The sequence below is a fragment of the Rhineura floridana genome, chromosome 5, assembly GCF_030035675.1.
Source record: "Rhineura floridana isolate rRhiFlo1 chromosome 5, rRhiFlo1.hap2, whole genome shotgun sequence".
Taxonomy (NCBI): domain Eukaryota; kingdom Metazoa; phylum Chordata; class Lepidosauria; order Squamata; family Rhineuridae; genus Rhineura; species Rhineura floridana.
In genome coordinates, this window is record NC_084484.1 from 48336063 (window position 1) to 48408151 (window position 72089).

The window sequence follows — 72089 nt, forward strand, 5'->3', positions numbered from 1 at the left end:
CGGAGCGAGCAGCTGGGTCACGCCCGCGTCTCACAGCTCATGGAAAGTTTGTTGGCTCATTTTTCTGGTTGGGAGACTGGATGGGCGCAGTGGCTGGGAGGGTTCTCACCGCCGCTGCTGTTATTGCTGCTATTGTCGTCATCTCGAGACAGCTAGCTTGTAAAGGAAAGAGACCTCGTTGGCCTCACCGACCCTTTGTTATCACTGTGGCATATGAAAGGAGAGCATTGCCGCCCAGGGAAGACGGATCTGCTGCTGCTGCTGCTGCTGCTGCTGTTGATGGATCATCGCCTTTCCCTATGGGATTTTAGCTGCATATGACCATCTTGCAGGACTGGGCCCAGCCGGCGGAGACTGCTCTCTACCATTTGTCCCTACTGAGGGATACATAAATCGATTGGAGGGATATATAGACTTGGAAGATCTAGTGCCACAAGAAGAGGAGAATATCATCGCACAGGGAAGGAGAGTCCTACGGCTGTTACAACTGCTGTTGGATTACCATCTCCACCCCCATCTTTTTTGAGGGGGTTGTTTTTAGAACAGGGGTCTGCCTAAGTGGTAGAAGCCTACACTGGGGCATGTGTCAATCAAAGTGGAGTGATGAGAGAAGGGTGGAAGGCCAATGTATATCGAGGCTAGGCGGCAGATGCTGGAGGAGAGCTAGAGGCAGGTCATCTCAGGTGAGAGGAACTAGGGAGAGATGTATAATATCAGTCCCTTGTTCCGGACCTGCCCGGAGCCAACAGATAGCTGGTGGATGCCTGACTTCAGACTCTGGCCTTCGAGTGCTGCTGTGTAATGCCAGGTCTGTTGTTCAAAAAACATCACTCATCCATGATATGATACTGGATGAGGGCGCAGACCTGGCATGTATTAAGGAAACCTGGCTGCATGAGGCTGCTGCTCCTATTCTAGCGGCCATTTGCCCGGCTGGGTTCTTGTATGCACAGCAGCCGAGGGTCGGTAGAGGAGGAGTGGCGGTTATTTACCGAGGGTCCTTACTTCTCACCAGACCTCCTCTCTGTGAGACCAAGGTGGTAGATTGCATGTACTGGAGGTTGGGCCCAAAGGGCAGTCTAGGGATTCTGCTCATGTACTGTCCACCCCGCTGCATGGCAGACTCCCTGGCCGAGGTGCTAGAGGTGGTCTCGGATGTGCGAGTGCAGTCCCCAAACCTTCTGGTGTTGGGGGACTTCAATGTACATTCGGAGGCCAACCTCACCGGAGCACCTCGGGACTTCCTGGAAACCATGGCTTCCTGGGAGCTGCGCCTTATTTTAACGGGGCCCACCCATGTAGCCGGTCATGCACTGGACCTGGTGTTTGTCTCGGGAGAGGAGGGGAGTGATCTGAAAATTGGGGGTACATCCATCACCCCCTTGTCATGGTCAAATCACTATCTGGTGAGAATAGACATCTCGATGCCACGAACCCTCCATGGGGGTGGAGGACCTATTAAGATGGTCCGTCCCAGGCGTCTGATGGATCCAGATGGATTCCTGAATGTGCTTGGGGATTCATTGGAGCATGCACACGGCCACTCGGCTGAGGCCCTAGTGGAGGAGTGGAATACCGCAATCGCTGGGGCATTAGACCGGGTGGCTCTAAAATGTCCTCTCCCCCGGAATAGAGCTCAGACAGCACCGTGGTTCACCCCACGGTTGCGAGTTCTGAAGCAGGAGGTGAGACGGCTAGAGCGCCGGTGGCGGAAATCTCACTCTGAAGATGACCGAACACATGTTAGAGCGGCTGCAACAGCCTATCATGTGGCAATAAGGGCAACAAAGAAAGATTTTTTTGCTGCCTCTATCACATCTGCAGAGTGCTGTCCCAGGAGACTGTTCCAAGTGGTCCGAAGCCTGGTCGGTCCAGTTGCTCTGGAACCAATGGAACATGATAAGGTCTCCTGTGACGAGTTTGCTAAGCACTTTATGGAGAAAATCGATCGTATTAAGAGTGTTATGCCATACACTGTGGACACAGTGAGTGAGCCAGAGGTGACCAATGGAGCTCCGGCATTGTGGGATCGGTTCCAGCTTCTTCCATCCGATGAAGTGGACAAGATGCTTTCAACCTTAAAGCCAACCACCTGCTTACTCGATCCCTGCCCATCATGGCTCATTATGAGCTGTAAAGATAGACTGGGTGAGAGGATCAAGATGGTGGTAAATACATCACTTCAAGAGGGAGTAATGCCATCAGCACTCAAGGAGGCAATAATAAAACCAATCTTAAAAAAGCCCTCCTTGGATCCTCAAGATCTGAACAACTTTTGCCCAGTCTCAAATTTACCATTCTTAGGCAAGGCGGTTGAACAGGTGGTGGCAAAACAGTTGCAGGCACACCTGGAGGAAGCGGATTATCTAGATCCATTTCAATCGGGCTTCAGGCCTGGACACGGGACTGAAACAGCCTTGGTCGCCTTGGTGGATGATATGAGGAGGGCATGGGATAGGGGCGAATGCACCTTCCTTGTCCTCCTTGATCTCTCAGCGGCTTTTGATACCGTTGACCACGCTATCCTCTTGGACCGCCTAAAGGGGTTGGGTATAGGGGGCACTGTATGGCAGTGGTTCCATTCCTTCCTCTGCGGTAGGTACCAAAGAGTAGCATTGGAGGAGGAGGTTTCGGATCCTTGGCCTCTCACTTGTGGGGTGCCACAGGGTTCTATCCTCTCCCCGATGCTGTTTAACATCTATATAAAGCCACTGGGGGCAATCATCAGGAGATTTGGGCTGCAGTGTCATCAGTATGCGGATGACACGTAGCTCTATCTCTCATTTAAATCTTCACCAAGGTTGGCTGTAGAAACCCTGTCCAAGTGTCTGGAGCTGGTGAGTGGCTGGATGGGAAGGAATAAGCTGAAGCTGAACCCGGACAAGACCGAGGTACTGTTTGTGGGAGACAAGGGAAGGTTGGGGGATGTGGACCTGGTGCTCAATGGGGTGCGTTTACCCCTGAAAGACCAGGTCCGCAGCCTGGGGGTCATTTTGGACTCCCAGCTGTCCATGGAGGCTCAAGTCTCGGCTGTGAGCCGGAGGGCGCTGTATCAACTCCATCTGATACGGAGGCTGCGCCCCTACCTTCCCAACCATCTGCTCCCACCGGTGGTACATGCCTTGGTCACCTCTCACCTAGACTACTGTAATGCGCTCTATGTGGGGTTACCCTTGAAAACGGTCCGGAAGTTGCAACTGGTACAGAATGCGGCGGCTCGTCTGTCCAGGTGACGACTGGTTTGGAATGCCTCCACCTTGTGCTGGGTCAAGGAGACAGACTGGGAATTTTGTTGGTGTACCGTCCACCCTGCTGCCCAACGGCTTCCCTAACTGAGCTGACAGAGGTAGTCTCGGAGGTATTGTTGAAGTCTCCCAGACTATTGGTACTGGGAGACTTCAACATTCATGCCGAGGCTGCTTTATCTGGGGCGGCTCAGGACTTCATGGCCTCCATGGCAACCATGGGGCTGTCTCAATTTGTTACTGGCCCAACGCATGTGTCAGGGCATACTCTTGATTTGATCTTTGCCACTGGACATGGAGATGGTGATCTGGAGGTGGGGAGTTTTTTATTGACCCCATTGTCATGGACAGATCACCGCTTGCTGAAGTTTAGGCTTACAGCTACCCTTTCCCTCTGCAAGGGTGGAGGACCTATTAAGTTGGTCCGACCTCGGAGACTAATGGATCCTCAAGGTTTCCAAAGGGCTCTGGGGGATTTTCCGGCTGATAAGACAGGAGCTCATGTCGAAGCCCTGGTCGAACTGTGGAACTCAGAAATGACCCGGGCCGTGGACACGATCGCTCCTGTGCGCCCTATCCCATGCAGAGCTCATGCAGCCCCGTGGTATACCCCGGAGCTGAGAGCGATGAAGCAAGAGAGGAGAAGGCTTGAGTGCAGATGGAGGTGTACTCCTGACGGATGCAATTATGCCTTGGTATGTGCCTCTACTAAGTTGTATACAGAAGCGGTGAGGGCAGCAAAAAAGCGATACTTCGCTGCCACTATTAAAACATCTCTCAACCGTCCAGCGGAACTCTTTAAAATTGTCCGAGGGCTTTTACACTCTAGTCCTCAGGACATTATAGAACCGTCGGAAACCCGCTGTAACAAGTTTGCTGGGCACTTCCAAGATAAAATCTCATGCATCCGCCAGGACTTAGACTCCAGTATTATGGCAGCTGAACCTAATAAGGTATCCGGAGCACGGTCTTGTCCTCATTTATTGGATGAGTTTCAGTTGGTACAGCTCGAGGACATTGACAAGGTGCTTGGACTGGTGCGTGCAACCACTTCTGTACTGGATCCTTGCCCCTCTTGGCTAGTGAAAGCTGGCAGGGTTGGAACAGCCGGCTGGGCCAGGGAAGTGATAAATGCCTCCTTGAGAGAGGGAGTGGTCCCTAGTCGCTTAAAAGAGTCGGTAGTGAGACCACTCCTGAAGAAACCTTCCCTGGACCCAGATAATTTGAACAACTATAGACTGGTAGCGAATGTCCCATTCCTGGGCAAGGTCTTAGAACGGGTGGTTGCCAGCCAGCTCCAGGTGCTCTTGGATGAAACCGATTATCTAGATCCGTTTCAATCCGGTTTTAGGCCCGGTTTTGGCACAAAAACAGCCTTGGTCGCCCTGTATGATGACCTATGTCGGGAGAGGGACAGAGGGAGTGTTACTCTGTTGATTCTCCTTGATCTCTCAGCTGCTTTTGATACCATTGACCATGGTATCCTTCTGGGGAGACTCACGGAGTTGGGAGTTGGTGGTACTGCTTGGCAGTGGCTCCGCTCCTACTTGGTGGACCGTCTCCAGAAGGTAGGGCTTGGGGAACATTGTTCGATACCCTGGACTCTCCATGTGGAGTCCCGCAGGGATCGGTTCTGTCCCCTATGCTTTTTAACATCTACATGAAGCCGCTGGGCGCGGTCATCAGGAGCTTTGGAGTGCGTTGTCATCAGTATGCTGATGACACGCAACTCTATTTCTCCTTCTCATCTTCTTCAGGTGAGGCTGTTGATGTGCTGAACCATTGCTTGGCTGCGATAATGGACTGGATGAGAGCTAATAAACTGAGGCTCAATCCTGACAAGACTGAGACGCTGTTGGTGAGTGCCTTCTCTAACCAGATGGTGGATGTTCAACCTGTTCTAGATGGGGTTACACTCCCCCTGAAGGAACAGTTTCGTAGCTTGGGGGTTCTTTTCGATCCATTCCTGTCTCTCGAGGCTCAGGTGGCCTCGGTGGCACGGAATGCATTCTATCACCTTCGGTTGGTAGCCCAGCTACGTCCCTATCTGGAAAGCGACAACCTCGCTTCAGTTGTGCATGCTCTGGTAACCTCTAGATTGGATTACTGCAATGCGCTCTACGTGGGGCTGCCTTTGAAGACAGTTTGGAAACTACAGCTAGTGCAAAACGCAGCAGCTAGACTGTTGACGAGGACCAGGCAGTCCGCACATATAACACCTGTTCTGGCTCGTATGCACTGGCTACCTATTTGTTTCCGGGGTAAATTCAAAGTGCTAGTTTTGACTTATAAAGCCTTACACGGCGCGGGACCACAATACCTAGCGGAACGCCTCTCCCGATATGAACCTACCCGGTCACTACGTTCAACATCTAAGGCCCTCCTCCGAGTTCCGACCCACAGAGAAGCTCGGAGGGTCGTTACAAGATCTAGGGCCTTTTCAGTGGCTGCCCCCGAATTATGGAACATTCTCCCCGATGAGGTGCGCCTGGCGCCTACACTTCTATCCTTTCAGCGCCAGGTTAAAACCTTTTTATTCTCCCAGGCATTTTAGTCTATTATTTTAATCTATTTTTAGCTCTTATTGTATACCAGGTTGTTTAATTGTTTAATATGTATGTTTTTACTGTTTCTTGTGATTCTATTGTATTTTATTCCCTGTTCTGCACCACCCTGAGAGCCTTTTGGCTGTGGGCGGTATAGAAATCGAATAAAATAAAAATAAATAAATAAATAAAATTAAAGGCAGCCACCGGCAACATCACATCACTCCTGTGTTGAAAGAGTTGCACTGGTTACCGCTTGTTTACCGAACCCAATTCAAGGTGTTGGTTTTGACCTTTAAAACCCTATATGGTTTTGGCCCAGTCTATCTGAAGGAGCGCCTCCAGCATCGTCAGGGATGCCGCTCAACAAGATCAGCCTCAGAAGACCTCTCGATCCCACCGGTAAGAACAGCGAGACTGGTGAGGACTAGAGAGGGGGCTTTCTCAATAGTGCCCCCCATCCTATGGAACTTTCTCCCAAATGACCTCCATCATGCCCCTTCTGAGATGACCTTCCCCCGGACTTTGAAGACCTAGCTCTTCAGGAAAGCTTTTAAGATGGGTTAGGCTTTTATTGTTATGTTTTAAATTTTAATGTTTAATGTATTGTTTTTTATCTTGTACGTCGCCCAGAGTGGCTGGTCAACCAGCCAGATGGGCGACTAATAAATTAAATAATAAATAAATAAATAAATAAACTGCACAAGATGAAGTCAGAGTATGGGGCAAGGCCAATAATAGGTTTACAGGTATTCTGTGAACATGGCTGATTTTTAATGAATTTCAACAGATTATGAGAACTCTGGCAGAAAAAAGTCCAAAAGGGCTCTGGGGTTTTTGTCTCTCATTTTAGACTTTGAACTCTTGATTCTCTCTGACTGTTTTGTGTATCACCATGAAAATTGAGAGGGTTGTAAAGCAAGCGTTTCTGAGTTCAGGACTATAAGTTTTGTAAGGTTTTGTTTAAAATGTGTTTATGGGAAGCATCAGAATGGCATGGGGGTATTTTCAATTTAACATTGCGGAATGTGAAAAATCCACGCTGGCTATAGTATACAGCCACGAATAATGATGATGATCATCATAACTGAATAACCCTTAATTTGCTGCCATTGATAGTTAGCAATTAAAGTTGCCTGGAGCAGAGGCCTCACTGTGCCAAAAGATGTCTAAGTGTTATTCAGAGTAGATCCATTGAGAATCAATGGGTTTAAGTTAGATAAGTCCTTTTATTTCAGGGGGTCTGCTGTGAGTATGACTTAGTTGGATACAAGCAAAGATCACCCACACCCATATTTTACTGCATGCATACTTATTTTATTTATTTATTTATTAAAAGCATTTATAAACTTCTGAATATTTTAAAAGCTCTAAGTGGTGTACAGTATTAAAAGTGCAACCTAAAACCAATAAAACTGAAGTATACAAGCATATAAAAACAAATAAAACAGGGATTAGGGGATTCAGTATACTTGGCTATGAAGTTGTCATTACCTCTGTTTTGTTACCAGTTCTAAACCTTTAGGATACTGTGAATGAAAAATGTGTGCATATGACTTTGTGGATGTAAAACTTGCATGCACGCGCGCACACTCACACACACACACACAAGAGTATCAGGATCCTCCATCCCTTTAACTACACAATGATTTAATTTAATATTAATGATAGCTTTTCAACGGAACGCCCTGCTGTTTAAGGGGGCATAGGATACACTTTGTTTCTAGGAACAAAAGAACAAGTGAATTTTGCCACATCAAAATAAAATTTAGAAAATAAAAGTTCAGAATCCTGCCTGTTATGTCCAAATCTTAAGCACAATGTTACTGTTCAAAAATCAGACCACACTGTAAGCATCTCTGACTATAAGCCATGGAGTAGAGGGTGACTATAGCCACTCCACCCACTTGACCACAATTTCCATCCAAAAGCACACATTATGGTTAGAAGAAAATACTTCTAGCTTATGAAAGTACATATATTCATTCCATACTGGCTGTTTTCTTTCCTCACTGCCACCAAAACATTGGCAAGGCAAATACAATGGGAAAAAATTGACATTTGCCAACAGCACTTAGGATCCCTTATAAACCTTTCTAAAAATAACCATCTGAGGAACGTTCTCAGACTGGTGTGGGTGCTTCCTTCAGCATTGCCTGTTGAAGCCTGTAGAATGATTCTCAGGATTTTATTAAAGAAATCCATGTGCCTAAAAATGGAGCCTCCCATCCCAAGAATGAGGTACAGAAAAGGTCTACACAGGAAACCACTTCTGAGGTGGTTGCTGACTTGGCTGGCTTTAAGTGGAGCACATTTGCCTTGAGGCTCTCCCTAATTCCAGTACACCATATCCAGAGTTTTTTTTCCCCTTCTTGTGCTCTATGTTCAGCTAAGCTAGCGCAACTAAATTGATTATGCATTCTGCAGGACAGAAAAGATTCCCTATCCACTGCTCTCCACACAGGTGATCCTAACATGAAGCGGGGTGAAGGTCCTGATGCTTGGTCTTCTTTAAAGATAGCACAGTGGGAGATGTAAGACTAATAACAAGAGCCAGTAGCAGCTGGCAGAGCTGCTAGGGTGGGGGCGCATCGCTCTCCTGGCTTCCCAATGTCGGTTACCAAGAGGAAGAGGGGCAAGGCAATGGGGACCTTGGCATGGAGCAGGCATAGAGTTGGGCGCATCAGATTGGCTCCGGTGGTATGCTTGCACCATGCCACGCTCTCTGCTGCCCTGACCCTCCCTCTCTTGGTAACCAGCAGTGAAGTGCTGCATGAGGAAGCCAGGAGAGCAACGTAGCCCCACCCATGCAGCCCCGCTGGCTCCTACTGACAAGAGCCCTGCCCTGCAAGGCCTATGTAGCCCAGCATCTCCTGTTTTTCACAATGGCCATCTGTGTCCACAAGCATGATGGGACAGCAATAGCCCTTTCAGTCATTGCTTCCCAGTGAGGAAGCTGCATCTGATGCTGGAGGCAGCATGTAGCCAGTGTGACTGGTAGCCGTGCCTTAACCTGCATGAATCTGGCCTAATCTCCCTTTAAAGTTGTCTAAATTAGGGGCCGTCACATCCTGTGGTCTCAGTTTAACTATGTGTTGTGCACAGAAGTGCTTCCTTTTGTCTGTCCTGAACCGGAATATGATGTTGATAGAAGATGAATGATTACCATGCAGTCTGAAATTGGAAGAATCCCCAACTTTCCCCTACCTGGGAATTTTTAAATAAATTGTTACTAGGTGTCCATTTTTTTCCATTTAAATGGGTTGCACGTGGAAGCTTCTGTACCATGTACAAGCCCTGACATTTGGATTGAGAGGAAAGTGGTTCAAACTAAAACAAAAAAAACAGGAAGTGAATACAGCCTTGCAAAAGCATTTACACAAGTTACTACCCTAGCAACATTCTTACAATCCTGCCAACCCACCAGTAAATACATGAATTTAAAAGCACTTAAAATTAAAAACTGCTGCTTATGATCCATGCCCTGCTGCAGCAGAATTCTTACTGAAAAAGAACAAAGATACAGGGAACCAGACATCATGGTGTACAGGGAAAGGAATTTTGTTAAGAGGTTTTTCATAAAGACTGGTGGTTTGCAGGGCTGGCGCCAAAGGCAGCCAGGTTGGGTCCTGGCTGAGGGCCCCGCAACCCACAGGGGCCCCTGAAGGGGCCCTCATTAGGGTGGGGGAGCAGTGCTCCCCTTCCTCAATCCACAGCAGGCTCCATGCCATGGATCGCAGGGAGGGAGCTTTCAGGCCGCCCACCTGTTCGCTCAGTCCATTTACCTCTTTTTCCTGTCTTCTGAGGCTGTGCAAGCTGCACACGCAGGGTTGCCATCAACCACGATGGCAGAGGAGGCTTTTTTTAAAGGGCTGGTGCTCCTACCGCCATCTTAGTTGATGGTAGGCATGTGCGTGCATGCACATAGTGTACCACACATGCATGCCGTCAACCAAGATGGCAGCAGGGACATCAGCCCCTTGGAAAAGCCTCCGCTGCCATCTTGCTTGATGGCAGTCCTGTGTGCACAGCGTGCACAGCAACAGGAAACAAGTAGGTGGAACAGGCAGGAGCTGTGCACCCGGGGCAAGCTGGTGCCCAAGGGCCCAGTCATGCCTGGTGCCGGCCCTGCTGGTTTGTAATAACTCTAAGGATTGTTGTGTAATGTGCCCCTGCGTTCCACTGTTTCTATTCAATTTCACTTTTTTTTATCTGTAGTCAGTGTTTCAGCGGCTTCCAATCTGAATTTGTGTTGTACGTTAACTGATTAACTTTTATGTGGTCATTTGTGTCCACTGGGTGTTCAAAAGCTAGGACTGGGTGTCCAGCTCCTCCCCCTTCCCATCAGTTCCCTCCCCCTTCCAGATCAGTTTGACATAAGTGAGCAGGTCTGCTTTCAGTTATCGTGATAGTTTAACTTATTGTGATAGTTTAACAGATTAAAATGAAAGTGCTTCTATCCCGATTTTTAAAGTTCCTTTCACACTGCAGTACCTGTTATGTTCAGGAACAGCAGCTTTTTCAGCCAATATACCAGCATTTCGTGCAATTGTCTTTTACACGGCTGTAATGAACATCTTGTTTTTGTCCCTCACTCTTTATAGACATGCACACTGTATTTCTCCACCGTGTAGGAGGTTTAAGATCTCATCCTGTCACCATGCAACGGAATGCCAGTACAATTTTCATCAGGCAAAAAAAAAGGGCAGGAACACACTCCATGCTGGGATGCCTGTCACATGAGTGGCTGCAGCTAATGAAAAACTTCTGCAGTTTTCTGGGTTCCCAGCCTTGCAAACGGATTATTTCTGGTATTATTTATCATGAAAATTAGCACTAAACTTGCACTATATTCCACTAGAATACCACAATTAGCTTGTACATAATGTGAAAGATCAAATATAATTTGCAAAATTCCCATCTTAGAAATTGTCAGAATAATGGAATAAAGTGTCGTGTGAAAGCAGCCAAGGATGGACACATGAGGGACTTTAGGGAAAATGAGAATCCCACACAACTTGTAAAAGTTAAACCAGTCAACACTTCTTGACACCTGCTTCTTTATTACTGGCCTGGTTTTAGGAGCAAAACTTAAGTAATGAAACCAAGTTGCTATAATTTAATGAGGACTGAATGTTCCATCCAGTTAAAATTTCAGTATATATTTTCACAGAGAGTTTGCATAGTTAATAGCTAAACCAGTACAAATTTGCAGCCTTGGTCTAAGCATAGAAGTCCCATTGATTTCAGGGGAACTTATTTCTTGTAAGTATGTATTGGATTGCAGCTGAAACTGTTGAACAACATACTAGTGAGTAATCAAAATGTGCTTTTTGGTTTCAATAATTTCCAACGTGGGTTAATAGCACTGCACATTAGCAGAGTAGGAAACCATTATATGAAACACTGCTGTTTCCCTTGAATACATTGGGATTGCACTGGTACCAGCGCTTCCACTGTCAGGCCTTAACAGGTTTTTCTACTGCCATTTCAAAAGTTTTATTTTTGCTTCCCACCATTCAAAAATGCCAGATGTGGGAGGAGCTGTGTTACTAAAGAATGCCATGGGAACAATGGGGATGAAAACTCCACCACTGAATTATCCTCTGGTTTTGGTGGTCAATCTTGAGCTGCTGGCAGTTTAAACCCGCTATTCTGGCTTTTTCTGTACAACAGCTGCTGAAACTGGCATCTGACAAAACCATGCTAAGTTATGCCAATATTAAGCATTTGCCAACACAGTTACCATTTAGGGCTTGCCGACAAGGACAGGACAAAGGCTAGATTATAGGCTTGGATGTCCTAAGCAGAAACAACTATTTCAATAGTGCTCGAATGTTTCTTAACAAGATTACTTAAAAAAAAAAGCTGTAATGTCTATAAACTAGCTTCATAAGAACATAAGAACATAAGAAGAGCCTGCTAGTTCAGGCCAGTGGCCCATCTAGTCCATCCTGTTCTCACAGTGGCCAAACAGGTGCCTGTGGGAAGCCCGCAAGCAGGACCCGAGTGCAAGAACACTCTCCCCTCCTGAGGCTTCCAGCAACTGGTTTTCAGAAGCATGCTGCCTCTGACTAGGGTGGCAGAGCACAGCCATCACGGCTAGTAGCCATTGATAGCCCTGTCCTCCATGAATTTGTCTAATCTTCTTTTAAAGCCGTCCAAGCTGGTGGCCATTACTGCATCTTGTGGGAGCAAATTCCATAGTTTAACTATGCGCTGAGTAAAGAAGTCCTTCCTTTTGTCTGTCCTGAATCTTCCAACATTCAGCTTCTTTGAATGTCCACGAGTTCTAGTATTATGAGAGAGGGAGAAGAACTTTTCTCTATCCACTTTCTCAACGCCATGCATAATTTTATACACTTCTATCATGTCTCCTCTGACCCACCTTTTCTCTAAACTAAAAAGCCCCAAATGCTGCAACCTTTCCTCGTAAGGGAGTCGCTTCATGTTCGTACAATGGCACACTACTCTTGACTTAAAGCATCCGGTAGTAATGCATGACTAGCTGGCTTGCTAGAATTTGCCAGGGTCGATGAATAATTAAATGAAACATGCTACATGGAGCAATAGCACTCAAACGATGTTCTCTAGCAGTATTTCCTCAAGGAGAAGATTTAGGGAAGGGCTGCTGATCAGTGGTAAAGTAGCTTTTTTGTATGCAGAAGGTCCCTGATGGCTTAACCCAGCATCTACAGATGGGGCTAGAACAGACCCAGGTCTGAAATCCTGAGAACTGCTGCCAGTCAGTGTAGACAATAGATAGATCAATGGTCTGACTCAGTATAGCGCAGCTTCATATGTTCCGTGTAGAAACAGTGGGCAAACTCTCCCATGAGAAAGAGCATGTCTCCATCATTCTCCTACAAAACAGAGCCGCAAGTACCAACGGAGTGAAATTCGATTCAGTTGGCATTTAAAGGTGACCAAATTACACTTTTTGACACTTTGCACTTCTCTAAATTTTACAGGGCCGTTCTCCAGCCAGGCAATGTATACAAAAATGCATACAAGGGTAACGTGTACATAAAAATGCATATATTCGTGAAAACAACATACAAAAATGCAACATATTTGGGGAAATTGCTTGCCAAAATGTGACTATGAGGCACAAATTGCATGCACACGTGTATATGAGGAGAAATCTGCATTAAAATGCTGATGAATTTTCACAAGGACTTTTTTTTTTAAAAAAAATTGCACATTGATGTAATAATAATCTTTATTGACAGTCAATGACCAGCATGCATTGATGTAGAAATGTGGTAAACTGAATTTAATGAGAAATTCAGAGAAGCCAAATATATATTTATTACATTTATACCCTGCCTTTCTTTTTTCATGAAACCCAAGGCAGCTTACATATGGTTCCCAGGTGGTCTCCCATCCAGGCACTGACCAGACTTGACCCTGCTTAGCTTCAGTAGGGAGCTGGCCTTATGCGCCTTCAGACCATAGCCTGGGAAATATGACTGGTTTGCCCATCAACAGGCACAGTGAACATGCCCGTTTAGGGTTCACACACAGGGCGACAGCAAGGCCTTACACCTTATACCGGTGGTTCCCAAACTTTTTCCCTCATGGACCATTTGAGAATTGCTGAGGGTTGGCAGACCACTTAATGATTTTTTTCTGCCTGTTGTAGCAATTGTAATTCCATAGAATTCAACCTGTAATAAAATAAAGTACAATATGAGCAATAGCAAGCATTAAAAATACAATGAAAAATCAGTATGAATCTTCAATGGGATGGATATGCCATCTCCCTTCTTCAATCTACAAATCCACAGACATGCCACAGACCACCTGAATGAAGCTTGCAGACCAAAGTTTGGAAACCTCAGCCTTATCCCATGCGCAGCCTCTGACTAAGTGAACTAATCTGCATGCCTAGAACGCTACCCCAAATCCTTGCCAATGCACAGGGTTTCCATGGGAATGGGAATGGAATACCATGGAACCATTCCACACAAATGGAATCAATGTAGGAAAGGGCTCCACGAAAGGAGGGAAGTTTGAAAGCCACTACCATTGAATGTTGATTGATTGACTGGAGCGTGCAGCCTAACACATAAGCTTTACTTATCTGTAGAGGAAAGCAACAAGATGCCCAAACCCACTTGAACTGAAAGTTTGATTATGTGGGAAGCTTCAGAAAATTCCCTTGCTGAAATAATGGTGGGGGTCACCATCCAAGCCACCCAGAGACCTCCATAGTAATATAACCATGTCTGAAGACTCGGTTTATTCTAGGTCCTATAAAGATTTTCAAAATCCCCCAAATGGTGGCAGGAATGTGGGTGCAATCCATAAGCAACTGTTGTACTGCTGCAGCTTCACTTGTTTGAGAAGTCCTTTGGCCACCAGAAGCCACTCCTCTAAAGAGAAAGGTGTTAGAAATGTATCTGGATGAAGAGGGGCATTGAAGAAACAGGATTCCTGGTTACAAAGAGCGGGGTGGGTGAATCAGGCCGGGGGGGAGCAAAGGTGGCCCTCCAAGCCTCTCTATCTAGGGTTGCCAGGTATCCGGTTTTCACCGGGAGTGTCCAGTTTTTGGGGTCCTCTCCGGGTATCCGGGTGAGTCAACTTAATTTCCTGACTCTTAGCTTTCATTTTTTTAAAAAATTAAGTTTCTAGGTGGTCTGGTTCAAAATATATAAATCAAAATCCCCCCCAACTTCTGTTAGTACCGCCTGCTCTAATCCCTGCCCTTTCAGGTTTTTAGCCAATGTGAAGTCAAGGTTCTGATTGACAAGATTTGTTGACCCCCAGGTTGAACCCCATATCAAGTTCTGAGAACAGTTTCCTTTCCTTGCTTGACTCACATCAGGAATTCAGTAAATATATAGCTTTCAGCAGCATAAAGAGTACTTTGTACAGGATTGGGACCTGCTTCTGAGTAAACGCATAGGATTGCACAGAAGATCAGAGCAGGATCTTGGTGGGCATACACAGTAAACAATTTTAGTTATAATTATAAAAAAGTGTACATGCAGGGGGTTTTTAATTACTTGAAAAAAATAGCATATTATACATTTTATCTTTTGGGCAGAAGTTTTAAAAAGCGTACACACTACAGTGTTATACTTTTCTAATTAAGGAGTCAAACAACTTTAAATTTTACTGGACTGTTGAAGGGGGTAATTTATTTGTCATTCATAACCTCTTTCAAAAACCTTCCAAATATGAAGCTTTTCTGGGAGTAAAGCTCCAATGCTAATTCCACATACCTGGGAGTTAACCCTGGTGAATTCAGTTGGACTTACTTTTGAGAAGACACGGTTAGGATTGTGCTGAAAATCAGTGGGACTTTTGAGTGAACATAGAAAAGGATTGTGTTGTAAAACTTTCTATCCCCCACAGATCCTGGTTTTTTAAGCAGTTAAGCAGGGCTTACTTAGGTGTCACTGCTTTTATTTGGCAGGAAAATAATACTTATATTTTTTTTTAAACTGCTCTGCAATGGCAAACTAGTTTTGACAATCAACTATTATATGGCATGTATGCCTGGGGCTCCTGCTGGGAGGAAGGACGGGATATAAATTGAATAATAAATAAAAATGTATGTATTTTTACATCTCCAGTGTGTGTATATATGGAATATTTCCAACAACCCTGTGAGGTAGGGTTGGAAACCAAGGCAGCTCACAACAAGAAATAAAGCCATTTAAAATCCAATAACCATAAAACAAGTATAAAACAGTTGCAAAACAGCTTAAAATGACATGATTCTGAATTTTGGTTGGGTGAGTGAAGTTCTTTATTACTGAATTGCAATCCTGTGCATGCTTCTCTATCTGAGTAAGCCCCATTGAATATATTGGGACTTGCTTCTGAGTAAGCATGCATAGGATTGCACTATAAATATATTTACAGGTTGTGAAAATCCTAAACATCTTTGACATTCATGCTAATATAAATATTTCTTCATACTATGTCATGATATGTATCTGATTTCACACTATGGTTGTAAATTATTATTTACAAATTATTATTTCCTCTACATTTTAAGTGTGCCCTTATTCCTTGGGGTGGTCATGGTCCCCCTCATTTGTTTTCACCCTGAGGAGCAGATTAGGCTGAAAAATGGTGTGTAGCCCATGGTCACCCAGTAAACTTTGTAGCTTATTTCCATTTTAAAATTTAAATAAAATGGTTTATATGCAGGCAAAGTTCATGAAGTAATGTAGATCTACATAATACATTTAAAGCACATCCAACTCGCATTGAAAGTGCATGACTTCCCCCCAAAAATACTGTGAAGTGTGGTTTCCCCCTCACAGTTATAGTTCCCATCACCGTTAACAAACTACAGTTCCCAGGATTCTGTGGTGTGATTCATGTGCTTCAAATGTATGTAGAATGTGCTTTAAATGCATCTGCCCTAGTATGCTGTGCATTCATTAGTGAATTGAAAAGAACAATTTTAAAAGATACTTTTGTAAACAGGGGAAGGGCTGTAGCTCAGTGGTAGGGCACATGTTTTGCATGCAAAGGTCCAAAATCCAATCTCTGGAAGAGACAATTGCCTGGAATCCTGGAGAGCCAATGCTAGTCCATGTCAGCAGTACTGAGCTAGATGGCACCAAATGGCCTGACTCAGTATAAAAGAGGAAAGAGACCCAAGGGCCACAGTGACTCACAAATTTATATATTTTATTTACAACATTTATATACCTCTTTATTGTAAAACAAACCCCTCAAAGTGGTTTATAGAAGGAATTAAAACAATGAAATTATTTGCAAAAACAGTTAAAGACAGGTATTTAAAAACATTCAAAATAATAAAAGCAACAATGAGTTAAAACAGATTAAAAAAACACAATAGCTTCTACATGACTGGGTGGCTTGCCTAAACAAAAATGTTTTTAGCAGGTGCCAAAATGTATACAGTGAAGGCGCCTGCCTAATAAATAAGCAGGGAGTTCCAAAGCATAGGTACTGCAACACTAAAGGATCGATTTCTTACAAGAGCAAAACAAGTACTATGTGGAACCCGTAACATGGAAAGCACACCTTGAACTTGGCCTGGTACAAATTTCAGATTTCAGAGCAGGTATTATGTCCTGATAGGGTCTCACTCATGTCAGCAATCGTGCCGCAGCGTTCTGCACTAACTGTAGCCCCTGGGTCAGCTTGTGCTACATGGGGATTGTGTAACCTTGGCTGACTGGCTGCCAGGATTATTTTTAGCTTTGTTTAGGAACCCCGACTGGTTGTGAGATGCTAAGTTTTCTGTTTTACTCATAGGAATCTTGTTGTGGTTGGTATGGTATTGCATTTAGGAAATCATCACTATCTTTTCTTTTTCTATTTGCATTTCATTTACCTCTGACCGTACTTCCTTTCATCCATAGAAGCAACAACAGTGGTTCCATGTGGTCAACTCAACCCCCCTAAACCCACTGATGATGCAATTTGTTATTTGCATGATGGTTTGTTTCTTGCCCAATAGTGGTAAAAGAGAATTCACATATTGGCAACTATGGCTGCAATTGCTGTTGTTCCCAATCTACTGCCTGTGAAGGTAGATCAAACCATGTATGTTTTCTATCTGTCATTTATTCGTCATTGGAATTGGGTTGGCTGTCAGAGTTTATAGCAGCCCACAGAGTAGGCAGGAAAGAGTAGAGAATCTTCTTAATGCTTACTCATTTCTCAAACCTCTCTCTGCAGTGAAGGGTCAAGTATGTAAAAAAGGTTTGGAGCAGCCACATTAAAAGGCAGGCAGGGCATTCCAGGCAGGGATTGCCAACCCTGCTTGGATATGGATATCGTTGCAGAGGATCCCTAGTCAAGCCTTATCAGTAGCACAATCCTAACAATATCTACTCAGAAGTAAGTCCTGTTGAGTTCTATGGGGCTCAGTCCCTAGTTAGTGTGTTGAGAACTGCAGCCTTCAGGGGCATCTTTACCCTTTATCTTTACCCTGAGTGCTCCCATCTAACATCTCCACAACACTAGGCTCCTTTCTTCCTACAATGGCCTTCTGGTGACTGGCCTGGCCTGAGGGCACTTAAACCCTTCTTGCCAGAAGCAAGTAGGCTAGATTCCGGTTCTCCTCATATCCACAGGATTGCTGGTTGTCCTATCAGCCAGCTCTCGGATCTCCAAGTGCTGCTTTTGAATGCCAGGTCGGTACATAATAAAACCTCACTTGTCCATGATTTAATTCTGGAGGAGAGTGCCGACCTGGCATGTATAACCGAGACCTGGGTGGCTGATCAGGGAGGAGTTGCTCTTTCCCAGCTTTGCCCACCCGGGTATTTGGTTCAGCACTGTGGTAGATCTGAGGGCCGGGGAGGGGGGGTCGCTGTGGTCTATAGGAGTTCTTTTCCTCTCACCAAGCACCCTGTCCAGACGGCGACTGGTTTGGAATGTCTCCACCTTGTGTTGGGCCAGGGAGACAGACTAGGAATACTGTTGGTGTACCGTCCACCTTGCTGCCCAACAGCTTCCTTAGCTGAGCTGACAGAGATAGTCTCGGAGGTCCTTTTGAGGTCCCCTAGACTTTTGGTACTGGGCGATTTCAACGTCCATGCCGAGGCTGTCTTATCTGGCGCAGCTCAGGACTTCATTGCCTCCATGACAACAATGGGGCTGTCTCAATTTTCTACTGGCCCAACACATGTGTCGGGACATACTCTCGATTTGATCTTCGCCACTGGACATGGAGATGGTGATCTGATGGTGGGGTGTTTTTCATCTACCCCATTGTCATGGACAGATCACCACTTGCTGAGATTTAGACTTACAGCGGCTCTTTCCCTCTGCAAAGGTGGAGGATCTATTAAATTGATCCGCTCCCGGAGCCGGATGGATCCTGTAGGTTTTCAGAGGGCTCTGGGAGATTTTCCGGCTGATAGGACTGGTGCTCCTGTCGAGGCCCTGGTCACACTGTGGAATACAGAAATGACCAGGGCTATTGACACGATCGCTCCCGCGCGTCCCCTTCGCTGTAGAGCTCATACAGCTCCGTGGTATACCCAGGAGCTGAGAGCGATGAAACATGAGAGGAGGAGGCTGGAGTGCAGATGGAGGAAAACTCCCAGTGGATACAATCATGCCTTGGTAAGTGCCACCAATAAGTTGTATACAAAAGCGGTAAGGACAGCAAAGAAGCTCTATTTTGCTGCCTCTATTAGATCATCTTTAAGCCGCCCAGTGGAGCTTTTTAAAGTCGTGCGAGGGCTCTTACACTCTGGCCCCCACGATACTATGGAAACATCTGAGACCCGCTGTAATGAAATTGCTGGACACTTTCAAGATAAGATTGCATGTATCCGCAGGGACCTTGACTCTGATGTTGTGACAGATGAATCCATTGAAGTGTCCGGAGCACGGCCTTGTCTTTCTTTATTGGATGAGTTTCAGTTGGTGCAGCTCGAGGAAGTGGACAAGGTGCTTGGAATGGTTCGGGCGACCACATCTGTTCTGGATCCTTGCCCATCTTGGCTAGTGAAAGCTGGCAGGGCTGGAACCACCGGTTGGGCCAAGGAGGTGGTTAATGCCTCCTTGAGGGAGGGAGTGGTCCCTGGTAGCCTCAAGGAGGCAGTAGTGAGACCTCTTTTAAAGAAACCCTCCTTGGACCCAGATAATTTAAACAACTATAGACCGGTGGCGAATGTCCCTTTTCTGGGCAAAGTTTTGGAGCGGGTGGTTGCCAGCCAACTCCAGGCGCTCTTGGATGAAACCGATTATCTAGATCCGTTTCAATCCGGTTTCAGGCCCGGTTTTGGCACCGAAACAGCCTTGGTCGCCCTGTATGATGACCTGTGTCGGGAGAGGGACAGGGGGAGTGTGACTCTGTTGATTCTCCTTGATCTCTCAGCGGCGTTTGATACCATCGACCATGGTATCCTTCTGAGGAGACTCGCGGAGTTGGGTGTCGGGGGCACTGCTTGGCAGTGGTTCCGCTCCTACTTCGCGGATCGTCACCAGAAGGTAGTGCTTGGGGAACATCACTCGACACCATGGACTCTCCATTGCGGAGTCCCTCAGGGGTCGGTTTTGTCCCCCATGATTTTCAACATCTACATGCAGCCGCTGGGTGCAGTCATCAGGAGTTTTGGAGTGCGTTGCCATCAGTATGCTGATGACACGCAGCTCTATTTCTCCTTTTCATCTTCTTCAGGTGAGTCTGTTGATGTGCTGAACCGTTGCCTGACCGCGATAATGGACTGGATGAGAGCTAATAAACTGAGACTCAATCCAGACAAGACCGAGACATTGTTGGTGAATGCCTTCCCTGCTCAGATGGTGGATGTTAACCCTGTTCTGGATGGGGTTACACTCCCCCTGAAGGAACAGGTACGTAGTTTGGGGGTTCTTCTCGACTCTTCCCTGTCTCTCGAGGCCCAAGTGGCCTTGGCAGCACGGAATGCGTTTTACCATCTTCGTCTGGTAGCCCAACTACGCCCCTATCTGGACAGGGACGACCTCGCCTCCATTGTTCACGCTCTGGTAACTTCAAGATTGGATTACTGTAATGCGCTTTACGTAGGGCTGCCCCTGAAGACAATTCGGAAGCTTCAGCTGGTGCAGAACGCAGCTGCCAGACTACTGACGAGGACCAGTCGGTCTTCGCATATAACACCTGTCTTGGCGCGGCTGCACTGGCTTCCTATTTGCTTCCGGGTGAGAGTCAAGGTGCTGGTTCTTACCTATAAAGCCTTACACGGCGTGGGACCTCAATACCTTGTGGAACGCCTCTCTCGATACGAACCTACCCGTTTACTTCATTCAGAATCTAAGGCCCTCCTCCGGGTACCAACCCATCGGGAAACCCCGGAGGGTGGTTACTAGATCTAGAGCCTTTTCTGTGGTGGCCCCTGAGTTGTGGAACAGCCTCCCCGAAGAGGTACGCCTGGCGCCTACACTTTTATCTTTTTGGCGCCAGGTAAAGACCTTTTTATGCTCCCAGGCATTTTAATTTTCTTAACCATTTTAATCTTTTAATCCGTATTTTTAATTTTTGTCGTATTGTGTTTTTGTAGTGTTTTTTGTTGTTTGTTTGTATATGTTTTTATGATTTTTATTATGATATATTGTATTTTATCTTGTTTGTTCACCGCCCTGAGAGCTATTCTGCTAAGGGCGGTATATAAATTGAAATAATAAATAAATAAAATAAAATAAAATGTTCCTTACCCAGGCTCTCTAAGCAGCTGAGAAGGAATTATCCTGTTATTTCAGATGGACCTGGGAACACCCTCATTTAGCTCAGATTTCTAACTTAATTTCCGATCATATTTTTTTTTTGTTTGAGTCCTATGCACCAAGCAACTATGGTTGATGCTTAATGTATCATGCTTAATGACATCACTAAGGCCCACCTCTATGGCATTACTAGGATCCGCCCCCCCATGACATCACTTGAGCCCATTCCTGAAATCTTGGGGTTTGGGATGTTTCTGACTTGGCAACCCTGTCTCTATCTGGCTCTCAGAACTCTCCCCATGGCACAGCCATGCCCCTCACTGCTTCTGTTTTACACCCTCCTTGAATGTTTTTGTCTGGCTGTCCAACTCTGATTGTGCCTCTTGCTTGCCTGCATGGAAGATGGATGGGGTATATCAGAGTATGTAGAAATGAACCAACGGTACAAAAGTAGCATTTACATTCATGGCTCTGCCCGTTTTTGCCTCTGGTCCAGCCCACCACTGGCATGTGGTCCTTTGGCAGGATGCCCAGATGGGCACACAGCCTGCTGCCTGAAATGGATTCCCCGCTCCTGGCACAGATAGAGAGTGCTGTTGTACTGTGGGATCACTTCTGGCCCTGAAATGAATGCATGTAGGCTGAAGGTGGAGTTGTCCTGACCACACCCGACACACATTCAGCCTCTACATTTTGAATGAGAGAAAGGGGCTAACACTTGACTAGATGCAGGCACTGCATGTATTTAGAGTTAGAAGAAAGCCCCAGCTGTTTGCTGCCGCCATCAGCACTAAGAACAAACACATCACTTTGAGAATGAAATGCATATCAGTTTCAATGGCAATTGCCATTCTGAATATTTGCCCTGCCCTAAAACTGTATTCCCTGCCATGTATAGTCTCTTCTTCCCCAAAGAATATGCTGTTCTCCACATCTAAATGTATGCCAAGGGTTAACAAAATTGCCTGCAAAACAAACTGCAAAATGTCACAGCTCCTGCGATTCTGCAAAGAGCAGCAGATTCTGCAGGGACAAAGCTCTACACTAATTTGTCACCATATCCCCTTGTCTTAGCACAGAAGTTGGCTCTCGTGCGCTGCAGGATTACAAGGCCCACGTGAACATTAATATAGCACAGTAGTACCCTGAAGGATGTAGAGACATCTGTATTAGAGGCCTGAAGTCTTTGCCTGTTTTTTTTAGATCAATAAGTGAACTTTAAGCTTCATCAGAAGCTCACCTCTTCAACTCCAGGCCACAAACACACCCTTCTTTTGTGGACTTTTTCTCCTGTGGCTTTTTTCCCCTTCTGCGTAGGGACGACGTACTACAAGCACAAACCTGTGCCTTGAAATGCTTATGCAGGAATGGGGAAGGGGCTAAGTTTGCAGGAAAGCTTGCAGGAAGGAGGTGCTTAGCCCTTTCCCACCTATTTGTGTACTGTCTTCAAGTAGATTCCGATTTATGGCAACCCTATGAAGAGAGTTTTCATGGTAAGTGGTATTCAGAGGTGGTTTTACCATTGCCTTCCTCTGAGGCTGAGAGGCAGTGACTGGCCGAAGGTCACCCAGTCAGCTTCATGGCTGTGTGGGGATTCGAACCCTGGTCTCCCAGGTTGTAGTCTAACACTCTAACCTCATCAATATTGCATTGCAAGACAGATGTGCCAACATGTTAATGGTTAAACAATACTCCCCCTCCTCTCCTCCTCTCCCCCTCAAAGAAGGATGTGACAAGTTGAATTCAGTCTACGTAGCAGAGAAGGGCCATAGCTCAGTGGCAGACCACCCCAGAAGGGCCCAGATTCAGTGTCTGGCATCTCCAAGCAAGGCTGGGAAAGTTCTAGTCTGTAATCCTGGAGAGCTGCTGTCAGTCAGTGCAGACAATACTGAGCTAGGCAGACCAGTGGTCTATATTCCTACTTTGGATGAAAGGCTTGTACTCATGTTAGTCTTAGAAGGCATACTCAGTCTTTCCATTATTAAACGTGCCCGGCTTTTAAGTCATGCTATAGATTTTTCAATAAGTGAGTTAGCTGAAGACATTTCCATAGGGAATGAAGTTGGTCCTTGTACAACACGGCTTGTTTCTCATACTGATTATCTTATTTAAATGATTTGGTATGAAGAAGAAAAACAAAGCAGGGAATGAGAATGAATGCCAAAATTCTTCAGACGACTTGGCAGTTTAGTTGGGACGCCCAGGTGCTATACAGTTAAACAAAATTGTATTGATGCTTTCCCTAAAAATCCTTTAATAATCATCCACCACACACAAAGGGCCTTGTTCCATATATATGACTAAATGGACCCCACCAACAATTGTTATTTTCTGCTTCCTTGGATAGTAATAATTCTGGAGGCACAGGATACGACACACCTTGCAGGCCAACCTGGAATTCAACACAAATTGTTAACACTGTTAGCCCACCAGCAGCGATCTAACCAATTTTGGAATGATTTAAGAGAGACACCAAAATGCAAAAGGTGCAACAGACCAAAAGAAAACATTTTGGAGCCACAAAGACCCTCAGGTAGCTTCACCTCAGACACATACCTGTGAGTGTCTTCATTTTACTTTCATGTCCCAACTGCATTCCTCTTGCGACACATTCTCGGAAGGAAAAGTTAACTCCATCCCTGAACAAAGGCCTTTTGATATTCTTGAAAGCCATTTGCCAAGTGATCATTGTATGTTTACAGTACAAGAGGAACTATATCACCATTGTGTGAGCCTCGGAATGCCACAATCCGATTTGACTAGAAAGGGAAAAGAAATGCATTTCATTTTCTGAAGAGCCCCTTCATTTTAAACGGGTATAATGTGAGCACCTAACGCTTTTTTAAAAAAGTAAAATTTCTTAGTTCCCCCCTCTATTTATAATGTACCTGTTCCCACAGAAATATTAGTTTCCAAGTCTTCCTGCTCCACTTTGTATAGTGACTTCATTGTATTATTACCATCATGAATAGAGCCATGATGTGAAGAACTATGCCACTTTGCAGTTGTATGAAGACTAGGGTTCAAATCCAACCTCAGCAGGATTGCCAACATTTGATCTTAAACACTGGTACAGTAAGGAAAGGCAGCACCCTAGCAGGTCAGAGGTAAAACCTGAAGGAAGCTGGGGTCAAGCCAGCAAAAAATCTAGTTACTGTCACACCTGGTAGATTCTGGCTGGCTTTATTATTTTAGTTTATTACATTTCTATCCCCTTCAGACAGCTTACATGGTTCTTAGCTCCATTTTATCCTCGCAGCAAGCCTGTGTGGTAGGTTAGGCTGAGAGATAATGACTGGCCCAAGAACACTTAGAGAGCTTTGTGGCTGAGTGTGGATTTGAACATGGGTCTCCCCAACCATGTTCAATTCAGTAGAGTCCAGTACTCTAACCACTACACCACATTGGAGTGAAACTTCTTAGTGCAATCTGAAGTTTATTGGCTTTAAGACTGGTGTGGTTTCTTAACTGAACATAGCTTGATTGCTTGGATCAATAATGTCGTGGATGGATTCAATGATGGCCTATTCAGATATTACTTGGCCTGCAGGATTCTATCCAGATAAGGTCAGAAATGAGTTTTATTTTGCAACATCAGTAAGATCTCTCATTCATATCAATATAAGAATAAAGATGCTTACCTGATTAAACCATTACCTTCTACTTGCAGTGAGAAGAGGGAGACGGGGCAGGAAAGTGAGCATGGAATCCTGCTGATAATCAGGGAGGGGTGGATGTCAGCCCATTGTCATGGTCAGACCACTTCCTGGTGCAGTTTAGACTTACGGTTCCGATCCTCCCCTCCAGGGGTGGTGGACAGATTAAGATGGTCCGCCCACAGAGACTAATGGAATCCATTGGGGGAGTTCCCAGTAGATAGAGCAGGTGACCCTGTTGAAGCCCTTGTCACGCTGTGGAACAACGAGGCACATCGGGCTCTTAACATGGTTGCTCCTGAGTGCCCTCTCCGGCATTGTGGAGCCCGGTTTGTACCTTGGTACACCAATGAACTGGGGGCAATGAAACAGGCTGGAGCACAAGTGGCAAAAGAAGTGCTGTGAGGCTGATCGGACATGAGCAAAACATCATAACTGTCTACTGTGTGGCAGTGAAGGTGGCAAAGAAGGCCCACTTCTGTGCCACCATCACATCCTCAAGCAGCCATTCAGTGGAGCTTTTCCGTATTGTCAGAGGTCTGTTGACATCAACTCCAGGAAATGGAGTTTTAGAACCTTTGGAAGCCCACTGTGAATTGTTTGCTAGGCACTTTGAGGGTAAAGTTGCTTGCCTCCATAGCAATATTGATGCCCCATCCATATCTACTATAGTCCCCAGTGAAGTGTCCAGTGCAACCCCTGCTGCAACTTCTTGGGAATGGTTTCAGTTGATGTGGCCTAATGACGTAGACAAGGTGCTTGCGACAAAGTGGCCAGCAACGTGTCTTCTGGACCCTTGCCCTTTTTGGTTTATTAAAGCTTGCCAATGAGAGTTGACAGAGTGGATCCAGGGTGTGGTCAATGCATCGTTGTGAGAGGGAGTGGTTCCTGCCACCCTGAAAGAGACAGTGATCTGACTACTCTTGAAAAAGCCCATCCTGGACCCACTGGTTTCCAACAACTACCTCCCAGTAACAAATACTCCCTTTTTAGGGAAGGTGATTGAGAGGGTTGTGACATAGCAACTGCAAGTATTCTTGGATGAAACAGATTATCTTGATCCATTCCAGTCAGGGGTCAGGTCTGGTTATGGGACTGAATCGTCCTTGGTCACCCTGATGGATGACCTTTATCGGGAGAAGGACAGGGGGAATGCGACCCTGTTATTTTTACTTGATCTCTCAGCGGCTTTTGATACCATTGACCATGGTATCTTTCTGGGCCGACGGTGAGATGGGTATTGGAGGCACTGTTTTACAGTGTTTCCAATCCTGTCTCCAAGGTAGTTGGGTGATTGTCTTTCACTCCCCTGGCAGTTGTGCTGTGACATGCCACAGGGTACCATCTTGTCCCCCATGCTGTTTAACATCTATATGAAGGCCTTGGGAGCGGTCATCAGGAGATTTGGGGCAAGGTGTCAGCAGTTCACTGACAATACCCAGCTCTATTTCTCTGTAACATCTGAATTGGGAGAGGCCATACAAGTCCTGGACCACTGCCTGGACTCGGTGGTGGGCTGGATGAGGGCCAATAAACTGACTCTGAATCCTAGCAAGATGGAGGTGCTGTGGGTTGGTGGTTCCCGAGTTTGGATAATTGATCAGTTGCCTGCTTTGGATGGGGTTGTACTCCTCTGAAAGAGCAGGTCTGTAGCCCTGTAGTCTGGGGGTGCTTCTAGATCCATGTTTGTCACTAGAGGCCCAGGTGACCTCAGTGGCTAGGAGTGCCTTTTACCAGCTTTGGCTGGTAAGACAGCTGTGGCTGTTTCTGGACCGGGATAGCCTGACCACTGTTGTCCATGCACTGGTAACCTCCAGGCTGGATTACTGTTCTGCGCTCTATGTGGGGCTACCCTTGAAGTTGGTCCGGAAGCTACAGCTGGTGTAAAAAGTGACGGTGAGACTGCTCACTGGGGCAGGGTATCACTAACATGTCACTCTGCTGCTGACAGAATTGAACTGGCTATCTATTAGCTACTGGGCTAAGTTCAAGGTTTTGGTTTTGGTGTACAAAGCCCTATACAGCTTGGGACCAGGATATCTGAAAGATTGTCTTATCCCTTATATACCCAATCAGTCACTATGCTCTGCAGGTAAGAGCTTCCTGCATATACCATCTTATCAGGAGGTCCGTCCTGCACAACATAGGAAGCGGACCTTTAGTGTAGTGACACCTATCCTTTGGAATTCACTCCCCTTAAATATTAGACAGGCACCATCTTTTTGTCGCCTGCTGACAACCTTCCTCTTTCAACAAGCCTTTCAAGCAGAGACCTTATCCCAGTCGGTATCTGTGTTGGAATTGCCTCTTAATATGCTTTTTAAAGTTTTTTTTTAAATCTTTTTAAACCTGTCTTTTTTAAAAAATAAGGTTTTAAAGATATTTTGTTTTAATATGTTTTTAAGGATGTTTTGTTGTAATGTATTTTAAAGTCTGTTTTTATGATGTTTTAAAGTGTGTTTAGTGCTTTTGTTTGCTGCCCTGGGCTCCTACTGGGAGCAAGTGTGGGATATAAATCTAATAAATAAACCTCAGACCAAGGACCAAGTGACTTCTCAAAAGGCCCAAGTGTTCTTAGCGCTGCTTCTTATAGCAGAGTTTGCAATTTAGCTCAGAGGTAGTAGCTCAGTGGTAGAGCACATTCTTTGTATGCAGAAGATCCCAAGTTTGATCCCTGGCAACTCCAATTGGAAGGCTCAGGTAACAGGTAATCAGAGCTTGGAAAAGTTACTTTTTTGAACTACAGCTCCCATCAGCCCAATCCCGTGGCCATGCTGGCTGGGGCTGGTGGGAGTTGTAGTTCAAAAAAGTAACTTTTCCAAGCTCTGCAGGTGATGTGAAAGACATCTGCTTGAGACCCTGGAGAGCCACTGCCTAACAGATAATAGATGGACAAAGAGGCTGACCTGATGTAAAGCAATTTGCTATGTGCCTAGATACTGAAGCACAATATGTGCATGCTACATCAGGAGCAAAGCAAGGGGACATATTTTAAGCACCACTTTTGCTCTTTTAGGATTAGCAAGAAAGGATTAGTTCAGCTTTTTTTTAAAAAAAATTTGAACTATATAAAGAATTAAAAGGGGGAAATGCATCTGCACCCTTTGCAACTGACAGTATGTGTCTATTTTATAGCCAGATAGCCATAGTGGTGTACAACATACTTCATGAAACATGACCCTTGGACAAACCTATGTCTAAACATGAAGTTCTTCGTCTATGAAACAGGAATAAGCCACTGAGTTGACAGGTCCGATGCATACATAAATATTCCTGATCTCCTAACCGCAGTCAAGAGTCTGGTAATATGTCACAGATTCACAAGCTCCCTCCTCCCCTGTCCTCATTCAAATTCCTCCCTTTCCCACCATCAGAAATAGGTTTACAGAACTCTAGCCACAGTTAGCATTGCAATCAGTGCACTTGGAATGCATACCATAATTCGATCCAAAAAAAAGGGCGGGGAAGATTTGCACACAAGAAGGGAGAAACTTGCACAGGTGCGGTTAGGTGACTCCATGGTACATTCCCAATCTTCTAACTATGGTTAAGAGTAGGGCTGTGCACCGGATCCGGCCAAAGCCCAGATCCTGAACCAAATTGGGCTGATTCAGGAGAATCTGGGCTTTGGGTGGATTGGGTTAATACAGCCATAGATAACCCTGGGTCCGGGTGGCCCATTTAGACTGATCTGGGGCTATCAAGAGATGGGGCACTGGGCAACGGGGAGGAGAGGCAGGCAGCAGCCTCTGCAAAAAACAGTATTGGGCTGTTTCCAAGAGTGCTTTCAAATAGCCCCACATTTGGCAGTATGTGCCTGTTCCAGGCAGGGGAGCACGCATGCACAGCCAAGCTGAGCAGTACTGAACTGTCCATCAGCTGGCGAGTGAAGGGTTCAGTCCTGCTGGCTAAAGAGGTCTGCTTTCCCAGGACATTCTCTGTGGAGAACCTGCTGGGGAAGTCAACTCAGCAGGATTGCACTGATGAGTGAATGGTTCAATCCTGCTGGCTGCAGTGCTGTCAGGAGAGGGAGGGAGAAGATGCAGTGCCCCCTTCTCCCACTCTCCTCCTGACCATATGTTTAATTAGAGTTTAATTAGAGTTTCAAAATTCTGATTAAACATGTAATTGAGAGGCAGGGAAAAGGAGATACGGCCTCCTTTCCTCATCCCCACTGCATGTTTAATTAGGGAGCCCAGATCTGGGTCAGGTTGGCCCTGAGTCAGCCTGGGTCACAACCAATCCAAGTCCTGGATCCGGGCCCTGAATTGGATTGGGGGGAGGCATGCACACCCTAGTTAGGAGATTAGGACATTACATCTGCACTGGGCCACAGAGTTGCTGTCCAACACTGCCTAATAGTGTGTCTCTAAACACTAGTGCCGAGTCAAACCAGGATGAAGGAAGGAGCAGAAAGTTTCATAAACATTTTCATGTCCCCCCAAATGTATCCCCATTTTTGACAACTCTTACAGTGTCACATTAACAACCGTGTTATGTTGGGGGAAGAGGTTTCGGATTTTTAAACATCCAAGTCTGTTTGCACATCAAAACAGGCTTTACAAATAGTGCAACAGGCTTTACAGTAGTGTAAATTGTTTTTTAAAGCCAGGGATGCACACACAGCAACAGGGCTGAAAATGACACCAAAGTAGCAACAGCTGATTGTGGAAACTGAGCGTGAATGGACATCAACAATATGGGATAGTCAAAGGGAGGGTGAGGGTTTTTTCCCATGGACTTCACATCCTGTAAAACAGCAGTATTTGGAAAATCAAACATCATAAACACTTGGAACAGAATTCCTGAACACCTTTGAGACACATCTGCAGGGAAGTCTCAGCCAAACCTTTAAGTTCAGAAGGCTGGAACGGCAGCAGAAGATATCAGAACAAGGAAAGATAAGATAAAAATGGGTTGACTTTCTACCATGTTAGCTTTAGTCCCTTAGATTTTGAAACTTAGTTAGCATGCATTGCACTAACAGAAAATTATGATGAGGAATTAAATAAGTGATTATGATCTCATAATTTATAAATCAATTCCACTCTTTATTAGAAATCCTTCAGAAAAAGTATAGATAATTAGGCTGTTATATAGTAACTCATGCATATCAAATATCTCAGCCAAGGAGGTTAATTGAAGCTCTCTCTTCATCATTGTAAATGTCTCCAAACTGCTTTGACTGGGTCAAGTGGAAACAAAAAGAGGTACACTCTCATAAATGCTCTGAACAAATTAATGGCAGAAAGAAAACACTCACCAGAATAATATATTTCTTTGCATATTTATAGGTTAGTAAAATATTTTTTTAATGACCAATACTTTCTGGAGCGATGTGGTTTTATACAAACAAACAACTTGAATTAAGAGCGCACAACCTCTTTTTCAACAGTTGCAAAAGTAGGAGCACACAGGTGTCACTGTTTATTATACAGCCACAAGAGTGGCTGTATGCTATAGCCAGCATGGGGTTTTTTTGGCATTCCACAGTGTTAAATTGAAAATACTCTCCCATGCCATTCTGCTGCTTCCCATCAGCTCATTTCAAAACAAAACCTTATGAAACTTATAGTCCTCAACTCAGAAATGCTTGCTTAACAACCCTCTAAATTTTCATAGTGATACACAAAACAGTCAGAGAGAATCCAGAGTTCAAAGTGTAAAACGAGAGAAAAAAATCCAGTCCCTTGTTGGGCGTTTTTCTGTCAGTGGCCTCATAATTTGTTAAAATTAATTAAAAATGAGCCATGTTCACAGAGTACCTGTAATCCTATTACTGACCTTGCCCCATTCCCTGACCTTCATCTTCTGCTAAAGTTTAAAGCAATGCCTGGCTGATTTTTAATTAATTTAAGAAATTTAACATTGGAGTCAATGATAAGCATGGGCATGCTCAGTAAAACCAACTGTCAGTGTTCTAAAAGCCAGACTCACAGCTGTTTGGCTTGGCTAATCAGGGAGCCACACCCATGCCACACATTTATTTCACTTTAGACAGTCAAGGCTTCCCCCCAAAGAATCCTGGGAAGTGTAGGTTCTGAAGAGTGCTGAGAGTTGTTAGGAGACTCCTAGTCCCCTGACAGAGCTCCAGTGGCCAGAGTATTTTAACAGTCAGCCCCTATTCTGGAGGGGAATTAGGCAGCTATAGTGAATATATCAGGGGAGCAGAAGACCTGACCTCCTCTCTGAGATATTGTACTGCCCTACAAATTTGTCAAAATGCAAACACCATTTGGGTTGGTCTTTCACAGTCCAATCCACTTCCTGTGTAGCTTGGAACAATTTGGTAACATGTGCCTCTGAGCATAAAGTGAGTGCAACACGTGCCATCAGCCCAAAGAACAGAAACAAGACATGTGCTGTACTGATCTTGTTGTAGCAGGGAGGAAGCAACAAATATTAAGACAGATGATATGGTTCAGTTAGTCACTTTAAATATGTTTGATTTACTTAGCAATTTTAGTGACGTTTCCTATTGTAAATCATTTTCTTTTGCTTCTGTTTCTGTGAATATGTGAAGTACAGCAACGCTTTGCATAATTTACACTAAAAAAAACTCCAAAAACAATTGCGGAATAATCGCACTGACTATTCTGCAGAATAGTCTCCAATGGACATGAGGCGTGTCACAGTTTGCACAAGATAAAACAGTGGGAGGTGAAATATATTCTAGCAAAATTCTAGGTGTGCTCTATGTTTTTAATTGACCATGCCCAAAGTGGGGTGGTTTAAGCATAACAGGCTGAAAACATGCATCTTGGGCAGGCCAAGTTTGTTTTTTCCAACAGCCAGATTCATTGCTTTAGCAACATATTGTAATCAGTCTGATTATACATCAAACTGCAGTTTCAGATTCAACTGTTAATGCACCCAAATAGAAACAGAACATAACCTCCAGCTTGAAACACAAAAGGCTGTCTTCATCATCATATGACACTGACCAAAAAAGGCTTTGAAATTAATAAAAATAAATTTGACACAGATTTCTAGGATGAATAATGAAATGTAATTTTCTAGGTTAGATTCTCTGTAGAAACAGTAGTAACACAGGAAAGAAGCAAAATAAGAACACAAGCAAACATATAAAAATATAATTCTCCATCTTTGGAGATGGCAGGTGATGCCACCATTCACCATATGCTCAGAGGCACATGTTACTAAATTCTCTCAAGCTACACAGGAAGTGGATTGGACTGTGAAAGACCAACCCAAATTGTGTTTGCATATTGACAAATTTGTAGGGTGTACAGTATCTCAAAGAGGAGGTCAGGTCTCCTGCTCCCCTGATGCATTCACTATAGCTGCCCAATTTCTCTGCTTTTTAAAGTTTGATAGAAATATCTGTGGGCTGTAGATACATTCTTAAACCGCAAGGGTTTTTGTTGTTGTTGTTGCCTATTAGTGAATCTCTGTACTTAGAGTAGGAAATACACTTTTCATCAGAGCTTGGCAAAGTTACTTTTTTTTTAACTACAACTCCCATCAGCCCAACCCAGTGGCCATGCTGGCTGGGGCTGATGGGAGTTGTAGTTCAAAAAAAGTAACTTTGCCAAGCTCTGCTTTTAATTTGCAATGGACTGTTCTGTATTGCTTTGGTTCATCCCTCACATTGGTCCATCCAGCTCAGTATTATCTACACTCACTGACAGCAGCTCTCTAGGGTTTCTGGCAAGAATCCTTCTTAGCCCCTACCTGGAGATGCCAAGGCTTAAACCTGGGACCTTGTACATGCAAAGCATGTGCTCTGTCACTGAGCTACAGCCTTTCCCCCGATAACAGACATATTGGATCAGACCAAGATTCTTTTAATCCAGCCTTCTGTTTCAAACAGCAGCCTGCCAGATGCCTCTGGGAGCCCACAGGAAGGGCATGGAAATAATGGCTTTTGCTTCATTTGGCTCCAGTGTCTAATATTCAAAGTTATACAGTCATAAACAGTTCACTTTTCTTTGGACCAATCCATGCCTCACTACCAACCGATTTGCTGCTTGTTTATTGCAGTGAGTGCATTTGGAGGACTTGCATGTATTTAAACAAGCAAATGGCATTTAAGTAAGGTTGGACTAATCTGTCAATTTTGGTTTCACCAAATTTTGGTTTGTTTTTCATTTTTCCAGTCTTAAGTTCAGTTTGCCACATTTGCACATTTGGTTTTTCAAGTCCTTAAAAAAACATTTTAAGTAAAAAATCTTTTACTTCATATATATTATTGGAGAACTGCATAGCAAAATTCAGAGAAGTGCAAGTTTCAAGGGACAGCTGCATTTCACCTTGCATATTGTTTTGGTAAGCGCAAATAAGGCAGGTTCTCATTAAAATGTGAACCGAATTGAATTTCTCCCCCACCCCAGCACATTTATTTCCTCTTCCACTCATTTTGAAAGCAATCTTCCATATATCATGGAGATGTGCCAGATCATTCCCCACAAACTTACATGAAGTTGCTACATGTTTTTCAAAGTTGCCCCAACCCAAGCAGCAGTATACAGACAGATTGGCTAACGTTACACTCGATGAACTGGAAGTTTCTACTTAACAAGCAATTGGTTTTGTCTACCCCGCTGCTATCTTCTGGTTTCAATTCCTCACGTTAATGTACTTATTAATGGGGGAATTTGCATGACAACAGACCCTTAGTTTCTCAAGTATTTGTCTCCTTCTTCACTCTCAGGACACCATCCTGCTTCTGTTGAGATGAATGGAGGTTTTGTTGCAAAATTCAAAAGGATGGTAATACAGGTCCTCCCAATGCTGAGAACTGCTAACTGCCTGAGTCCTGACAAAGGCAGCGGGGCTCAGCATCCTTCAGGTGCAGGCAATTTAAAGCACAATGCATCCCCCCCCACAAACAGTAATTAGCTGCTACAGCAGCAATCTTATGTCATCACCAGGGGATTATGATTTTAGGGGAGGAGCAAACAGCAGGATCACATGTATTTCGAAAGCGACTATTTTCATGCAAATATTCCTCATCATACAAAAGGAGGAAGGTAAAATGGGGGGGGCAGAAAGAGTAGGAACCATAGAACTGAAAAGCATTATGTTTAAAAACAATGTTCTCTGTGCCATGGTTTATTCATGATGGAATGGTGAGGGGGTTGTCTCTCGTTCCTCTTTATTCAGCTTCAACTCTTTTAGTATAAAACAGGATGACAAAAGCAGGTTAAAAACTGAAGGTAAATCTACAGTTGCTTGTTAATGATTGAGGAAAGAAATACACTCACGAAGAACTTTCCTCTGGGACTTCATTAAACCATCCGCAAAAAATGCTTTGTCATAAGGCTTGCTCATGAATTAATATAGCAAGAAGAACAATACTTTGCATTTGTTTTCAAGCTGTCACCAGTATATACAGTGCTTTTCCTGAGCAATGTTAGCAAAAAGGACAATCTCCTGCTCCAATAAGTTTGCAGTCTGAAGTTCAGCACTGCAGGGAGACAAGACAAGGGACAGAGAAGGAAGGACTAGGATTGCTGATGAGCTTGGAGATGAATTGCCTTTGGTACCATTATGTTCATGGGGGAATGGGCTTTCAAACTGATACCCAAAATCGACCCACTTCTGTTGATTGAGGCTACTGTATCATAATGAGGGAGAGGTGAGTCAGTCAATTTCGATTTTTCTACGTTTCTCGTTTTAACAGTCTTCAGTTCTCCACATTTCCACATCAGTTTGGGTATTTATTTTATGTTTTTAAAAAAGTCCTCGTGAATATTCATCAGCATTTTAGTGTGAATCTCTCCAAATATGCACATTTTTGTATGTACTTTTGCCTTATATACATGTTTTTGCCAACAGTTTTTCTCTAATGTAATACATTTTTGTATGTTATTTTCACTAATATGTGCATTTTTATGCCCAATTTATACCCTAGTATAGCCATTCTTGTACACATTACTTGACTGGAATGGAGAAAAATAATATCTTTCCCTGGCTTTCTATCTTAAACCTGCCCAATGGAAAAATATTTTACTACACTTGCTCTGCGACAAAATAGGGCATAAATGAGATCCAGCATAGTCAGACAGACTAAGGCTTTGTTTTAGATGAGGATGCAGACAAAGTGGTTAACCCAAAATCTGTTCCATCTTTTCTGTGGTAAACCTATCTGTCGGAGCCGGGAAGTGAAGCTTTGATGGGAAGGGCCTGTCAAAATCTGAGTGAAGGCTGCACTTTTGAGAAGCATAACCCATAATCCCCATTTTCATTGGATAGAGTTCCTTGTTGCAAATGCTTGGCCCTCTTTCCCCTGCTCTGACAAGAAATAGTACTTTTTACTAAGGAAGGATGCCCCAGCATCTACTGCCAAAGGCATTTACGTTGAGACACAGTTGATATATGGGCTGCTGTTCACAAATTATCTAGCAGAATCTTTCTTCCAAAACACCTGTATATTTTAATGCAGCCAGAATTTACTACTTGTCAAAGAGGCGCAGGCTCAGCCACGTTTTGTCAATCATAGCCTGAAACCTTTTACTTAGAGGTATTTTTCATACTGCTTGGGGGCACCTGACATCTCATAAAACTTAAAAATAAATTTGCTCTGTGGGGGGAAGGAAGGGGAAGGAAAGGTGACCGAAATTGTTTCTAATTAATCAAAAAAGACAATATAGTGTATGTCGTGTTAAGACATGAAGATTTGGCAGCTTCAGAACACTTGCCAGTGCAAAGTAATGTATTAGTTGCAGGTTTGTATTTCTTAATTTTCTTTTGGTCTCAGTAGCTATGTCAAAGATGGCTGTTAGTATGTTATTTCTGCAGAGGTCTTAAAATGATGACCACCTGAAGTCTAAACAGCTTTGCAGACTAATGCCGACTTTTGTTCTGTAAATATATATTCCACTGGGTTTTTTTTTTTACATCCAAACACTGTAGTAAAAACATTTAGGGTGGGATCCTATGGCCCCATCGAATGTCAAACCCCATCCCAGGTCCCAGCTGCTGCAGACACCTTTGACACCTTGGCCCAGTGGTGCAACACTGATAGGGCCAAAAAGGATCCAAAGTTATTCTGGTCCCCCAACACAACCCCAATCTCCTAGAGCTGTTCTAAATCTCTCCTGGTCTAAATTGGGAGAAAAATTACTTAAGGGGGAAAGAACAGAAAAGGATAGGGAAGTGCAAGAGAGCTCCTCTGACCTCATTTCTGCCCTGCCAGTGAGCCTACCCTCTGTCCCCAACAGAACTACTCTACTATGGTGGGAAATGGCCGTGTCTCAGCGGCTCCCACACCATTTAAGCAACATGTAAATGGAAGCCAGAAGAGAAGAGAATGGAGCACACAGATGACATCTTAAACTATAATTCAGTATATTTGCTAAATTGGACTTACCAGTTTTACAAATATATGCATCTACTACATTTCTTCTTCGCACTGTCTTCCTAAGGAGTAGCCATATTAGGCTATGTACACATTATTGGCTTAAAATGCAGTGCAGTCATTTCCCCTCCACTGTGTTTCAAGTTGCATTTGCACCTTGCTGTACACATCAGTACACGTTGATGTGTTTCCATGTCACCTGCTATCTGTCCACACCAGTAGGTACAGAGGGAACAGGGATGTCTTCCCCAATGGGAATTGCATGGGTTGGTTTCCTGCTGCAATTTTCAAGTCAGATCGAAGCTGGCTTAAGAGAAAAAGCATCAAACCGCAGTATTTCACAGGAAAATGTAGCTCTGCATCCTGGGTAACATCATCTGTAGATGGATTCAAAAAAGAGTGTGGGGAGCACATGGGAGGCAGTGTAAACATAATTTGTGTACACAGCCTTAGTTTGCTGCAAAAAAAACAACAACCCCCACAGTGTCTTGTGGCACCTACAGACTAGCAGGTTTATTGTGGCATAAGGTTCCATAGATTAGCACTACATTCGCATTAATGAGGTTCATTTAACTATAACAGTGACTTCAAACTTCCTAATGTCAGGAAATCTTTTCTTCTGTGGGCTCTTGTAAGATAAGTTAGGGGATCCCTATGCTTTTTTATTTATTTATATTGTATTTATATTTATATACCACTTAAGATAGTCTCTAAATGGTGTACAAAATAGTAAATACAATATATATAACAATGAAACTGAAAAACTGCAGTATAATACAATGCAATGCAACATTTTAAAAAATTAAAAATGTTTTTAAAGATGTTTTGTTTTAATGTATTTTAATGTCTGTTTTTATGATGTTTTAAAGTGTTTTTAGTGCTTTTGTTTGCCGCCCTGGGCTGCTGTTGGGAGGAAGGGCAGGATACAAATTAAATAAATAAATAAATGTAAATGTACTGCCTTCAAGTTGATTCTGACTTATGGCGACCTTATGAATAGGGTTTTCACTAGGCTGAGAGGCAGTGACTGACCCAAGGTCACCCAGTGAGCTTCATGGCTATGTGGGGATTCAAACCCTGGTCTCCCAGGTTGTAGAACAATAAAATTCTTAAACAACAAAAAACAGCACATTTTGAAACACCTTCAGAGTCAGGAGGTGGTATGTAACTAAGTCCTACTCAGAGGAGACCCATTGAAATTAATGAATCTATGTTAGTCATGCCTATTAACATCAATGGGTCTGCTCTGAGTACGACTATCATTGAATACCACCCATGGATCCCTTCTTTCTTCTGCCTTCCTCTTGCCAAAGCACAACGTGACGCACAAAATATTATACATCACACCCAAATTCTGCCTTACGTCTACACAGATATACTATATCTGCTACTCACACAATATCACTCATCCCATTCTATTCCCACATCTCACACCCACCCACCAATATACACAAACACACCGTCCACCCAATCACTCCAGTATCTCTATTAGATTGGGCATTATAGAGAATTGAACATATGAAGGAAACATATGGTTAATAGTATTCACCCCTGAAGGATGAGTAAAATGGCAAGTCCCACGGGTAAAATTGGTTCCCAGGTTGAGGGCCACCTCTACCATTAGGCAGAGTGCCTTGGCTACCTCAGGTAGCAGATGCTTCGGTTCTTCAAACTAGGATTGGTTTGGAGAGGTGTTGAAGAACAGAGCTATGTGCCACACCTCCTGTCTTGCTGCCCTCAGGTGTGACTGATGGAGGGGTGCTGTCCTGTCACAAGTATTGAAATAAGATTCACCTGCAAGTCTGGTCAGTTTCTGTATATGGAGCAAGGTGTCTTTGGCTGGCTGTGCCCAGTTTTTCTAGGTAGAGACTCAGGAAAGTGAGAAAAACTCTTTTCAGTTTATGAACATGTCCTTTTGGTGGCTTAAATGTTACACGTTTATAACCTAAAAGCAAATAAAGTGGGGAAGGGTTTCATTCAAAAGCATTGTTTTATACATAAAATAACTGAGCAGATTTAAGCAATCTATTAAAGCTCATAGGCTTAATCAACATATATTTCTTTAGTTGGCTGACAACCCTAACAATATTTAAGACTAAAGTATAAAGTGGCCTTTCATGAGAAAACTGAAAATTAGTAGCAGCCATTTAAGAAAGGAAGAGCGGGTAGAAACAGCACATTTAATTAGAGGTTCATGAAACAGACACAAAAATTATTACCAGCATTAATCATTAATGATTCCAACTATAGTCTAGATTGTCTGTGTTTACACAGCTTTTTACTGTTTCACTTTATTTTATTTGTTAAAATGGCTCAGAGGAAGGCGAAAGTCAGTTTTAATTTCTAACCCCAATGAGAAATGTATTTTAGGAAGTAAGCAGAACATCCTGCTTACTAAAACAGCAGTATGTCACTGCGGTCATATTAAACTTGCACTACTGACACACACACCATTTTTCAAGATTAATGAGACAAATGTCTGGTAGAAGTTTATGATCTACAAAGTGAAGAGCAATGCAAAAGAAGGGTAAGGCAAAGGAAAAACATAGATCTATGATTGCCTGGAGAGATGGCTCAGGACATTTTGGTGGGTGGAATAGGCAATCCAATTGGCATCCCATCTACCCCCCCCCGATAGTAAAGAAATACAACAATAGAATTGCAACTTGCTATTCTTTAATGGTGTCCCCAAACTGCTGCCTGAGGCGGGTAACTTCTCCTTCTGTAATGATGGGGATAGCCCTGTCCAAATACATTCACTGGCGATCACTCGTAGCCGAGTGAGATTGTCTTCCAGGGTAAGGTCTTTAACAGTGGGTCCGTAAGTGACCGTGGAGGCCAATTTTGGATCCACACAGCCTCCCGCAGTGAGGATATAGGTTTCCAGGTGGAAGATGGTCACGATAAGGATTTGCTTGACGCGCCTTCCGCTTAGCTCGTTTGTCCCTTTCGCCCTGTACTCGTGCTTCTTCAAATTCCATAGCACCTTTGATAATGGCTGACCTCCAACTGTCCAAATACAACACTATTCAAAATGCAATTCAAAGTACAGACCAAAGAATGGGAGGATCTGGGCAAATCAATACCATAGCTAACTGGAATATGTTTAATAAGATTCTTCATTGTAATGAGATGGTAAACTGCTTTACTCCCTAAGAAATCCCACTTGCCTTAAGAGGCTGTATCTGACATTCAGAAGCATTTCAGAAGCATTTCTAATGCTTTGGGATGTACAAGGTAGGTGCTCTGGTTGACATGATTCACTTAAGGAGAGAAATGTCTGCAGAACCACAAGTGACAGGGAAGTATGTGGGCAATCTAGTTAGATAGAAATGAAAATATACATCATCATCCAGCAGTGAAAGAGAGACATGACCCGCATTGATTTCTACAGCATCAAAAACCTTTCCTTAGAATTGAGAAGGAAGGATTCTATGCTTGAACAAATAGTTTGATCTTCCTGCCACAGCTTTGATTCCCCCCCCTCCTCCTCTCACAAGAGACACCTTCATTATCTCTCCAACTTCCAACCACTGGACAAGGAACAATTCCTACTTAAAGAAAAAGCACCAAAGATTTCAATTCTTCTTTCTATTTGACACATGAAGCTATTGGGAGGATCACAGTGCCTGAGAAGGACTGCATTAGGGACATCAGAGGGAGAACTCATCCTAAAACTTCAGTTCTTCACACAGCACATCATTAATTTCTGGAATTTGTCACAAGATGCAGTGATGGCCCCTCGTTTAGAAAGGCTTTAAAAGGGAATTAAACAAATTTGGGAAGGAACAATCAATCTATCAATGGCTAGTAGTTATGATCGCAGTATTATACTTCCTCCAGGATGAGAGGCAGCATGCCTCTGAATACCATTTCCTAATTGTTCTTATGTCCTCAGAGCCCTTCCTTTCGGCTTCCTATAGGCATCTGATTAACCATTACGAGAAAGAGGACGCTGTAATAGATGGATCTTTGGTCTGATCCAGCAGAGTTCTTCTTGGGTGCAATGTTACTGAGTGGTTTCACAAGGGCAGGTGGAGCAATCCCCACACAAAAATTGTCTGCTGTTTCTCACCAAACACAAAGGGGCACACCACATGTATTTGTGGCAATGTTCTTTGTAACAGGCACATTTTAATAAAGACATCCAAAGCTGCGTAAAGTTCTCACAGACAGAAAGAATCAGTGCACCAAGCACCCTGATGTGAAATGCCACCTGTTGAGACTCATGCTTGAGCAAGGGCTTATTGAGATGGAGTACTGCCCAACAGGGGGCATGATTGCAGATATCCTCCACTTCCCAGAAACCACTTCCAACATATGTGAGAGAAGATGGATCTTGTGGACTTGAGGACATGTTGCTTAGAAGGGGTGTTGGGAGTAAAGCACCAACACGTTACAAGTGACCTGAACCAGTAGGGTGGGGGGTGATAGACAGAACGACAATCTATTCTTCTCTCTGCTGATTCCTCCTCTAAAGTGGTGGTTGGTTTTGCAGGCTTTGCTCCTCCCCTTTCTCCCTTCTCATCCTGTCTTTGTTCTTAGATAGTAATAGCTTCCTGAGTGGAAGCTGTATGGCTGCTTCAGCATGTGTTACTTTACCTCTCTGTAGTAATAAACCTTAAGTTTATTTATTCTTTCAACTACTAGTCTTCAGATCAGTTATTTCTGCACTCTGCTGCACTATTTTTATGGAATTGGGGTTGAGATAGATGATTTCTTTGGGTTCCCTTCAAGCCTGTGATCTTGTATCTGAAGTTGAGATATGCAAGCAAGAAACCTGCTCTACTGGTCAAACTAGTTTCCTTTGTTAATCTAATAGAGTGGCCAAGTAGTCTGTTAAGTGCCCTCATTAAAAAGTGTAAGAATCTGCCAGATAGGCAATGTGGGCCATTCAGAATTCTTTCAGGAGACAGGCCTCCACCTCACCCAACAAGGAAGTGGTTTGTGTGTCTGTGTGAGAGTTAGCCTGAGAAAAGGCTCAGAGCTGAAAAGAGACAAAGAGGCTTGCTTGATCACTGTGTATGAAGGAACCCCAAAGCTATGGGTGATGGGGAGCAAAATTGATGGACTGTTAATCCTGAGAACCCCTCCATCTTAAACTCAGGTTGTGTATATGTGTAACTAAACCAAATCTCAAAAAGACACCAGTCTCTGCTGACCTTCTTTCCAAGGAAATCAAACCCTGTGTAAGCAATGGAACCCCTAGAAGACTCACATCGCTCAGAGATTGGAGTGGTACACACAACTTTCTCTCTCTCCCTCTCCCTCTCTCTCTCACTGTGTGTGTGTGTGTGTGCAACTAAACCAAATCTCAAAAAGACACCAGTCTCATCTGACCTTCTTTCCAAGGAAATCAAACCCGGTGTAAATAATGGAACCCCTAGAAGTCTCACATCACTCAGAGATTACTCTCTCTCTCTCTCTCGTGTGTGTGTGTGTGTGTGTGTACCAAAAAATTCTAACAGTTTGAAGGTAAACTATGGTTAGCCTTTACTTGCTCAATTTGGGCACCATGGCAAACTACATCGGTTTCAAACAATGGGAAGGAGTGGGGAGGGGCACACATGCCCAAGATGTAAGGGCAAGGAGTAACAGCAGCAACAGCTCCTCATTCAGGTACTCCAGTTTGCCAACCTATGGTTTGGAGCTTGGCTCTATGAAGTCTGAATGTAGCCACAGAGATGACTAGACTACAGCTCCTCATTCTGAAATCCAGTTTCCTGTATTTGGGGAGCTTAAAAAAAACATGAAGGGGCATTCAAATAAGGTGATTCCCCACCTGCAGTATGAAATCGAATCCTTCAATAACAGTTTTTATCACATCTGATCTGCTGTTTATACGCACACACGCACAGACACACACAGACAAAGACTTTAGCCTCAACCCCTCACCTAGATGTAATCCCACATAATAGAAGACTCCTGATAAAAGCTTGACCCGTTGACATCCCGCTCCCTGTCTTAAATAGAAGATAACCTAGAACTTATCTGGGGGCGGAGGCAGAATTACTAATGATTGCATTATACACTGTTAAGCTTTGCAAATCAGGCATAAAAAGTGATTCATCTATTCAGAGTTCTGGATGAAACTTTGGATTCAAAACCAAAGGACAGGTGTTGATGTTTGCTACACTACCTGCTATTTTTCTGTGTCAACCTGTCTTCTTTTCAAGGTTGGCAACAGCTGAGGAATGCTTCAGAAAGTCTAGAGCTGTGTCATGTCTCAGCGATTAGAAGAACTTAGTCGACTTGTAAAGATCCTTTTGCTGTTTCAACCACAAAGCACACATGGTTAACAATGAAGTTATTTATGCATTTTAATAAACAAATAGGGCTGTATGAAGTCACACATCTTGCTATTTGGATTTAAAATAAAAAACCACAGGCTTTGAACACATGCTACAGTCCCCCTATGAGTTCAGAGTACATTGGCACAACTTCTCTTTTAAATGTTGTGTCAACATGTCAATGTAAAGAAAGATTAACTTTTGCCAGTACACAGAGGGCAAGGTGTCCCCCATCTATTGTTTTTCATCAGGCAAATATCAAAAGAATTCTTTTAGATTCTTGCCAAGCATAGGGTAGCTTTAAAAAAAACCAAACACCCTACTTATGCATGTGATATATTCAGGTAATAAAACAGTTAGGTCACAAGTTAAGTATTTGGATATTTCAATGTACACACCTGGGGTACAATCCAGTCCCTTCCCTGTAGTAGTTTTGTACTACTAGTTTCCTTCCCTGTGTCACTGTTTCTATCAGCAAAATGTGTTTGAAGGAGAGTTGTGAACATCTATAGTCACACGTAAGGGATCAACTACATCAAGGGTGGCTAACCTGTGGCCCTCTAGATGTTACTTCACTGCACCTTCCATCACCCACAATTACAGACCATCCTAGCTGGGGCTGATGGGAGTTGGAATCCAACAATTTACGGAGGGCCCTATGTTAGCCACTCCTGAATTAGATCAAGCTGCAAGTATTAAAACACCAAGTTAGCAGTAGGCATTTGGGGATAAAGATCAGCTTTGCAATGAATTTCATGAGTCACCAGACCACACAAATTGCGACAAGCCTTCCTGTCTGCATACCTACATTAGCCATCTGTGGCTAACCTAAAAGAAGAGGAGAACCAATGATCTTCCAGTTTGTTCTTGCAAATATCTTGCCTCTAGTCACTAGAAGACAAATCCTAGTCACTGCAGGCAACTAGGCAAGCAGAAATTTGAAAGCCTGATTTACAGACCCATCCTTACTCTCTGGAACCAGAACATAGTATGCAAATCATTTTCTCATTGGTATAGCTTTTCTAAATCAAAACATGAATCAAAATTATATTTTCTGGAAGAGTGTTGAAAGCACAAAAAAACCCAGAAAAAAACACAATGTATAAAAAGGGAAAAATAGAATTCAGTCTGAGAATGCCAAAATCCAGCTCTGAAGAGCTATAATTGATTTTACTTTATTTTATTTAGACTATTTATATACTGCTGTTTAGCATTTTTGGCAAAATCCCTAATTTATAGAAATTATAAAATCAAAAGACAGTCAATATGATAAAATAATACAAATAAAATATCAAAATACAATACATTGTAAATATTCCATCATTTAAAATGGCAAGCCAGCAACTCAACAGAATAACACAGGGGTAGCCAACATGTTGCCCTCCAGATATTATTAGACTACAACTCCCATCAAGCCTGACCATTGATCATCTTGGCTGAGGCTGATGGGAATCACAGTCCAAAAACATCCGGAGGGCACCATGCTGGCTACCCTTGGTTTAACAGGATAACACTATGATATTGGATGCAAAAGCTTAGTTAGCATGGAACTACTGTGGCTGTGCTTAAACCAGGAAATGAGGGAACAATCCAGAGGTCATGAAGGGAAGCCCAAGAGCGTGCAACATGGTCCCAGTGACCAAGTCATGGTTCAGCAGTTGCATATAAATGTAGCTAATGGATAAAAAAGCTTTACTTGCAAAGCTAGCTGATCCTTTCCAGATGAGCCGTTAATTTCCAGGGAGGGAAAAAATTGATGCTCCTGAAAAACTTAAAATCCAAAATGACATTTGTTTATTATTATTATTGTTGTTGTTGTTGTTATATAGTGATTGTTTGAATGGTAGAGCACCTAGAATAGGGACAGGGAAACCACGGCCTTCCAGATATTGTTGGACACCAACTCCCATGATCCTTAACCATTGGCCATGCTGGCTGGGGCTGATGGTTATTAGAGACCAATAACTCCACAGATTCCTATCCTTGATCTAGAAATTAGGGAAACTTTTATACATACCACAAAGTCTTATATTATATTGTGTTTCTGGCAGTGAATCCTCATCATTAACAGTACACATCTCAGTCTCGGAAGATGGAGCCAGAGGCAAGCAACCTAAGTGTTGTTCAACTGGACTCCTGCTGAGAGGAAGGTGGGATAGAAAGAAAGAAAGAAAGAAAGAAAGAAAGAAAGAAAGAAAGAAAGAAACAGAGGGTGCCATTTATAGCTAGTCCTACTCAGAGTAGACCCATTGTCGTTAATAAACGTGACTACCTTAGCTTCATTAATTTCAATGGTTCTACTCAGAGTAGGACTTAATCAAATATAACCCAGACAGGCTGTGTTCAATTATAACAGTAAACTATGGTGTGCTGTAGGGAAGGGGAACCTGAGTTCATCTGCATGTTGTTGGGACTCCAGCTCCCATCAATCCCAGCCAGGATGGCCAATGATGATGGGAGTTTTATTTATTTATTATTTATTTGATTTATATCCCACCCTTCCTCCTGGCAGGAGCCCAATTGAACAACAATTAGAGAGCCACACATTCCCCACCCCTGATTTAATGAACGAGCTTTGATTTCATGCATACCCCCATTCCTCTTCCTTCTCTTAGTGCTGTCACACAAGGAGGAGATCACTTGGCATTTTCTTCAATTTCCAACTAACTGTGGTTTGTTATTACATCCAAACAACCATTAGACCCAGCTAGCAATGCCAGTGGCCCAGAATAATGGGAATAGTAATCTAGCAATGTCTGGAGGGCCACGGAATCCCCTCATATGTTTCACAGAGGAACAAGAGGACAGGGCCCATCCAGAGGAGCTTACATGACAAACCAGTGCAGCACATATGGTTGCCAGTGTACATTAATTATGGAAGTTTAATAATACTTATTCAAATGAAGATCTGAAATATCCCAAAAGGACCCTGAAGTGTTAGACACTTAATAGGTTACTATATTAGAATGAGTCAAGACATTTCCTGAACCCACCACTGCATTATTTTGTACATTTAAAAAACCCAACCAGCCATGACAAGACAAGTTCTTGATCCAGGTCAATATCCTTAGCAATGAAATATAAACTGAAGTGGTCTCAGTAGTGGATTTGAGGAGTCTTTGCTGTTGTAAACCCACATGGGAATAAACAGGATTTTTTCCCTCTTCCTTCTAAAGATCCCTTTTTTCTTTAAGTGATCTATATTTTTGTATTATTTCCTATTCTTCTAAGAGATGTAACAAGCTACCCATATTTATTACCATAACCAATGTGTATTTTGGCATAGAATCTTGGCAAAAGTCACTGGCAAGAAGCTGGACTTGTGGTTCACTGAAGCAAAAAAAGCAACCCTCTAAAAAGGTCTATCATATTTCATGCGGATCATTCTTTATGATCATAACACAATTTGGCTTAAACAGAAGAAGACAAACTATGACATCATCATGTATTAAATTGCATACAAAATACACTGGAAGTCATATCATACGCTGTAAACTTTTTTTAAAAGAGCATTTCTTGTAGCTTCAAAGTCTTGCTGTTTTACTATGGCATATTTGGTATCATGGGACCAAAGAGTGGCATTATTTATCAGAACAAAAACTACAGGGAGGCCTTAGGAACATTTAACCATTTGGCACATTTAACTTCATAATTCATTGTCTATCACAACTTCCTTCAAATTAAGAAATGCTAACAGAAACCAATACAGCCAAATTACTATACGAGAAAGGATCCTCACTGTGTCCTACACACTAAGGGCATATAATTGAAATATGGTGCTTGTTTGTCCAGCATTATACTTAACCAAAGAGTATGAAACCTACAAGAACTGGTCAACATCACATTCCTCTCCACAATCTTATGCAGAGTCTTGAACAGACTAGGCCCTGCCCTGGATACTTCAAGGAAGACTTTCTCCTTTACGTTCACCTGTCTCCATCTTAAGATCATCAGAAGAGGTACTCTTGCTGGTCTTCCTTGTCTGCAGTTCAGTGGGCAAGACCAGATGGAAGGCCTTCGCTACAGGAGCATCTTGCCTGGATACTTTCTTTCTTAATAAAGTGTTTGATCTGGCCAGCTCACTCATTTCAAGCCTAAGAGCAAGATACTCCTTATCAGAAGAGCTTTTATTTGCTAATCCAGCAAAGATAAGGATTTGGGACAGGGCTGCTGCCAGGAGGTGGCCAGATCGGGCCCTAGCCAAGGGTCCCTGCAGTCCAAAGGGGCCCCTGCTTAGAGTGGGAGGGTAGCACTCCCATTCTTCAATCCACGGCAGCATCAGCTCCCGAACCTGCAGTGGATCACGCAGAGGGAGCTCCCAGGCACTTCCCCCATACACTCAGTGTAGGCTTCAATAAGCACACATGCATGCCCCACCTACCTCTCCCATCCCTGTGAATGATGCACGCACTGGGTGCACATGCCTGCCATCAACCATGATGGTGGTGGAGGCTTCCCTAAGGGGCTGATGCCCCAACCTCTATCTTGGTTGATGGCAGGCATGCATGCATAGCGTGCACATCATTTACAGGGACTATAGAGGTAGGTGGGACACGCAGGTGGGTTTATTAGCTCCATGCAACCTGTATGGAGGGGGTTGGGCAACGGCGCCGTGGGTCCAGGGCAGGCTGGTGCCCAAGGACCCAGGCATGTCTGGCTCCGGCCCTAATCAGGGGGCAAGGGATGTGGACAAGTGTTCTCTAATTTCTGGCTGTTGTGACTTCTGTTTTGATCAAAATGTTATTGTTTATTGGATTTTAAGTTTTGTAAGACACTGTGGGAGCAATACTACTACTACTACTACTACTACTACTAATAATAATAATAATAATAATAATAATAATAATAATACATTTGTATTGCGCTTTCAAGTGTTGAAAGTCAGATATACCAAGAGGAACTACAGGGGCTACTGCTGTACCCAGGACCAGCACCAGGTACAACTGAGCCCCTGGGCACCAGCCTGCCCTGGGCCTGCAGCACCATAAGGCCAAACACCTGCATGCACATGCCTGCCATTGCCAAGGATGGTGGAAGAGGCATCAACCCCTTAGGGACGCCCCCACCTCCATCTAGGGTGATGGGCATTCATGCTGATGTGCTGATGCAATAGGTGGGTGGGACAGGTGACCTTATTTAAGCTCTGTGCCATCTGTGTCAGGGGATGAGGTCCATGGGAGCTCCTGCTTTGCAATCCATGGCAATGTCAGGTCATTGAGTCCTGCAACCTGATGCTGCCATGCCTGACACTGCTGTGGATCACCAAGTGGGAGCTTCGCTGTCCCATCCTAAGGAGGAGCCCCTACACCAGGGCCCATCCTGGCCGCCCACTGGTACTGACCTTGGCTGTACCAGACCCACAGCCATAAGGTGCTCTGACTCAGAACTTTCTTTAAATAATGCTAATAATTATTAAATACTACTAATCAAAATAGTATCACATTCATAATAATGATAATTATAATAATGTAAGCAGGATGAGAATTATGAAGCAAAATGTGCAGGCACTAAAGCTGTGCACGTACCCCCCCCCTCTGATTTCTGGGTCTGATTTGTAAATACAGATCAGGCCCAGTTCTGTCAGAACAGATTTGGACCTGATCTGACTTGATTTGGATCCAAATCCGGTTCACAGTTCGGATATTACAAATTTCTGAAAATCCCATTGACTTAAATTGCAAGACTCAAACAGCCATAACTTTGGTTTTTGACATAAATACATGTAAGTTGGAGACACAGTAGCTGCCATATAAGGGATTAAACTTGCCAGTTTGCAGATGGGTAGCTCCAGGAGTTTTCATGCTAGCCATCTTTAAAGTTGGATGTAATGACTTTGTTTTTTCACACAGGGACATTGAATTTGGTGAGATAGTAGCCCCTATAGAGAAAATTAACCCTGCCAAAGTTCAGGTGGGTAGCTCCAAGCGTTTTCCTGCTAGGCACCTCTAAAGTTTGCTTTTTCAAAAAAAGTTTAAGGAAAGACTGTGAACAATCAGACATGCCAATTCTCATGCTCCTGTCTTTCCCCTGTTCCTTTCTTCATAATTTTTTTTTTGGGGGGGATAATATTTTTTTTAAAAAATAGGTTTGCAATACTAGACATGAGTGGGTAGTATTAGGCAGGCACGGGTTGACAGCACCATGGAGGTAATATGCACATAGGGACATGAAATTTGGGGACATAGTAGCTCCTCCCATAGAGATTATTAAACGTGCCAAATTTCAATTGAGTTGCACTAGGTAATCTCATGCTAACCATTAAAGGTTGCTTAAAAAAAGATTTTTTAAAAAATAAAAGACTGTGAGTGCTCAGTCATGCTGTCTTCCTGTGTTGCCCATTCCTTCCTTCAACATTTTGAAAAAAAATGAGGGATTTTAAAAATTAGGCTGGTGATGCTAGATACGAATAGGTAGCATCAAGCAGACAGAGATTGGCAGCATGATGCAGATAATATGCACATAGGGACATGCCATTTTGGGACATGATAGCCCCTATAGAGGATATTAACTATGGCAAATTTCAAGCTATCTTGCTTTTCCAAGAAAGATTATAAAAAAAAGACCCTGTCATATAGAGGGCAGACTGCTAACAGCAGGAATGAGTAGAAAAATAAAAATACTATTTAATATTAATAATATTTACTGTGGTTAGCAATTGGAATAATAATAATAATAATAATAATAATAATAATAATAATAATAATAATAATAATAATAATAATAATAATAATAATAATAAAGTAATTCTTAACACAGAATGCCGGCTAATGTGCTCACAAGGTTTGGCTGGCTAAGATGATGATGATGGTGGTGGTGATGATGATGATGATGATGCATGTGTTACCACACAAGCTGGCTGCTTCCTATTGGTTGTAGGTAGGAACTGGGAAAGAAAGAAAGAAAGAAAGAAAGAAAGAAAGAAAGAAAGAAAGAAAGAAAGAAAGAAAGAAAGAAAGAATTTAGCTGTGGCTAAATATGCCTACAAGGTTTAATAATAATTCTTAGCAAACAGAATGAAATAAAATTAGTAAAACAACACAGGCAACAAACTTTTTAAAATGTAAATAAGGATGGGCCTAGAATTGATTTGAAAAGAACAGAAAACAAACACAAGCTGAACAAATGACACCGAACCTCCACAAAACATTTATATGAGATAGAACTTAACAAAAGATTTCTGCATTTTAAGACTTCATCCCCTCCAAGCACTGTGATTGGAGAGTGCTGGGTAGGGTGATAGCATTCTAGCCTTGCACCCTCTCTCCCTACCCTGGAGTTCTCCTTTATGATGTTGTAATTGCTCCATTTCTGAGACACCCTGTCTGGATTCATTAGAGATAGTTTTGAGCTACAGATCTATACAAATCTCTACAAATCAATTTGGGAATAGCCGATCTGCTCTGTAGAGATCTGTAGCTGCTTCAACCCAATTTGGGCAGGATACATACAAATAGGCCTGAATCAATCCTATTTGGTTTGTGATTTGTACAAATGCAGTGCATAGCCCTCACAAACACCATTCTAACCAATTATTTGTAAGAAATGGGTCTGCTCCAAACTTTCAGTGCTTTTAGCCAATGAATGTGACTGCTGTAACTGATGAGTGCTATAGAGAAATTACAGTGCAGAAGGGATTTCCTGGTTCATTCTGAAGCTATTTTGGGGTCTTCCTTGATGCATACATGACTCTAGAATATTTTCTGAATCATTTTCTGAAGCTTTCTCACTTCTCCTAGACAAAACAATTACACAGCACATGATTAAAGTATGAACTTTATTCCCACAAAATGTAGTGTTGGCTACAAACCTGTGTGGCTTTAAAAGAGGATTAGACAAATTCATTGATAAAGACAAATTCACAGAAAAGGCTATCAATGGCTACTAGCCACAATGACTATGTTCTGCCTCCACCATCAGAAGCAGTATACCTCTGAATACCAGCTGCTGGGAATCACAGGTGAGGAGAGCACTGTTGCACTTAGGTTCTGCTTGCGGGCTTCCCATGGGCATCTGGTTGATGACTTGAGAACGGTGTGCTGGACTGGATGGCTCTTCTTATATTCTTAATTAGTATATGTTAGTATAGCTTGGATCTGGCAGCAAAGACAGGAGTTCATGCTTTTCCTGACTCAGGTTTAATTTCATGCCAAAAAAAATGGTATTTTTTTGTTTGAAGGTTTGTTGGTTTTTTAAAATCCATCATCAGTATAAGTCCATATTGTCCGGGAAGAGAAGGGGATTTTGTAGTTGAGAGAGTGTGTGTTAAGTCAGCCATCGTAGCCCACTGTTATACTCATATTGCTGGGGTGGGGGGGTGCCCTGTGTAGCCCTGTGTTCTTATCCAGTTGTGTTGGTGGGGTGGGATTAGGGAAATGCAGTTGGGAGGCTGCTAAATTGACTGTATCAACAAAAGGGGGAGAAGGGTGATCACTATAGGGGATTCTTGGGGGTGGGCTACTGCTGGAAGCATATACACTTAAACGGCTATATTCATGTCAAAGGTTCGTATCCTTGTTGCTCAAAAGAGAGAGAGAAGCATGGCTGTTTGACCCGTGCTATATTCATGTTCAGTCCCTGGGATCAGGTTCAATCTCTGGCATCTCCAGGTAGGGCAGAGTGAGGCTCCCTGCCTGAAACCATGGAGAGCTGCTGCCAGACATTGTAGACAATACTGAGTGAGGTAAAGATGGACCAAGAGTTTGACTTGGAATCAGGCAGCAGTTTCCTATATTCCTATGCCCATGTTTGGATAAACTGAAAAGCAAGCTGGGTATTCCAGGAACATTTGTTGTAGTCATTTATATCTCATAATAACTGTAGCGCTGTTCTTAGCACGGTTTTGTTTTAATATATTTTAATGTCTGTTTTTATGATGTTTCATAGTGTTCTTAGTATTTATGTTTGCCTCCCTGGGCTCTGACTGGGAGGAAGGGCAGGATATAAATTTAATTAATTAACAAAACTTGTGGTATAACTTAAATCTCTTTTGACCGCCTGGTCTTCCACTGAATGTTGTATTGCTCTTTCGAGGGTGGGACACAGCACGCAATCCGCACACAGCATGCTGGCCCAGAAAACCTATTGACACCTCTGTTCAAACCACTTCATATGCATTACCCCTGATTTGTGTAACCTGTTCTATAAGCGTGGGGTACAAAATGCTGTAGGTAAATGAACATTGTTGCTGTAATCCTTAACAAAAGGGAACATGTGGATAAACTACACAGGGTGCTCCACCATGTCTAGTTTGGTCTTTTTTGTCCAGTACCCTCTCTCAGATATATTTTTGTCATATTCTGATTTTCCCTTATGACAAAACCCAAGATTTGCTTGCGCCCACTCACAGGGCCCAATGACTAGGGATCATATACAGTTTTCCCTCCCTTCATATCTGAAATGTAGCAACCTTATTACAGTTTTGTTCTTTTTGTTTGTGGGCTGCCATATAGTGGTAAATCAAACATCAGTACACCTGTTCCACAGACGGCGTTTGAATGTTAAGGTCTCTAAGGAGTGATTCCAGTCATTGGGCCATCCACATGAAAAATGTTTGATCGAATCTAGATGGCTTTGGTTGCTGACATTTTGAAACTCAATGTTATAAAATACTTATTTGGAATTTGAGATGATATATGGGAATTCATCCATCCTTATGATATATGGAAAGAGTCTGTAAGTTTCATTTCACATGCTGAAATGACATTGCTTCTTTTGAAGCAGGGATGTGGTGGGGGGGAGGGAGACTTTAAACTTTGCACTGAAGAAAAAGCTCCTCTTATTTAATATTTAATAATAATATGGTTTTTGTGTGTCTTATTTACTAGAGTAGTTGGATTTTCTGTTTCACCACTGAGCATGAACCTTATTTACATAAAGAACCTCTTTCAACCTTTTAATCAAGTGAACAAGCTGTGGGAACAGCAAGAACCATCAGCAATGATTCTGAGCTTGCTAAACTTTTAGTCATTACAAAATTGCAACACCAATTCTTGCTTGCTGGGATAGAGAGATGTGTGGTACCTATAGAAACCTCTGACTTTTGCATGGTTATAATGTAGTCTATTGATCATAGGTAAGAGTCACATACATTGCTCCACCCACTACTGCCTATGCCTCCATCACTGGCATGTTCCTCTCCCCCGCCCATATCAGAATAAGGCTGAAAAGGTTTCCTATCTGAAGGGACTGTTGGCAATCACTGCCTCATGTGGGAGCAAATTTCTTAGTTTAACTATGCTCTGCTTGAAGGAGTACTTTCTTTTGTCTGTCCTGAATCTTCCAACAGTCAGCTTCATTTAATGTCTACAGGTTCTAGTGTGATGAGAAAAAATGTTTCTCTAACCACTTTCTCCATGCCATGCATAGTTTTATGCACTTGTACCATTTTGCCTGACTCACCTTTTGTCTAAATTAAAAAGCCCCAAATGCTGCAAACTTTCCTCATAGGGAAGTTGTTCCATCCCCTTGATAATTTTGATTGCCCTTTTCTGAATCTTTTCCAGCTCTAGAATGGCCTTTTGGAGGTGAGGCGACCAGAACTGTATACAGTATTCCAAAAGCGGCCGCACCATAGATGTATATAATGGCATTATGATATCGGCAGTTGTATTTTCAATATCTTTCAAATGATCCCTAGAATGGAATTTTCCTTGTTCACAGCTGCCACACACTGGGTTGATATCTTCATCACATTATCCACTATGACCCCAAGGTCTCGTTCCTCGTCAGTCACTGCCACTTCAGATCTCATGAGCTTATATGTGAAATTAAGATTGTTTGCTCCAATGTTCATAACTTTACACTTGTTTACACTGAATTGCATTTGCCATTTTCTCAACCATTCACTCAGTTTAGAGAGGTCCTTTTGGAGCTCTTCCCAATCCATTTTTGTTTTAACAACTCTGAACAATCGAGACCATTCATTCATACATTCATTAATTCATTATTTGGTTTATATCCCACCCTTCCTCCCGGCAGGAGCCCAGAAAAAAATGAAATGGACTGCCTTCAAGTTGATTCCGACTTATGGCAACCCTATGAATAGAGTTTTCATGGTAAGCAGCATTCAGAGGTGGTTTACCATTGCCTTCCTCTGAGGCTGAGAGGCAGTGACTGGCCCAAGGTCACCCAGTGAGCTTCATGGCTGTGTGGGGATTTGAACCCTGGTCTCCCAGGTCGTAGTCCAACACCTTAACCACTACACCACACTGGATCTCATAGGAGCCCAGAGACCATCAGCAAACTGGCCACCTCAGTGCTCCCCCCAAACTCCAGATCATTTATGAACAAGTTAAAAAACTCAGGTCCCAATGCCAATCCTTGGGGAACTCCACTTTCTACAGTCCTTGATTAGGAGAACTGTCCATTTTTCTCAGCTTCCTGCTACTTAACTAATTCCTGAACCACAAGAGGACCTCTCCTCTTTGATTGCAAAGTTCACTCAAGAGTCTTTGGTTGACAAAAGCTTTTTGAAAGTCCAAATACACTATGCCCATTGGATCACCTCTATCTATATGCTTGTTGACAATCTCAAATAACTCCAATAGATTAGCGAGACAGGACTTACTCTTGCGAAGCCATGCCGGTTCTGCTTCAGCAAGGCTTCTTCTATATTTTTGGCTATTTAATCTTTAACAATACTTTCTACCTGTTTTCCCAGGAGACGTTAAGCTAACTGGCCTGTAATTTCCAGGATCCCCCCTGGATTCCATTTTAAAGATTGGCATTATATTGGCCACTTTTCAGTCCTCAGGTATGGATGCGGATCTGAGGGCAAGTTACATATTTCTGTTAGAAGATCAGCAATCTCACATCCAGGCCCAGCAATTTGTCAGTTTTTATTTTGTCTATTACGGCTATAACTTCATTTCTAGTCACTGCTGTTTGCCTCAGTTCCTCAGATTCCCTTCCTGCGAAAGTTAGTTCAAGCACAGGGTTCTGCCTCTACTGTGAAGACAGATGCAAGAATTCATGTAGCTTCTTTTTGACTTCATGGGCCAGATTCTTATCAGGAATGGCCCCATGGGCCAAATTTGATAGGTGGGTGGGGTCGTCCACCTGTCAGTCACATGATGTCATGTCACATGATTGGCAGGTAGATTATTCCGCCCACCTGTCAAAATCCCCTGGGCAGGGTTCCCAGGCACCTGACAACTAGCTGACTAGCAGGTGCTTGGGAGCCACAGCACAAGGGGCGTTTCTAATCCTACGCTCAGTGCTTTGGGAAACACTGTTTACAGGGCCGGAGAAATCCTTTCTAGCCTGCCCTCTGATGAAGGAAGAAGAAGCCTGCATTTTAAAGGCAGCAGCGATGAGGGGAAATGAAGAAGAAAAAGAAGCTTCTTTCTCCCCTTCATTCCCCCACCACCACCACAGGAAGCACAAGAAGCTTGCATTTTACAGGCGTTTTTTGGCTGTGCTCCCTAGTTCCCTGAGCAGAATTTAACACCTGCTGGTCAGCTCCTGGAAAAAGCACTTGTTCTTTACCTTCAACCAATGTAGAATTGAACCCTGCCCTCCAGCCAATCACCTGATGCCACAAATGACAACAGCTGATTGACAGGTGGGCATGGTTTTGGGTGAAATAGCCTCACAGGCCAAACTGGACCCTGGCAGGCATAGAGAAGCTGAGCAGTGAATCTTGTCTTGTATGGACCCTGTATTTGGATTTAAAGTCTCTGGATCCAGAAACAGACTGGAAGTCAGAGCAAATGTTTGTTTATCTTATTTATATTTCCATTTATAGGCCACTTACTATCTGAAAGATCTCAAACTGGTTTACAATAGAATACACAAGGTACAATAAAAAAATCATATCACATCAATTTACAAAACAAAATACATGAACAATATCCAAATACATAAACACAGTATAAAAGCCAGAGTAGGCCTCAAGGGATCCAAATGCAAAAGATGCAAACACTGGAATTCCTTGCATGGGCTCAGGAAGAACATATTTGCAGCTGAGCTCTTATAAACCAGGCAGGTGATGGGGATTTAGCACCCATCGACAGTGCTAAGGTGATCAGGGAAAATGGGGTCCAAAAACTGTCTGCTCCCTGGGCTTCTGTGGTGAGATGTTTCGGTTCCTCCATGCGGGGCATGGCGTGCACAGCCACACTCCAGTTGCTCTAATGCACCACCCTTTCCAGTCATGTTCTGCACCAACACCAACCAGCCCCCAACCACGACCGCCCAGGTCGACTCTTCATCCCACCCCACTGTTGCTGCTGCCACTGCCACCATCGCCGCCACCCAGGCACTAGTCCCAGACAAATGGTCCTGGATTAGATGAAATGGCTGCCAGGCCCGGGGACCGCCATCACTGCTGCTTCACCGGGGAGACACTGCAAGCTCCCTTGGATGTTCACCATGGCCCCACCGCAACCACCCCAGGAAGGGAGGCACTGTTGCTGGCTCCACCGCCACCTCTACAACATCACGGCTTGCTGATGTTGCTGAAAAGTTGGAGAATTGTGTTCCAAACAGTCCTCCCCATAGTGACAGATGTACACTGCACCAGTATCAGTATCTTCTAGCAGGGCTGGCGCCAAAGGGCGGCCAGGTCAGGCCCTGGCCAAGAGCCACAGGGGCCCCTCAGGGGCCCTCAATAGGGTGGGGGAAGAGTAGCACTCTGCTTCTGCAATCCGCAGCAGGGTAGCTGCCGCAGATCGCAGGGAGGGAGCTTGCAAGCAGCCCGCCCATTTGTTGGCTCCATCTACCTGTTTTTTCTGTTTTTTGTGGCTGCACATGCTGCACGCATAGAGCTGCCATTAACCAAGATGGTAGTCGAGGTTTCCCTAAGGTGCTGATGCCCCTGCTGCCATCTTGATTGATGGCAGGGATGCGCGCATGTAGCACCATGCGTGCCATGACCCAAGATGGCAGTGGAGGCTTCAGCCCCTTAGGGAAACCTCGGCCACCATCTTCGTTAATGGCAGCCCTGCGCGCACAGTGCATGCAGCCGCAAAAGACAGGAGAGACAGGTAGGTGGGATGTGCGTGTGTGTGTGCCGGGGCCCAGGGCAGGCTAGTGCCCAAGGGCCCCAGCATGCCTGGCACCAGCCTTGTCTTCTAGACACTTTTCATAGGCAGCCCAACACAGGGCATGCTACAAAAGTCTAATTGAGATGTTACTAGAGCATATTTTATAATAAAATATTATTTTATTATAAAATAATAATAATATTAATTACTAGGGCTAGTTCATTTTTCTCCATATGCATCTGACAAACCAGTCTAAGCTGGAAATATATATTCCTAGTCATAGAATCCATGAGTAAATCTCTGGCTTTTTCTGCGCAACACTGAACGTATGTGGGTTTGGGCATTGTTCCATAAACAGCTATTACATGCATATATCAGGCCCCAAATGGTAGAACGTTCCTGGCCTGGGGCAATTTCATCACCTTTTCTCCTAAACCAAGAAGAATTAGGTCCATTGAAGGATTTCAGACAAGCTTAAAGAAAATCAATTGTTTTGCTTTCAAACAAAATGACACCAAAAGTATTTTGAAATGCCATTTCTGCTTGGGACATAAACATTACATTTGCAACTCTTGAATAAAAGCACGGAATGACAGTAACCATTAGTAGGATGCTAATAGTCCTTGCAGTACACTGTTGTCTTTTAATTCTAGAACTATTAAAACAATCCATATTAAATTAGATTACAAATTATAATATACTAATTGCCACCAGAAGCTTTTTAATCAAAAGCATAATGCATTCTTCTGTGAAGCTCTTGTACAAAATATCACACACAGTCTTCATGTTTAATTAAAGGGGGGGGGGTCAAACATTTGAAACATTTGAAGAAATGACTTCCAATTATGGCCAGAAGAAACCTCTTTTGCAAATTTAAAGGACATACCTATTTCAAATTGAGAGCAATGTTCCTACTATGAACAGGATGAAATCAATGCAGACCAGTTAGGTGGAGAGCAATTTTGAAAATTAGGTCATGGACTAAATTTAAGCACATCTAATTTTAGAAACCTTGCTGCTAAAGGCCCATTATCTCATGTCCCAACTTGGACTCAGGTGTCAGGGAGCAGATTGCTTCAAGCTTGTTGTGGGGAGACAAAAAAAGAGGCCTTCACATTTGGCTTGGATTCGTTTCAGGGCCAGCACCAGGCATGGGATCCCTCAGGCACCATCACCTCCCAATGCAGCCACCATCGGCTTAAATAGGCCCAGCCAACCTACCTCCTGCGTCACCACATCACCGCACCAGCGCACTGCATGCACATGCCTGTACATGCACAAATGTTGCAATGCAGTAGGCAGGGCCGCCTGGCCTATTTAAGCCTGTGCCAGCTGCATCAGGGAGGGTGTTGACTTGGACTGGGAGGGTGGAGCTCCTGCTCTGCGATCCACACGAGTATCAGGTCACTGGCTGTGATTTGCAGCCTGGGCTAAGGGGTTGATGCCCCTGCAATCCACCCTCCCTGCCTATAGATTTAGGCAGGGGCCCTTCTGAGCTGTGCCCGACTTGGCTGCCTGTTAGTGCCAGGTCTGGATAGTTCAAGAAGAAGAAAAAACAGAAACCACCAAGGGACAAACAGAAGTCCCATATTTTGAGGCTTTATTAGTGCACTAGAAGGGCAGAAAGATGCACGTTTTTGATCTACTTTTTTCTTTAACGGTACTAGAACTCTGGAACACCCACTAAAAATGAGTAGCAGTGGGTCCAGGAAAGAGCTGAAAGAGAAGTAGTGAGTCAGTTATATTTTCAATATAGTTAAAACACTTCATTTGTCATTTCATTTAAAAGGTGGTAGCATAAATATCGGTCAAGAGTTTGAAATAAGAGACTCTAAAGAAGGAGTGAGGAACTGCATCTGGCTGGTGTTATCTCCCTCGCCCCTTGTGGGTCAAGTTCAGCAGGTGGGCAGAACCACCAACCTGTCAATCACCTGACATCATAATGACATCAGATCCCCCCCCCACACACACACACACAGGGGTCTTCAGATGCCTCTTGCAAAGTGCTATTTTGTGCAGCACTTTGAAAGGGGCTTCTGAATATCCGAGACTGGATTCCTTGCAATAAAATGTGTAAAAATACTGTATTTTTTAAAAAAATTAAGGGAATAATCATAGGGGAAGCTTATGCATACTATGGGGTTGTAAATGATGACCTTTCTTTTAGGAAACAAATTGTGAGAAAGACATAAAGAACCAAATATACCCATTTTACCTGCAGGAAATCAAAGTTTTGCCAAGTCTGTTTAGATATTTTTATTTATTTAAAATACTGAAAAACTGCTTAATATTTAACCTCTCTACTTAATATTTAAACATTCCAAAGTAGCATGCAAAATAAAAACATACAATACAAAATAAAAACATGTTTTCCATAAAACATACAAAAATATGTTGTCTATAAAAATAAAGTACAGTTCTGCAGTATCCACAGTGATCAGTTATATACATGACCAATATTAGAATGCTGGACTGAGCAAAAAAAGTGTTTAGCACATGCCAAAAACATATCATCAGTGCATACCTTTCCTCTAAGGGAAGTGTTCCACATGGCATGATGGCTGTTCATATTATGTTATGCACTGCATATAATGCTAGTGAATATGAAGTATTCCTTGAAATGAGGGCAACAAGCCTGAACTATGGGGTGATTGTCTAAAGGCTCGCTAACCTTCTACAGCACTTTTGGATTCCCCCCCCCCCAATTTCTTCTGTGTATTGGTGCTGCATCAAGTGATTGTAAGATAAGGACAGGGAAAAACTAGACTTATTTCTGAGAAGGCACACAGAAGTTTGCACTTTCAGAGAGATCTGGCTGATTACTGGTGGGAGCAGAATGCTGGGCTAGATGTTTTAGTAGGTTCTAAATATAAAGTTTTATTTGTTCATTGGTACGTTCCGTTATATTCCATCTACCTGTGTGAGTTTCTGCAAGACCTGCTCCCTGCATTTCTGGCTGATTTCCACCTGGCCTGGAAGGGTGGGGCTCTGTCTCTCTCCAGCTGCAAAAGCAGCAGCAGCTGAAGGGGCCAGAGACCATCTACCTGTGTGAGTTTCTGCAAGACCTGCTCCCTGCATTTCTGGCTGATTTCCACCTGGCCTGGAAGGGCGGGGCCCTGTCTCTCTCCAGCTACAAAAGCAGCAACTGCTGAAGGGGCCAGAGACCGTGTGTGTGTATGTGTGCGTGAACCTGCTGCTCGGGATGTCTATAGACTACTGGGGTTTTGTTTAGTATTATATGTTATATTTTACTCTATGTTATATTTTAGTCTATGTACACCGCCTAGAGTGGCCGTTAATTTGGCCAGATAGGCGGCCTAGAAATAAAATTTTATTATTATTATTTATTATTCAACAGACAGAAAGAAATCTGACATGCAAAAAAAGCAAATACTGTACCTTACGTTCTTTGGGAAGTGCAAATATTTAAAGACCGCACTTCCATAAAAAAAAAATACAGCAAGGGGTATACAACATAAAGACACAGTATTACCCTATGATCAATAAAAACATCAGTAAAAACTGGTTAGTAAAAAGAAATTCTTCCTGTGGGGAGAAAAAATGAAGGGATAGTGAGAATTGAGGAGCCCTCACCACACATTGCAAGATTAATTTAAGCAGGGCTTGCAAAGGAGGAGAAATCTAGAACAGCAAACCTTGGAGCTGGTTATCTATTTGTCTCTTGTGAAAAAATGTACCAAACTAGGACTTCTTTCTCCATTCCACACGCGCTCACACACACAACTGGGGAGGAGGGATAGAGAAAAAAGGCAAGCAGGGCATCGAGAAAAGGAGAGGAAGCAGGGAGGGGGCGAGAAGCAGCCAGGCCAACATGTGTGTATGCGTGCGCGTGCGTGTGTGTGTGTGTGTGTGTGTGTGCGTGTGCGTGAGAAGGTTGGTACAGAGAATCCCTCAAGGACATCTTGCTCAGCCCCCCCCCAAAAAAACCTGGCAGCACTTCTGCCCAAAGGCTTAACTGTCCCAATCACTCTGCTGACTGCACTAAAACAAGACTGCAAATGGGGGCTTTTTCTTCTTTAGCATGGGGACAGAAATGCTAACTTGCATAAGGACTGAGATAATGTAAGCAATGTGCATGGAATACTCTAAAATGTCTTATGATGCCAAGCGTTATTATAATCGGGGATTCCCTCCTCAATAACCGGCCATAACCCTCAACTTCTGCAGCTTAAGTCTATGTGGGTTTACCTGGGAGTAAGTATTACTACATTCAATTCAAATTTATCCCTACTAAGCATACACAGAATTACCGAAGGGATTGCCAAAGATTACCTGCAAATAGGGATGGGGAAATTAAGTTCACATTTAAAGGTGAACCTACCTAATTTGCACCTTTTGAAACAATATTCATTCCGAAACACAGCTATGCTTCCAAATTCGCACTTCTCCAAATTTTGCAATCCAGTTCTCCAGCCAAGTAATGTGTACAAAAGTGCATATACTAGGGTAAAGTGTGCAAATAAATGTGTATGTTATGGAAAATAGCATACATACAGATGTGTATATTAGAAGTTCAGTGATGAATTTTCATGAGGACTTTTTAAAAAAACAAATTGATGTTTGATGTAAGAACTGAATTTAAGATTGAAATAAAAAAGAAGCCAAGAGAAACCAAAAGTGACAGATTCACTCATCCCTACCTGCAAAGCTTGGAACAGTCTTCAAAGCATTCATTAAATTCACTCATTATGGAGAATTTTACAACTAGGGAGAGTCTGAAATATGAAACCACCACAGTTCAAACCTCACCCTGATTTGAGTAGAGTCTAAACCCTTAGAACTGTGGTCTGGCTCAACATGATGTTCATCCTCACTAGCCAGGCCTCTCTGATAGTTTTCCTTACCCCTTGCCAAGCTCCACACATCCCGGTGCCTTTGAGAAGGAGGAGAAGGAATTTAGAGGGCATGCTAAATGCAGGAGAAACCCTTCTGGCTTCTCCTTAACCAGAAGGGAAGGAACAACTTGAACATGCTTAAGAGTAATTTCTTGATGGGGACCAGGGAATTTGATGTTTCCACTGCCTCCTAATTTCAGAACTAGACGCACACACACACATTCAAGGACAGCTAATGGGAGTTTGTCCATCCCCATAACAAAGTAAGCCCAGCCTGAAGCAAAATTACTGCCATAGTGAAATTGGAACAGTAGTTTGGAAAATGACTACTGTGAAACAAGTTCACTCTTGCACCATCATAACTAGTACTAAGACCGGAGGCAATCTGTCAGACAGTTCAGTCTGCCATTCATTTTGAAATGCTTATGAATTTTGAACAAAGACATACCAGTAAAAATGACAGAGGGAAGACATGATCATGAAGTTGGTCCCAAATGTGAAATGCACACAAAAGCATTTAACACTTTGGATTAATGGAAAGCCAACAAGACCTCAATTTTCCAGCTGTTTCCATCATTATTCTTCAACCTCCTCCTGCAGAAACACGTTCTGAGGCTGCTTGAGATCATTTCTCCTTTGCCTCATTCATTTTTTTGTCTAGTAACTTGTTCCATATGCTTGTTACCAACAGCATGGCGCATGAGAGGAGTCCTATCAAATTATCTCCTATAAGGCAGGCTTCTTGGTAAACACCAAACATAGGACCCTATTAAGTGAAACCGTTCATCAAAACACACCATGAGCGAATGATATATGTTACACAATGACGTTTAGAACGCATGCAAAATTATATAAGTAAGCCCAGATAATGGGGATCATTTTTCTTGTTGCTATTAGGATGCAGGCCTTTCCCCCCCCCACATGTTTCTTGATGGCAACAAAAGGAATTCAGTGTGATATGATTCATGCTGTTATGTACAGATTGCAAAATCTTTCTCTTACTTTCCTTTTTTTAAAAAACTGGGATTTAGGATTCACCACAATCTGCATTTGTAAATTCACATACTGGATTTTGCTGCTTCCAAAAGGAAGGACACAGGAAAGACAGCAGCTTCACAATGTCACTCTTTGCTGTAGGGGACAGAAGCCTATTTCTCCTCTACTCTTCCAGAACCAGCATGTGCCTTTCTTTCTTCACCTCCACAGTCCTTCCTCATTGGAGTCCCTGGATGCATTTATCTTGTTTATTAAAAGCATTGCCTTCAGCATGGACTGCTCCTCCTAGGTCCTCTCTGATTCAGGGAATGTATTTTATATAAAAACTTTAAAAAGAAAGAAAGTCAGAACAGCTAAAATAAAAACACACATTGAAAGTAGCTTGGGAGCCAAGATGAAATATAATATTTTAGCTGCACAGCCTTTTATAAGGACAGAGAAAACAAGGCAAGAGAACGCCTACAGTTCACAACCTTACGGGGCAGGCTGTGCACAGTAGTATATGTGGCAAATTCAGAAGTGCAGGGTCCCTTCATAATAGTCATGGCCACACACCCTCCCCCTTTTTTTACTGCTTGGTTGAGAATGAGATCCTTGTTAATGCCTTATCTCACAACATCCCGAGGAGCTAATAAGCATGAAAGAGGACAGTTTTCAGTAGTGAACACTGAGTCTTCTCAGTGGCCAACTCATCTCCTTTCACTCTGATTGGACCTCTGATTCTTCCAATCAGGAAAGGACAAGGAAGAATGTTAAAAGACTCTTCTCAGTGGCTAACACACTCCCCTTTCATGCTGATTGGCTCATAGGATGCTGGAAAGCTAGGGACCCTGCTGGGACCCTGCTCCCCAAAGAGTAAATAATAATAATAATAATAATAATAATAATAATAATAATAATAATAATAATAATAATAATAATAATAATAAATTTTATTTCTAAGTCACCTATCTGGCCGTATGAAATAGCCACTCTAGGCGACGTACAAAAGAATAAAATAACACATAAATACAAATGAACAGGAACTCTACATAATCAAAACCCACCCACATCTTTACAGAATAAAACGAGATTACCCAAAAGTCCCATAGGCCTGCCGAAACAGCCAGGTTTTCAATTCTCGGCGGAAACCTGCCAGGGAGGAGGCATGGCGGATGTCATAGGGCAGAGAATTCCAGAGGGTGGGGGCCACAATCGAAAATGCCCTCTCTCTGGTCCGCACCAGCCTAGCTGTTTTAACTGGCGGGACCGAGAGAAGGTCTTGTGAGGCTGATCTCGTCAGGCGGCATATTTGATAATGCTGGAGGCACTCCTTTAGATAAACTGGACCGAAACCGTGTAGGGCTTTAAAGGTTAATACCAACACCTTGAATTGGGCCCGGTAAACAACTGGTAACCAGTGCAGATCTTCTAGCACTGGAGTGATATGATCACGGCGGCGGCTGTTCTTAATCAAACGTGCCGCCGCATTCTGAACCAGCTGTCGTTTCCGGACCGTCTTCAAGGGTAACCCAACGTAGAGTGCATTACAGTAGTCTAAGCGAGAGACCAGGGCATGTACCACCCGTGGGAGCAGATGGACAGGAAGGTAGGGTCGCAGTCTCTGTATTAGATGTAATTGATACCAAGCTGCCTTGCTCGCTGCCAAAACCTGAGCCTCCATGGACAGCTGGGAGTCAAGAATGACCCCGAGGCTGCGAACCTGGTCCTTCAGGGGCAATCTTACCACATTCAACACCAGGTCAATATCTCCCAACCTTCTCTTGTCTCCCACAAGCAGTACCTCGGTCTTGTCGGGGTTCAGTTTCAGCCTATTGCCTCCCATCCATTCACTTACGGACTCCAGGCCCTTGGAAATGGTATCCACAGCCAACTCTGGTGAGGACTTAAATGAGAGATAGAGCTGAGTGTCATCTGCATATTGGTGGCACTGCAACCCAAATCTCCTGATGATGGCCCCCAGCGGCTTTACATAGATGTTAAATAGCATGGGAGAGAGGATAGAACCCTGTGGCACACCACAATTGAGAGGCCAAGGGTCTGAAACCTCATCTCCCAATGCCACCCGTTGGTGCCTGTCCGAGAGATAGGAACGGAACCACCATAAAACAGTGCCCCCTATTCCCATCCCCTCCAGGCGATCCAAGAGGATACCGTGGTCAACGGTATCGAAAGCCGCTGAGAGATCCAGGAGGACGAGGAATGCATGTTCTCCCCTATCCAACGCCCTCCTCAAATCATCCACCAGAGCGACCAAGGCTGTTTCAGTTCCATGTCCAGTCCTGAAGCCCGATTGGAATGGATCTAAATAATCTGCTTCATCCAAGTGTGTCTGTAACTGTGTGGCTACCACTCGCTCAATCACCTTGCCCAAAAATGGTAGATTAGAGACTGGGCGAAAGTTGTTCAACTCTTGGGGATCCAAGGAGGACTTTTTCAGAATGGGCTTTATTACCGCCTCCTTAAGGGCTAATGGCATTGCACCCTCTTCCAAGGAAGCATTGACCACTGCCTTGATCCCTTCGCTCAGTCTCTATTTGCAGCCCATAATGAGCCACGTAGGGCAAGGGTCAAACAGACAGGTGGTTGGCTTCACAGTAGAGAGCACCTTGTCCACTTCCTCAGAGGGAAGAGGCTGAAACCGATCCCACCGGACCGGGATGCAACTGGCCGACTCTGGCCCACTTCCTGTATCCACGGCGTACGGAATTGTGTTCTTCAGGCGCTCGATTTTATCAGCAAAGTGTTTGGCAAATGAGTCGCAGGAGACTTTAGAATGTTCCAAGGGTTCCTGCGCAACCAGACCGACCAGGCTTCGGACCACTTGGAACAACCTCCTGGGACAACACTCTGCGGATGCAATAGAGGCAGCAAAGAAATCCCTCTTTGTTGCCTTTGTTGCCACTTGATAGGCAGCTATTGCTGCTCTAACCAGTGTCCGATCGTCTTCGGAGAGAGATTTCCACCACCAGCGCTCTAGTCGTCTCACCTCCTGCCTCAGACCCCGTGAGCGTGGTGTATACTAGGGCGCAATCTGAGTTCTATTCAGGGGGAGAGGACGTTTCGGAGCCACCTGGTCTATTGCCCTGGTGATCTCCCTATTCCACTGTGTCACCAGGGTTTCGACCGGGTGACCTTCTGACGGCTTTAGATCTCCCAGCGCATTCAGGAATCCCTTTGGCTCCACCAGGCGTCTGGGACGGACCGTCCTAATAGGTCCCTTTCCCCTGCGGAGGGTGTGCGGCAATGAGAGGTCCATGTTCACCAGACCCCCCCCAAGACCCTAGATGACTACACTCCCAGCTAACACACGTTACACCAGCTTTTTCCCAACCTGCAAATGTTGTTGGACTCCAGGTTCCATGAGCCCCATCCAGCATGGCCAATCGCCCAGGAATGATGGGAGCTATAGTTTAACTACACCTGGAGGGCACCAGGTTATGGAAGGTAGTAAAGCCTATTCACCAGGATCAGCCGGACGTTTTGTGTACGTGACTGAAACAGTGAACAGGGGTGCATTTAACCAGTTTAAACATGCACAGTACATTGCTTCAGGCTGCAGCAGACCCTTCCAACATTTCACAGATGAAAAGAGGACATGTGAATAGTCACACCCATATTTTCAAAACAAGGATCTCACTTTCTGACAATTATGTTCTTTCTACCATCAATCATTTAAAATGTATCTTAGCAGCTACAGTGCATGTACTGTAAGCCTGTGCTCTGCACAGAGCCTTGATTGTTCAAGATGCATTGTTTAACATTTTCAATGTTTTAGCATTTTTAGAATTCAGATCATTTATATTTGTTCTATTTTGTTCTTTAGTTCTTCAGCTTCTAATTTCTTTTCTCTCCTTTTTTATATTTATTTACTGGTTTTAAAATATTTATATATTGTGTGTGAATTGGTTTTTATTCACACTTTCATAAACAGTCCAAGAATCTTCTGAAGAAGGGCAGTAAACAATTTTAAATAAATCAATGGTTTTTTAAAAAAGGTATGCATCCACCTTCCACTCAGATTTAACTTATATTTATTTATTTATTAAATTTATATCTCACCCTTCCTCCCAGTAAGAGCCCAGGGCAGCAAACAAAAACACTAAAATCGCTCTAAAATATAATAAAAACAGACTTTAAAATATATTAAAACAAAACATCTTTAAAAATATCCTGTTTAAAAAGCTTTAAAAACATCTTCAAAAGCAATTCCAACACAGACATAGAAGGGCATAAGGTTTCTACTTAAAAGGCTTGTTGAAAGAGGAAGGTCTTCAGTAAGTGCCGGAAAGATTACAGAGATGGTACCTGTCTAATATTTAAGGGGAGGGAATTCCAAAGAGTAGGTGCCTCTACACTAAAGGTCTGCTTCCTACGTTGTGCGGAACAGACCTCCTGATATTATAGTATCTGCAAGAGGCCCTCGCCTGCAGAGGGTATTGATAGATCAGGTATATAAGGGGTAAGATGATCTTTCAGGTATCCTGGTCCCAAGCTGTATAGGGCTTTGTACACCAAAACCAGAACCTTGAACTTGGCCCGGTAGCAAATGGGCAGCCAGTGCAATTCTTTCAGCAGCGGGATGTTGGCGATACCCTGCCCCAGTGAGCAGTCATCCCATTGCATTTTGTACCAGCTGCAGCCTCTGGACCAACCTCAAAGGCAGCCCCACATATAGCACATTACAGTAATCCAGCCTGGAGGTTACTAGTGCATGGTCAACAGTGCTCCAGTCAAAGAGAGGGAGACCCTCAAGGTACCAAAACAGCGAACAGCAGTGAGTGAAGATGGGGATTTTTTATTGCAACCCAATGCTTTTCAGGTGTTGGCACAACCCTTTGTCAAGGGCAGATCATTTTTTAACACCCCCCTCCTCTATACGACAAAATTATTTTCAGTAATAATCATGAAATGAAATGAATAATAATAAGGATAAGTTTGGCAGAGATTCATAAAAATCCCATTCTCCCACTCTGAGGAACATGGCCAGAGGAGGGCGGGGTAAGGGGTTTTCAGCCCCGGGGTGGGCAAAAGCCACACCACCGCCGCCACCTCCCTCCAGCTGGCTGCAGGGGTGGGTCCTCCTGGCCCCAAGGCAATGAGCATTTGGACAGATTTTATACAGTAGGGCCCTGCTTTTCGGCAGCCCACTTTTCGCCGTTCCGCTAATACGGCGGCTTTCAATTAGAGTAAGGCCCCACTTATACAGCGCTTGTTCCATGTTTTTCGGGTGTCAGGCACCATTCGGCGGGTTTCACTTTTAGGCGGGGGTCTGGAACATAACCCGCCGTATGAGTGGGGCCCTACTTTATTTATATATTATTGCATGTATATATCCCACCTTTTCTCCACAGAGCTTAAGGTGGCGTACATGGTTCTCCTCCCTTTCCACTTTATCCTCACAGCAACTCTGTGAGGTGGGTTAAGCTGAGAGATTGTGACTGGCCCAAAGTCACCCAGGAAGCTCCATGGCTGAACGGGGATTTGATTCCTGGTCTCCCAGGTGCCAGTCAGACACTCAAACCACTACGCCACATTGGCTTTCATTTCCCCAGTGAGATGAGTGTTGTGCATGCGTGGATTATATAGCTGCATGCACAAAGTTCATAACTTGATTATCATCCCAAAATATGAAATGCTTTACGGAGGGGAAACAAGAGAGCCCCTTGATTCTGGACTGGGGCTATTGGTTATAATCCCAAAGTAAATCTCCCCCACCAAACCAAATATGGGGGGGGGAGTGAGAAGAAATACACATAAGAAATAAGACCTTAAATAAGTTGTGGATACAAATCTATGGTGCAGCTACATTTGGAATACTGCATACAGTTCTGGTGGCCTCACCTCAAAAAGGATACTGAAGAGTTGGAAAATGTTCAAAAAAGGGCAACCCAGATGATCAAGTGGATGGAGCCTGGAAGGGGAGAGTGCACTCAATGCTGCTTGCAGTCTTATAGAATAGACTTATAGAATCATAGAGTTGGAAGGAGCCTATAAAGCCATCGAGCCCAACCCCCTGCTCAATGCAGGAATCCAAATTGAAGCATACAATTCTGGATTAAAAAACTTTTAAAAGACCCTTCTAACTTGTGTTCCACTTCCAGTAGAGACCATATAGACCAGCCTTTCCCAACTTGGTGGCCCCCAGTGGCCATGCTGATGGGAACTGTATTCCAAAACAGTCAGAAAGCACGAAGTTGGGAAAGGATGCCCAGATAGGAGAACTTTTGGCCCCCCAGACGCCACTGAACCACAACTCCCATCAGCCCTAGCCATTGGCCACAGGAGTTGCAGCTGAGCACATCTGGAGAGCCCAGGCTGGTTGGCGACGGTGAGAACAGGATGCTGGGCTCGATGATCCACTGGCCCGATCCAGCAGGGCTCTTATGTTCTTAAACTGTCATGTCCAACCTCATTATTGTGTGTTCCCCCTCCACAGTGGGTCTGAGTAAACTCACTTCCTCCTCCCATCCAGAGGGGGCACCAGATGCTCTGCGGAGGAGGAACGCTCCCTCCCTTCCTTCCTTGGCGCTCTGCACACCTCCCTCTTTCCCAGGGAGAGGGACGGATTGAGAGGGTGTGTGTGTACCTTTTCTCTGTGGTTTCCTTGCTGCTTCTCCCCACCCCATTGCAGGAGAGCGAGAGACAGTGTAGCTTTCCGTTTGCCTTGTGGCACCTTGTGCGCATGCTCCTTGGGTAGCCATTTTGGTGACGGGGTCAGCCTTGGTGCAGGTGGAGCAACAAGTTCCATGACCCCAGCGCTGCTGAGGGGAGCCATGAGGAGGAGAGGAGGAAATGGCGGCAGCCCAAGTGGCTGTTGTTGCTGCTGCTGTGGCTTGGCTGACAATACACCCCTTACTGTCTGCACCCGGGGCGGACCGCACCCACCGCTTCACCCTCGGTATGCCACTGCTAAAAGGTATATGATGCTGATTTCAATGAGAGTAACTACTTCTTAAAGGTAGATGCAACCATTCATATAGGTGGCACTACCTGAAATGTAGGGTAAAAAAATGCAACAAAGGCAATGATCTAAAATTGTCATTGGAAACAATGGGAGAACAAAGTTGCAAGTGCATGTAATAGGACTAGCTATAGCAAGGGAACTATTCCTACATCTTCATTTAAACTTGTGTGAGATACACACCCAAGGAGAAGGATGCAAAAAAGTTCCCTTTTCAATAAAATATTTTTCCCCCATTGGTTCCAATGAAGATTTTAGACCATTGCATTTGTTGCAATTTTTTTGCTAGGATTCAGACTCTTTTTATTGGCTCTCTTCCAACCCACCATCAAGTCCAGGTAGCAGTCCAGGGCTTGCCCAACCTCTTCCAATTCAGATGTTACAGAGAAATAGAGCTGAGTATCATCAGCGTACTGCTAACATCTTGCCCCAAATCTTCTAATAACCACTGCCAAGGGCTTCATATAGATGTTAAACACATCAGGGACAAGATGGTATCCTGCAGCATCCCACAGCACAACTGCCAAGGGGCTGAAAGACGATCACCCAATGCTATTCTCTGAAAACAACCCTGGAGATACAATTGGAACCACTGTAAAATAGTGCCTCCAATACCCATCTCACCAAGTCGGCCCAGAAGGATACCATGGTCAATAGTATCAAAAGCTGCTGAGAGATCAAATAAGAATAACAGGGTCGCACTCCCCCTGTCCTCCGATAAGTCATCCACCAGCGCAACCAAGGCTGATTCAGTGTCATAAGCAGGCCTGAATCCACATTGGAATGGGTCAATATAATCTGTTTCATCCAAGAGTATTTGCAATTGCTGCACCACAAGCTCTCCATCACCTTTCCTAAAAAGGGAGTATTTGCAACTGGGCAGTAGTTGTCACAAACCAATGGGTCCAGGGCGGCTGGAACCACTCCCTCTCACAATGACACATTGACCACACTCTGGATCTACTTGGTCAAACCCCTCAGCAAGCTTTAATAAGCCAAGAAGGGCAAGGGTCGAGAGGACATGTTGCTGGCCACATCATTGCAAGCACCTTGTCCACATCATCAGGCAGCATCAACTGAAACCAATCCCAAGAAGTTGCAACAGGCGTTGCACTGGACACCTCACTTGGGACTACAGTAGATGTGGATGGGGTATCAAGATTGCTACAGAGGTGAGCAACTTTACCTTTAAAGTGTCTTGGAAACAATTCACAGTGGGCCTCCAAAGGGTCTAAGACTCCGTTTCCTGGAGTTGATATCAACAGAACCCTCACAATATGGAAACGCTCCACTGGACAGCTACTTGAGGATTCGACAGTGGAAGAGAAATGGGCCTTCTTCTCCACCCTCAATGCCACACAGTAGGCACAGTTATGATGTTTTACTTGTGCTGATCAGCCTCACAGCATGTCTTTTGCCACTTGCGCTCTAGTCATCGTCCAGCCTCTTTCATAGCCCTTAGTTCACTGGTGTATCAAGGTGTAAACCAGGCTCCAGAGATGCCAGAGAGGGTGATCAGGTGCAATCTTGTTTAGAGCTCGATGTGCCTTGCTGTTCCACAGCATGACAAGGACTTCAACAGGGTCACCTGCTGTTTCTACTGAGAATTCCCCCAGGGCATTCAGGAATCCAGTGGACTCCATTAGTCTCCAGGGGCGGACCATCTTAATCTGTCCACCACTCTTGCACTGGAGGATCAGAGCCGTAAGTCTAAACTTCACCAGGAAGTGGTCTAACCATGACAATGGGGTGACATCCACCCCTCCATCTCCAGACCACCCCTTTCTCCATCTGGAGCAAAAACCAAGTCGAGAGTATACCCTGTCCTATGCATTGCACTGGTGACAACTTGAGACAGCCCCATGGTTGTTATGGAGGCCATAAAGTCCCAAGCCAGAACACTAGAGGCAGCATCAGGAAGGACATTGAAATCACCCAGGTCCATTGTTCCGGGCTCCTCCAACACCACAGCCGAGACAGCCTCTGCCAGCTGCTGGGTAGAAGGGTGCATGGTACACCAGCAGCAACCCTAGTTCACTGTCTCCTTGGCCTGACACCAGGTGCAGGCCCTCACAGCCAGCTCCAAGACAGAGTGGTTTCCGGTGACACACATGGAAGTTCTGTAGACCACAGCAACTACTCCCCGTCCCGTCCCGGCAGCTTGTGCTGGTGTTGCACCAAGTATCCAGGTGAGCAAAGCATGGTCAGATCAACTCCTCCCAACTCACCCACTCAGGTCTCAGTAATGCACATCAAATCAGCACCCTCATCCATGATCAAATTTTATTCTGTACCGATCTAGAGAGAGTCTGGTAAAGGAGTTGAAGCCTGCAGAAAGACAATTCAGTTAACAACCTTTCAATCTAACATTTATTTATTTATTTATTTATTTATTACTTGAATTTATATGCCACTTTTCCATACAAATATGCTCAAAGTGGCTTACAAAAATGCAAATGACATCAATAGCAATCAATTCAAAAATATAACAATTGTTTCAAATCATTTCAACATATAACAACCCAACAACCCAACAATTACTCCAATTAATTACCTAAACATTATCACATTTAAAGTCATCATAAAAAAGCTATTAAAATATATCAAATTAGTAACAGAACATTTCAATATTAATAACATTCCAATACAAAAGCATAAGAGAACAGTTTTTGTCACTCTAGCATTAATGTTAAGAGTCTCTGCTGATGGCTGTTGTTGTTATATGAAGACTCCATGTTCAAAGGCAGACTCACTCCAGGCACTGGTGGCTGGAGAGAATCCACAGTGGGAGAAAGCTATTGGTTGAAGGCTCCCCCCAAAAGCAGCCAAATGGACACTGCAGAAAGGCAAGATGCTGGACAAGGCAGCGCCTTGGTTGAGTCCCCAACAAAACAGTGCGCCCAGAGCTCGCACAAATGCTCCCTGGAATATACAATGCTGTGGCGGTGGCACCCCCCAGCATCTCCACTCCATTGCTTGGTGCCCCACCCGCCTGCACCAGGCTCCATGACACAGTGACTGCAGGCAGGCAAGCGGACTGGCAACCTTGCATACAGCGTAGTGGGTGGC